Raw genomic sequence first — 72089 nt, 5'->3', positions numbered from 1 at the left:
GGGAGCCTGATATGGGGCTCAGACCACTTGCTTCTTAGGGAGAACCTCTGCAGTCGTAATTATCCTCCTGTTTATGGGTCACCCACATGGGGGTATGGGTCCTGATTATATCATGTCTCCACCCCTCCTACCTGTCTAGTTGTAGTTTCTTCTTTATATCTTGTAGAAGATATTTTCTTCTAGCCTTCCAGTTTTTCTCATCAATAGTTGTTCTGTAAGTAGTTATAACTTTGCTGTGCCCATGGGAGGAGGTGAGCTAAGTGTCTTCCTACTCTGCCATCTTGGACACTCCCTCCTCTTGGGGAGCACTTTGAATATGTTATCCCACTGCCTTCTGGCCTTCATTGCTTCTACTGAGAAGTCTGCTGTTAATATTACGGGGGTACCCTTCTACGTGACATGTGGTTTTTCTCTTCCTGATTTCAAGATTGCGTCCTTGTCATTGATGTTCAGTATATTTACTATGATGTGTCTGTTTGTGGGTCTCCTTGCATTTAACCTTCTTAGAGGTTGCTGAATTTCCAGGATGTGTAAACAATTCTGGGGCTTTTTTCAGTAAATGTGAATTTCAGTCATTCTATCTTCAATTTTTTCTTCTCCTTTCTCTTCCTCTCCTCTCTTTCTTGCATTTCATTTATGAGTATGTTGGTGTACTTAATGGTATCCCACACTTCTCTGAGGCTCTGTTCATGTTTTCTTCAAGTTTTTCCCCCTCTGTTGTTCAGCATGCACAATCTCTATCAATATCTCTTCAAGTTTATTGGTTATTTTTTAGGCCAGTTTGAGTGTAGTGTTGAGTCCCCATAAAGATTTTTAAAAATTTTACTTATTGTACTTTCTACTTCAATATTAATCTGGTCACTCTCACAGGTAGTTTTTGTTGCCTGTTTTTTCCCAAGTGTATAGGTCATATTTTCTTGTTTCTTTGCATGCCTTGTAATTTATTGTTGGAAACTGAACATTTTGGATAATATATTATAGCAACTCTAGGTACTGCTATCCCTCTCCAACTTGTTATTTGCTTCTTTATTTGTTTAGAGACTGGTTGAATTTTTTTAGTGACGTCTGCTTCCTCCTCCATCTTCAACACTGTTAAGTTTCTGGTTTTGCTTCTCAGGGGAGCACAGCTTTGTGTGTGCCACAGTCACCTTGGAATAACAGTAGTAAAGACAGTCCCTGAATTATGATTTTTCCACTTTACAATAGTGTGAAAGTGATACACATTCAATAGGAACTGTACTTCAAATTTTGAATTTTGATATTTTCCTGGGCTTGTGATATTCAGTACAATACTTTCTCATGATGCTGGGAAGCTGCAGCAAGCTGCAGCTCCCAGTCAGCCACATCCCATGAGGGTAAACAACCAATGCACTTACAACCATTCTGTACCCACACAACCATTCTGTTTTTCACTTTTATTAACAGTATTCAATCAATTACATGAAATATTCAACACTTTATTATAAAATAGGCTTTGCGTTATATGATTTTTCCCAACTGTAGGTTAATGTAAGTGTTCTGAGCACATCTAAGATAGGCTAAGCTCATGCTCTTTCAAGCAGTAGACATTGACTTCTTTCTTGTGGGGTGCTCTAATTTCAGAGAACCTCTAAAGTCAACAGAAATATTGTAACAGAAGCCAAATGCAATATGAAACAGGGTGCCAGAGTATTTCATCTCAGCAATAACTGAGGATTGTGTCAAGACTTTTGCAAGCAGGTACGTATGAGATCATAGTCTTCTAACTTCCTTTTAACAAATCAAAGCAGAACACATTTAATTAATCTTGTCATTCCAACTCACTGATAACTAGGTTTGATACTGCAATTTGTAAAGTAGGAGTCTAAACAGCTACAGCATTGCTTCTTTCCTTTTGATTGTTTTGACAGTTTGAAGCATCAGGTTTACACAGGTAGTATGATAGTGGGATTGTTTGGAATTATATTTCTTTCCATCATAAGTTGTGTGCCTTTGGAAACAGACTCTGAAGTAGAGATCTGTGTACAAGAAGTTTAATATGGAGTGATTTTGAGAACCACACTTAGGAATAAAGGAAGCAGAATTGTAGAGAAAAAAGTTGCAACAGAGGACTCAGACAACTTCATGAGAAGCTCTGAGGTTGGGATGGCCTTTCAGAGATGTTTCAAATTGAAGCAAGGGGTCTGAGTCTTTGTATCCTCACATGGAGCTGTCAGTGGATGCAGGCTTCCCCTGGAGAGGAGAAAGGGGTGTAGCACTGTGTGGAGGCAAATTCCTCAGCATAGGACAGTTCCTGTAGAGGGAATAAGTTGTGAGCTTGGCAGGTAGCTGCAGGGATGAGTGCCTAAGTCCTTCACAAGGGGGTGAGGGTGACACACTACAGTATTCACACTTTCCTTCCTTTATATTGGTCTTCTCCCAATTCTCCACACTGCCACCTCCAACTGGTTTCTTTAACTCATTCCTTGTCTTACTCTTTGCACTATTAAGCCTGTAGCAGGGTTCAGCAGAATTGCACTCTCTTTCTTTTTGGTTTTGAAATACGGCTTTTGTTAATTACTTAAAATCTTCAGGCAGGAAGAAGTGAGGGAGACTGACCAGAAGCCAAAAGCCAGGAGCCATAACACCTCAGTTCTTTATAAAAACTTTTATTGTGGTAAGAACACTTAATGCGAAATCTATCCTCTAAACAAATTTTAAGTGTACAGTACATTACTGTTGACTATAGGTACAATGTTGTACAGCAGATCTCTAATGCTTATTCATCTTACTTAAATGAAATTTTATGCCTATTGATTAATATCTTTCCATTTCCCCTCCCCCAGCCCAAAGTAACCAGTCTTTGATTTTATGAATTTGACTATTTAAGATACTTCATACAAGTGGAATCATGTAGTAGTTGTCTTTCTATGTCTGGCTTATTTCACTTAGCATAATATCCTCAAATTGCATCCATATTGTCACATATTACAGATTTTTCTTCTTTTCTAAGGCTAAATAGCATTCCATTGAATGTATATGCCACATTTTCTTTATCCATTCATCCATTGACAGACACTTAGGTTGTTTCCATATCTTGGCTACTGTGAATTATGCTGCAATGAACATGGGAGTGCTAATATCTTTCTGAGATACTGATCTCAATTCTTTTGGATATATACCCAGGAGTGGGATAGCTGGACCATACAGTTCTATTTTGAATTTTTTTGAGGAACATCCATATTTTTTTCCATAGCAGCTACACAATTATTCATTTCTACCAACAGTGTGCAAGGGTTCCAATTTCTCCACATCCTCACCAACATTCGTTGTCTTTTTTTTTTTTTGCAGTTCACAGGCCTCTCACTGTTGTGGCCTCTCCCGTTGCAGAGCACAGGCTCTGGACGCACAGGCTCAGCAGCCATGGCTCACGGGCCTAGCCGCTCTGCGGCACGTGGGATCTTCCCAGACCGGGGCACAAACCCGTGTCCCCTGCATCGACAGGTGGACTCTCAACCACTGCGCCACCAGGGAAGCCCTCTTAGCCCATTTTTAAATGAGGTTATTAGCTTATTCAGTTGTATGAATTCCTTATATTTTGGAGATTAACCCTTTATCAGATATATGCTTTACAAATGTTTTCTCCCATTCCACGGATTGCCTTTATTCTGTTGTACAGGAGCTTTTTAATTCAATGTAGTATGACTTGTTTACTTTTGCTTTTCTTGACTGTGCTTTTTGTGTCATATCCATGAAATCATTGCCAAAACCAATGTCATGAAGCTTTTCTCCTATATTTTCTTCCAGGAGTTTTACATTTTCAGGTCTTATATTTAAGGTTTTTTAAATTTTATTTTTTTATTGAAGTGTATAGTTGTACAGTATTATATGTTACAGGTGTGCAACATAGTGATTCACAACTTTTAAAGGTTATACTCCATTTATAGTTATTATATTGGCTATATTCCCCATGTTGTACAATATATCCTTGTAGCTTATTTTATTAAAAATATTTAAGATTTAATCCATTTTGAGTTGGCTTTTGTGTATGGTGTAAGATAAGCATCCAATTTCATTCTGTTACATGTGAATATCTAGTCTTCCCAACACCATTTGTTGAAAAGACAATCCTTTCTCCGTTGTGTATTCTTGGCATCTTTCTCAAAGATTTGTTGACCAAATAAGCGTGGGTTTATTTCTGCACTCTCTATTCTGTTCCTTTGGTCTATATGTCTGTCTTTATGACAGTACCATACTGTTTTTATTACTGTAGCTTCATACTATATTTTGAAGTCAGGAAGTGTGATGCCTCTAGCTTTCTTCTTCTTTCTAGGATAGGCTTGGCTATTCATGGTCTTTTGTGGTTCTATATGAATTATAAAATTGTTTTTTCTATTTCTCTAAAAAATACCTTTGGAATTTTGATAGGGCTTGCATTGAATTCGTAGATTTCTTTGGGGAGTATGGACATTTTAACAATATTAAGTCTTGCAATTCATGAACACAAGTTGTCTTTTCATTTGTTTGGGTCTTGTTTAATTTCTTTCATCAATATTTTGTTGTTCTCAGTATATGAATCTTTTACCTCCTTGGTTAAGTTTATTCCTAAGTATTTTATTCTTTTTGGTACTATTATAAAAAATGATTATTTTCCTAATTTCCTTTTCAGATAGTTTGTTGCTAATGTATAGAAATGCAAATGATTTTTGTATGTCGATTTTGTATCCTGTAACTTTATTTAATTCATTTGTTACTTTTGTTTTTAAAGGAACCCATGGTCATCTTTTAAAAAATTTATTTATTTTCTTTACTTTTATGGCTGTGTCGCATCTTAGTTGCGGCACGTGGGATCTTTCATTGCAGTGTACAGGCTTCTCTCTAGTTGTGGTATGCAGGTTCTCTAGTTGTTGTGCACGGTCTCCAGGGCACATGGGCTCTGTAGTTGTGGCACGTGGGCTCCAGAGTGTGTGGCCTCTGTAGTTTGCAGCACACGGGCTCTCTTGTCGAGGCACACAAGCTCAGTAGTTGTGGCGCATGGGTTTAGTTGCTCCATGGCATGTGGGATCCTAGTTCCCCAACCAGGGATCGAACCCATGTCCCCTGCATTGGAAGGTGGGTTCTTTACCACTGAACCACCAGGGAAGTCCCCATTTGTTAGTTCTAATAGTTTTTTTAAAATGGTGTCTTTGGGGTTTTCTATATATAAGATCATACCATCTTGCAAACAGGGATAATTTCACTTCTTCCTTTCCAATTTGGATAGCTTTTATTTCTTTTTTTGCCTAACTGCTCTGGCTAGGACTTCCAATACTATGTTAAATAGAAGTGCTGAGAGGTGGGCATCCTTGTCTTGTTCCTGATTTTAGGGGAAAAGCTTTCAGTTTTTTACGATTGAGCATGATGTTATCTGTAGGTTTTTCATATATGATCTTTATTATGTTGAGGTATTTTCCATCTACTCCTAGTTTGCTGGAAGTTTTTAACAGGAAACTGTTGAATTTTGACAAATACTTTTCCTGCATCTATTGATATGGTCATGTGATTTTATCCCTTATTCTCTAGATGTGATGTATTATTTGATTTTAGCATATTGAACCACCCTCACATTCCAGAGATAAATCCCACTTAGTGGGATTTATTAGTCATGGTATATGATCCTTGTAGCTTGCAGACACCATAGTTCCCACTCCTGCCCAGTACAGAGCATGTGGACAAAAGGGTTGAGCTCTCTGCTTCCCCCTGGGGAGGGAAAGAGTCAAGCTCTGTGTACAATGACCCAACTTCTCCAAGACCTCACTCCCAGAGTACTGACCTCTGTCCTGCCAGTCTCAGCCAGGTCCACCACAGTCAAGCAGTCTGGGGGAGAATGGAAATGGCAGCTTGGGCTGGAAGACACCATAGGTCACCCTGCTGGCTCACCATAAAGTGACCTGACAAAAACCACAGCTGCCTCCTTCTCCCTGGGGAGGGAAATGGTTGATAGAGGACCCCAGAATCTTGGGCTGGGCTGATTGGTAAGAGTTGTCTCCTGTACAAGTCAGTGTGAAGACCAGGAGACGTGCTTACTTTGTCTAACACAAAGATATCAACATAGAGAATCAATAAAAATGAAAAATCAATCAAAGATGTTCCAAGCAAAGGAACAAGATCAGTTTACAGAAGTCAACCCTAATAAAAGGAAGCTATATGATTTACCTGACAGAGAATTCAAACTAGGTGTCACAAAAATGCTCACTGAGGTCAAGAGAATTGTAAGCGAGAATTGCAACAAAGAAATAGAAAATATTTTTTAAAGCCAAATATAAATTAAGGAGCTAAGGAATGCAATAATTAAGTGAAAAAAATCACTATAGGGATTCAACAGCAAACTAGATCAAACAAAGAAAGGATCAGTAAACTTGAAGACAAGTCATTGGAAATAATCCAGTCAGAGTAACGAGAAGAACAAAGAATGAAAAAAAGTTAAGAAACGTTAAGGGACTTATGGGAGACCATCACAACATCCAATATACACATTAAGGGAGTCCCAAAAGGAGAAGAGAGAGAGAAAGGACCAGAAAGGTTATTCAAAGAAATAGTGACTGAAAACTCCCCATATCTATAGAAGGAAACAGATATCCAGATGCAAAAGTCCCAAAATCATCAAATAAGATGAATCCCCCCCAAATCCACAATGAGACATTTTATAATCAAATTGTCAAAAGTCAAAACAAAGAGAGAAATTCGAAAGCATCAAGAGCAAAGTGACTGGCCACATACAACGGAATCTCCATAAGACTATCAGTGGATTTTTCAGCAGAAACCATGCAGACCAGAAGCGAGTAGGATGACTTATTCAAAGTGCTGAAAGACAAAAACTGCCAAGAATACTATATGTAGTAAAACTGTCCTTCAAAAATAAAGGAGAGATAAACACTTTCCCAAACAAAAGCTGAGGAAGTTCATCCCCACTATACCTGCCTTATAAGAAATGCTATAGCCAAGATATAAAAGCAACCTAAGTGTCCATCAACAGATGAATGTAGCAATATAAAGATGTGGGGTATACACACACACACACACACACACACACACACACACACACACACACACACTGGAATATTACTCAGCCATAAAAAAGAATGAAATTTTGCCATTTGCAACAACATGGATGGACCTGGAGGCTATTATGCTTAGTGAAATAAGTCAGGTAGAGAAAAACAAATACTGTATGTTTTCAAATTATATGTGGAAGATAAAAAATAAAACAAAGAACGAATATAGCAAAACAGACTCACAGATACAGAGAACAAACTAGTGCTTACCTGTGGGGACAGTAGTGGGGGTGGGGCAAGGTAGGTGAAGGGGATTAAGAGGTACAGACTACTAGTTATGAAATAAATAAGACACAAGGATGTAATGTACAGCACAAGGAAAATAGCCAATATTTTATAGTAACATTATATGGAGTATAACCTATAAAAATATCAAATCACTATACTGTACACCTGAAACTAATATAATATTATAAGTCAACTATACGTCAGGAAAAAAAGTGCTAAATGATGTCCTTCAAGTTGAAACAAAAGGGTGCTAGATAGTAACATGATAGCATAAGAAAATATTAAACTCATTGGTAAAGGTAAATATTCAGGCAAATAAAGAACACTATTACTGTAATGGTGTAGGTAAATCTATTTTAATTCAAATATAAAAGTTAAAAGAGAAAATTATTTTAAATAGCTATAACTAAAATATGTTTAAAGATACATATTAGGAACGAATGTAAATTGTGACAACAGTAACTTAAAGTGGGAGAGAAGTTAAAATGTAGAGTTTTTGTATGTGATTGAACTTAAGTTGTTAACAACCTAAGTTAGACTGTTATAAGATATCTTATGTAAATCCCAAGGTAACCAGAAAACAAAAATACCTCTAGAATTTACACAAAAGAATAGAAAGGAATCAAAGCATGTCAATACAAAAAATCAACAAAACACAAAGGGAGACACCTCAGTTCTTAATATATCATTTTTACAGGTTCTCTTTTATACTTTTTATACAAGGTAAACTCTTTTATAGAAGATGGTATAATCTTTTATACAAAATCTGCCTGTCCTGCCCCACACATCTGCCAGGAATTGTTTAAGATCTACAGGAGAGGTTTTGTATTCACAAGTAAACTAACTTCATAAGGCTGTAAATATGTATTTGAAAAGTGATTCAAAAATTTTTGAATCTATGGGGAGTAAATGGTAAAGAAGAAATGATATATATATCTGAAGATATCCAAATAGACATTTTGAGGTCATTGGGAACCACAGAACAAAGGTAAGGTATACATCTGAAAGGTGATACAGCTATTCATTTTGAAAGCAAAGTGAATCACACTATTTTCTCAGAACATTGGCTATTCTTTTAATTAATAGATTTTTGTTCACAAGAAATTACAATGCAATGGTGTAAGCATCACCAAGTCAACTTCAGTTAGAGAACTGCTGGAGTTTATGGCACGAAGGGATTGTCAAGGAGTTCATCAGAGTGCTAAGCATTAATAGAAAACTATATCGGAATTCCCCAGCTCAGTCATAAAGTACAATTTTGGGTTCATAGGTTAAATCTGGTATTGCAGGTGAGATACTATATAGTACAAGCAAAAAGTATGGTGTACAGTAGAGGAATATAACCTGGGCTACTCTAAGGACCTGGGTTATAGAAACAAATTAACCTGATCACACTTAGGTTCAAATCCCTGCTCCTGCACTTATCACCTGTGTGACATTATCAAGATACCCAATCTCACTACATCTATTTTCCTATCTATAAAATGGGGATAACAAAATAGAGCCTACCTCCTAAGGTTGTTGAAAGGCTTAAATGAGATAACTAAAGCATACTGCATGGAAAATAGAGTTTAGTATTAATAATTTAATAATAAATTAACTCTTCTGCCTTCTCCTAACTCTACTACTTATGATGTGACTATAAATTCGGCTCCTAAGTTTCAATTTTCTCACCTGTAAAACAGGAATTGTAATACTGAGGCCAACTGCTCCACAATGTCGAATGAGCTAACCTATATAAAAGTGTTTTGTAAAGGCACTGTGTAGACGCATGTGAAGGATATCTACTGATACATGCAATTGGTTTACTGCTTCCCATAATTTTTAGGGATCATCTCAAATTTATAACTCAAAACCTAAAATGAAGTTTATAGTCATCTCAATTATTACAGGAGAATTTTCCAGCTTTTTGCTTTATCTGGCTTCATACCTCCATCAAAAAGTGGGAAGCAAGAGAGTTATATTCACATTTGTCAGTTCTGCTGTTAGTATCTTTAGCGTAGGCTTCCATGCTGCCTAACATTTTATCCTTTGGTTTTCAAAGATCCATATTATCCATGACCTCCATGCCCTCTACAACCATGGAGAATTCTAAGATCTTCATTCATTTTTCTTTGTATCTGTTCTAGCACCTAGAAACATGATTGGCAAATAGTAAGGACTCAACCAATATTTGTTAACTAAATGATTTCATGAATCTGTAGGTATGTGTAAAAAAGACTGGATTTAAAGTGAAAAGACTGGGGTTTCTGTCTCTGCTTTTCTCCATTTTGGATGTGTGACCTTGGAGAAGTCACTTTAGGAAAAAGAATTACATAGTTATCATCTATAAACAGGGCTTGGTAATCCTCAAACTTTTTTTTGAGAATGTATAGAAGGTCTTTGTAGGTTATAAACCACCAAATTTAAGGTGTTATCATTAATCATCAGTGAATTTTACTTCAATAGCATCTTAAATAATTAAATTGACTAGATAAATAGATTTGCTAATGATTATTGGTTAATATAGGTAAGTATATGCATGGGTGTTTCTTATAAGAGTGAAAACACAAGACACACTGGTGGTTGTACTGTTCTAATTCATATTCTGTGGCACTGAGAACAAGGTCATTTGCCTGATGAAACACTAGACAAAAATGACTTCAGTACAGTTTTGGTCCTGGGATGTCTCACAATACCATTTTAAATGCATTACTGCATTTAAAGTACTGATAATGAAAAATATTGTATTTCATTGTTTTCCTTAGAGTATTCATTGGCAAAGTAGCCATTTAACTGCTCCTGCCCACTTCATGTTATCAGATTCAGCTTTTAAACCCAGAGATTCTTTGAGTCACATTGTGTGCTAGGAGAAAAGATGCACAGGCTTTCAAAAATGAGTGGGATTACAGTTTAAGGCTGCAATTTTTATCATCCAATCAAATTTAAACTCTCTATAATTACAGCTAACAGTGTACTGACCTAGAGGGTAAGACACAAAGCAGAGAATATGGGAGAGAAAAAAGGGAGAAAAATACCATTAATACTGATACCAAAACAAAAACCAAACAAACAAAGAAAAAATGGAAAAGAGAGCCAGATCAAGGCTCAAGTCTCACCAAAGGCCTCGATATTCCTGTTATCCGTTACTCATATTTGTTTGAATCTCTGCATATGCTGGTTATGTTCCGGTGTGGAACAAGGAATTTTAAGAATTGGCTTTTGGAAGGCAAAATAGAATTACAGAATGTCAAAATTGGAAGAACATTTAGGGGTCAAATAGTTAATGCATCTCATTTATAGATGGACAAAGTCAAGTCCAGAGACGGGAGGGAAATTGTTAAATACTGCTCAATAATTTTTTAGTAGAATTAGCAGGTTTCTGACTTTGTAGCTCTTCAAAAAGGGAGCCTGTAAGCCACTGTTCTCAAAAAGTACCATTTAAAAAAAATCAGAATTGTTGGGTTACGTGTTAAAAATAAAGATTCTTGGGTCCCATCTCAGATCTACTGAATCAGAATCTCAAAGGTAGGCCACGACAACCTGCATTTTAACAAACTTTATAATTGTTCTAACACACAAAGGTGTTGAAAAGCACTGCCCTAGACATTCTTAGCTCAAGCCTTTATACTATATCCTCACGTTAAAAACAAACAAACAAACAAAAAAAGTGTCTTTCCAAGTATTTAAAAGAAGCAAAGCGGTAGTGGATCTGAAATGCTGTCAGAATCCTCATGGTAACTGTACAGTGTAGGGTCCAACCAATAAAGATAAGGAAAGCTCTAGTAGTCAAGCACACTTGGGAAGCTGCAGCTGGTACAACAGTCTAGTAGAGGGCAGGCTCTTCAGCATGCTGCTAGGCATTTTTGAACTTCCTTTTTGGGCTACACAGACAAGCATACAGTAGATGCAGTTACTGAAGTTTAACTTTTCTGCCAAGACACAAAGTCTGAAAACATGGGTCTTTGTGTGTCATCATTTTAGCACTCTCCAGCCCTAGTTTTCTCCCGGCTCTCTCACTCACTCAAAGTTCTGCAGGCAGAATCCCTAGAGGCTCCCGGGAGACCCGGAAACCAAATATCCCTGGCCTCACCTTGTCTGCCAAGTTCGGTGTGGGATCCCCACGCAGCTGGGGCAACGCAAAGGGTTAACAAGCCGTTCGCTGCAGAGTGGCAGGGAGCAAAGCCAATCGAGTGTCTAGGCGGGCTGTAAGTCTGGTGTGGGCGGGGCCGGGACGTAATGTGCGAAAGGGAAGCGGTGGAGGCCAAAGGGGTGAGAGGGCAGCGGCGGTTAGAGGTTGCGAGGAGGCGGGGCGACCGGGAGAGCATAGGAGCTTTGGTCCGTTCTCCCTGCTCTCCTTTATCCTTAGGGGTCGGGGACGGCCTGGTGCCTGGTGTATGGCCACGGAGTTACGGTGTCTGGACTCCATGCCCTGTCACAACCAGCAAGTAAACTGTGCCTCGACCCAAAACCCCGAGCCGCAGCAAGCTGGCGAACTGATCCCGGACCATGCCGGGGGAAACAGCAACTTCGCGGGCAAGCTGACTCTCCTCAGGGGGAGAGTAAGCTCTTCTAGCGTACCGGCTGAGCGGGACTCACAGGCCTGCGGCGGCGCCACCCTCAACTCAGAGAGCAACGGTGGCACTGGCAACTCTGACGCGCCAGCCAGCGACTCCCTCCTAGGGGACTGCGAACTCTCCCGACAGATCGGGGCGCAGCTTAAGCTCCTGCCAATGAATGATCAGATCCGGGAGCTGCAGACCATCATCCGGGACAAGTGAGCCAGAGCGGAAGGGGAAGGGGAGGTGGAGGGTCTCTCAGGGGTTGGGTGGGGATTGGAAGTAAAAGGGCGAAGGTTCTTGGCCTAGGGAAGCTGGTCTGGAGATTTCGGCAGGGCGTTTTCTTTGCGGGGCGGTGTCACTTGACTCAGGCCTCCTACCCTTTTTCCCAGTACCTGTGTTTAACATCGCTTTGTGTAGTTTGGAAGCATTTTAGGTAACCTCCTGTTTCCTCTTTGTCTCTTATGAGCGGAATACTCAGTCATTCCAGTCAGGTAAACGTGCTGATCTGCCCTATGCCTGTTCTCGTGGGCAGTAACCATTTCTGGGTTGTAGGTTTACCACGTGAACAGACACAGGGCAGAGAGCGTAGCCCTTTCACTTCATACTGTTTAATAGACTCCCAGTTTGTTTCCTTGTCTCCATTTCTCTCTTCTACGTGTACCCACACATTACTGAACAATTAATCTTCTTAATATACTGCTTTGATTCGCTAACTACCGTACTCAGCAGCCTTCTTTGGCTTCTCTGAGCCTACCAAATAAAGTCAGGATCCTTAGCTTGACATTAAGGCCCATCTTCGTGGTCCCTAGGAACTACTCTGAAACATCCCCACTTCTCCTCGCATCTCAAATTCTCTTTACTCCTCTGCATGTTCAAATCCTACCTACTCTTCAGCATTCAGCATTAAATGTCCACCTCTGCCAAGAAGCTTTCCTTCAATCGTTCTTCCTCACTGATCTTCCCTGGCCTTTTTAGTGCAAGATTCACCTTCTGTTTTGTGTATTGTTGTTCGTTTAGCTCTTATCGCACTTGTTAGATTTTAAGCTCCTTGAGGGCAGAAGTATCTTTTACATTTTTGAATTCCAACTATGCCTTGCAAGCAGTAGTCATTCAATTACTAAAAGTTCTTTGTAGCTGTTAAAGTTATATTTATGAAAGTATTTAATGGTTTTTAATGAATTAATATTGAAAACTGTGGTCACATGAACCAATAAATGAAGTAGTGATCTTAAAAAGTAGGAGACAGGCTTGGTAGTTGTGGTGGGGGGAACTGAAATAAGACTTAATCTGTAAAACAAAGAAAATAGGATGATTCTTGTTTCTATAGAGCAAGAGTTACTGACTTTGTGTCTTGGACCTGTGCTGTCTTGGACCTTGTGCTGTACCTGTAGATGGGCTTCTGGGCTTTAGCAAACCCTCAGAAATTATCTGGGAAATGTTATTTGTATGTGCATTTTAAATGATTTTTTTAAATAGCATTATTTTTTAGTATTTTTTAAATAAATTTATTTATTTTTGTAAATAAATACAAAAATATTGCATTGGGTCTTGGTTGCTGCATGCAGGCTTTTTCTAGTTGCGGCAAGTTGAGGCTACTCTTCGTTGTGGTGCACGGGCTTCTCATTGCAGTGGCTTCTTCTGTTGTGGAGCATGGGCTCTAGGTGCACGGGCTTCAGTAGTTGTGGCACACGGGCTTAGTTGCTCCATGGGCATGTGGGATCTTCCCAGGCCAGGGCTCAAACCCATGTCCCCTGCATTGGCAGGCAGATTCTTAATCACTGCACCACAAGGGAAGTCCCATAACATCTTTATTGAGCTATAATTTACATACCATACAATACACCTTTTAAAGTGTACAATTCAGTGGTTTTCAAGTATGTTTATTGCTTTGCAGCCACCCACACAATTTTAGAACATTTTCATCAGCTCAACAAGAAAGCCCACACCCATGAGCAGTCACTCCCCACTTCCCTCCAACCCACCAAGAGCCCTAGACAACCACTAATCTACCTTCTGTGTCTATTGATGTGCCTATTCTGGTTGTTTCATGTAAATAGAATCATATGACATGTGGTCTTTTGTGGCTAGTTTCTTTTATTTAGCATAATGTTTTCAAGCTTTATCCATCTTGTATCAGTACACCATTTCTTTTTTGGCTGAATGATATTCCTCTGTATGGATATACCACATTTTGTTTATCCATTCATCAGGTGATGGACATTTGGGTGGTTTGGTTTCCATTTTTTGGCTATTATGAATAATTCTACTATGAACATTTGCATATGTGCTTTTTTATGGGGTGGGGATTCCTTCGCTTTCATTAGATTTCACAAAGGGGTCTTCCTGACCATGTAAAAGTGAACAGTTGCTATAGAACTTGGAGAGGGCATGACATTCAGCATTCATATATGACAGTATTAATACCTGATTTTACTGCATTACTCAGAAAAGCCTGGGTGGTGTAGTAAACCTGGGTGTAAGCAAAATATTTTTTTTCTTTTTTTTTTTCTGAGTTTGGGAGGAGACAGCAGGATCCAGAATCATCTTAGGCAAGATGTTTAGCATCTCTGTGCTTCAGCTTTATCATTTGTAAAATGAGGATGTTCCTAATATCTCATGAAGCTCCTGGGAGGCTAAAACAAGATACTGTCTATGAACATTTGTTGTAAACTGTGAACAGTATGCGTATTTATGGCATTTCAAGCCTTTATGTTTAGATTTGTGCATGGTTCAGATTGTATCCGTAAGTGCTGGTTTCTTCAGCTTTTGGGAGACAGTAAAAGGAATTTAACTACATAGAATGCACATTCTTATTTTAAAAAACAACACTGAGAGATCCTAGATTATTTTTATCCTGCTATGATACAGAATAGAAAAACTCATTACAATTTTTAATAACTAATTGATGCTTATTTAGGGTGGAGACAGAGTTTTAGTTTTGTTTCTGTTAATCAAATCTGTTAATGGAGGCCTCTGTTCCTTTATCTTAAAAAATTGGCATCCCCTCACACAAACAGGACCTGTTTTATCCGGGGCTGGTGTGGAGTGCTCGTGGTTGGAGGAGCTATATTTACAGGGGTCTAGTTATGGAAGGTGCCATCAGTTATCAGTCTGTCTTCCTTGTACCCTTATGCTCTTCTCTATTTTGATGTGACATCATATATGTGCACTATGGAACTGTCTGATGATAGAGGCCATTGAAGTACTTGTTATTCCTTTTATTGTTCCTGGTCCTTAGTGTCTATCTAGTGAAGGGATTGCTTTCTGAATTGACTTTGGCGTGGGGAAATGGGGTTGAGCCAGAGAACTGCATGTTGTTGTAAGTACATAAAGCAGGCAAGATTGAGAACATTGGACTTATTTAAAATATCTTTTTACTTATTTTTTTGAAATGTGCTGTATTTGCAGCATAAAATGTTGGTGGTATTATTGAATTTCAAGGAAATGTTTTTTTCTCTATTTGAGTATGCAGTAGTCTAAACGTCAAATGATCAGATAATTTACTCTGTCATACAGGGGTCACTCATGAACTCAGGAAGAAATGACTGCTTCATTTGCAGTTTTTGTTGTTGCAGTGGATTTAAACCACACATCCTTCCCTTTCTGCCTCCTTTATATACTAAACCCAGCAAAATCTGAGTGTAATGCACTGTTCCCTTGAACACAGTTCATGACCTCATATATAAGGCAGTGCAGTGTATTTAAAAGATCATCTCCTAGCCCCAGTTTTTGTTTTCTTTCGTTTTCTGAAACATTAAAGTAAAGCTGTTTCATGAGCTATTGAATGTTTCCTGTATATTTGCCCTCAAAGGGGTTTCACCATGGCCTCAGCAGGCAGCTTGGATGAAAGTTGAGCCATCTTAGAGTATTTTAGTCCATGAAATAGCGCTAAAGAAAGAACACATTCATTCTTGTGACTTTTTTTTTTTTAGTCACCTGGTGGGGAGACAATTAACCTCAGGATGGATGAACATCCTGTGCAGCCCTAATATGAGCACAGCCTGATGTGATTTGCGTCATTTGGCTAGGTAGTGTTCTTAACCAAAGCTGTACATTTGAATTGCTTGGGGAGTCTTTTTTTTTTTTTGGAACCCATCCTTAGAGTGGAGTAGTAGAGTAGTCTTGGGTGGAACCTGAGCACGTGTAGCTTTTCAAACACCACAGGTTATTGTGCTGTGCTCAGGCTGGGCCACTGCCTGCGGGAGAATGGCCATTCTCCCTTGCGTGGTGATTTGGCTAGTTTTGGATTTAGGGTGTAGGCTGAGCCAAGGATTCTAAACTAAACAGAACCAGCCTAGAGAACCTGGCCTGGTATCACCCTGAGACTGGAGGAATCTCAGAACTGTTCCCTTCAACTTATACAAAACCAAAATGTCCACCACAGAAAACACTATGACCTACAAGTTATTTATCAATAAATCACGGACATGGTTTTGGTTTTCCATGTGAATTTTCTAACTGGCTTTTAGGCCAGGAGTGAGGAAGTCGACTTTTTATACATACCTCTGTTATAATATTTATTGGGCATATCCTAGTAATCTCTTACCAGCTAGTCTGGACTCTGGGGAGGCAGAAAGAAAGTGTGGCCTGGCACAGTACCTGGCATATAGGGGAATTAATGTTCCAATCATTATAAAAATTAATAAATCAACTTGAATGACTGAGGCCTGGGTTCTAAAGGAAAATGATAGCTTCTCTTCTTTTTCTACCTGATCTCGAATGTTTACATTGAACTCTGCTTTGAGGTGCAAATAAATAATTAATGACACTATTTTATGAGATTCTTAAGAAGGTGCTGAAGATCTGTGGCCCTGATGACATGCACCTGGCAGGTAGTAAAAGCTATTTTCATTTTTTTTTTGTTGTTTGTTTTGGTTTTCACATCAGATTAGGTTTGCTGCAAGTACTTCACTGCATTTTGTTTTTTTTGAGGGGGAAGGAAGGAGGAGGAAAATCATTTATAAATCATCTGCATACAATGACAGACTGAGCTTAGAGCTTCTTTATTTTAATGATCACATAACAAAGTAGCTATGGAAGTAGTGCTTGTGTTTTCAGAGCTTCCACTAAACATTAACTCTAAGTGAAACATTCCTTTGGTTTAAACCTGCCAGAAAAGCTTATATTTTTTACTTCCCTTTAAACTGTTGCTTAAAAAAACAAACAAAAAAAAAACCAAGAACATATTAGAGCTAAAACTGAGTCCATTTAGTTCTTCCTCCTTAGCTTAGATTGCTAGATAAATACAGGACACCCAGTTAAAGTTGAGTTCAGATAAACAATGAATACTTTTCTTAGTATATCCTAAACATTGTATGGGACATACTTCTGAAATACAAATTTAACTGAGTGTCCTGTATTTTGATTTGCTAAATCTGGCAACTTTATGCCCAGACTTAACTTCTCCCACCCCCAATGCTAAAGACAATCTTTGTGTATAATCCTCATTTTCAAAAATGAGACCTAGGACAGCAGAAGCAAGAATAACTACAGTCCTGCAGCCTATGGAACAAAAACCACATTCACAGAAAGATAGACAAAATGAAAAGGCAGAGGACTATTTAGGAACAAGGAACGAGATAAAAAGAACAAGATAAAACCCCAGAAAGACAACTAGATGAAGTGGAGATAGGCAACCTTCCAGAAAAAGAATTCAGAATAATGATAGTGAAGATCATCCAGGACCTTGGAAAAAGAATAGAGGCAAAGATCAAGAAGATGCAAGAAATGTTTAACAAAGACCTAGAAGAATTCAAGAACAAACACCTAGAAGAATTCAAGAACAAACAGAGATGAACAATACAATAACTGAAATGAAAAATACACTAGAAGGAATCAATAGCAGAATAACTGAGGCAGAAGAATGGATAAGTGACCTGGAAGACAGAATGGTGAAATTCACTGCTATGGAACCAATAAATAAAAAAGAATGAAAAGAAATGAAGACAACCTAAGAGACCTCTGGGACAACATTAAATGCAACAACATTCACATTATTGGGGTCCCAGAAGGAGAAGAGACAGAGAAAGGATCCGAGAAAATATTTGAAGAGATTATAGTCAAAAACTTTCCTAACATGGGTCAGGAAATAGCCACCCAAGTACAGGAAGCACAGAGAGTCCCAGGCAGGATAAGGAGAAACACGCCAAGACACATAGTAATCAAATTGACAAAAATTAAAGATAAAGAAAAATTATTAAAAGCAACAAGGGAAAAATAACAAATAACACACAAGGGAACTCCCATAAGGTTAACAGCTGATTTCTCAGCAGAAACTCTACAGTCCAGAAGGGAGTGGCATGATATATTTGATGAAAGGGAGGAACCTACAACCAAGATTACTGTAGCTGGCAAGGATCTCCTGAAGATTCAACGGAGAAATCAAAAGCTTTACAGACAAACAAAAGCTAAGAGAATTCAGCACCACCAAATCAGCTCTACAACAAATGCTAAAGGAACATCTCTAAGTGGGAAGCACAAGAGAAGGAAAGGACCTACAAAAACAAACCCAAAGCAATTAAGAAAATAGTTATAGGACCATACATAACAATAATTACCTTAAATGTGAATGGATTAAATGCTCCAACCAAAAGACACAGGCTCGCTGAATGGATACAAAAAGACCCATGTAGGGTTTCCCTGGTGGTGCAGTGGTTGAGAGTCCGCCTGCCGATGCAGGGGTCATGGGTTCGTGCCCCGGTCTGGGAAGATCCCATATGCTGCGGAGCAGCTAGGCCTGTGAGCCGTGGCTGCTGAGCCTGCGCGTCCGGAGCCTGTGCTCTGCAATGGGAGAGGCCACAACAGTGAGAGGCCCACATACAGCAAAAAAAAAAAAAAACATATATATGCTGTCTACAAGAGAATCACTTCAGACCTAGGGACACATACAGACTGAAAGTGAGGGGATGGAAAAAGATATTCCATGCAAATGGAAATCAAAAGAAAGCTGGAGTAGCAATACTTGTATCAGATAAAATAGACTTTAAAATAAAGAATGTTACAAGAGACAAGAAGGGACACTACATAATGATCAAGAGATCAATCCAAGAATATATAACAATTATAAATATATATGCACCCAACATAGGAGCACCTCAATACATAAGGCAAATGCTAACAGCTATAAAAGAGGAAATCGACAGTGACACAATAATAGTGGGGGACTTTTAACACTTCACTTACACTAATGGACAGATCATCCAGACAGAAAATTAATAAGGAAACAGAAGCTTTAAATGACACAATAGACCAGATGGATTTAACTGATATTTATAGGACATTCCATCCAAAAACAGCAGATTACACTTTCTTCTCAAGTGCACACGGAACATTCTCCAGGATAAGTCACATCTTGTGTCCCAAATCTAGCCTCGGTAAATTTAAGAAAATTAAAATCGTATCAAGCATCTTTTCTGACCACAGCACTATGAGATTAGAAATAAATTACAGGGAAAAAAATGTGAAGAATACAAACACATGGAGGCTAAACAATACGTTACTAAATAACCAAGAGATCACTGAAGAAATCAAAGAGGAAATAAAAAAATATTTAGAGAAAAAAATGACACCTAATTCAGTACTACTTGGATTTAAATTAAATTGTTTTTTAAGTTATGAGTCAGAGGTTTTAATTTAATCATTTGAAAAGGGTGTATTCTTGTTTTAACCTTAATTACATACTCTTTACAAGCCACATTATAATAGCAGCTTCTCTATCTTGAGAAGGAAAATTTTAATGATGTTTTATGTGCCGGCCAGTCTCTTTATTTCATTATTTGCATTGTATGTACATGCCAGTCTGATTGACAGGGAGAGAAATCTCATTAAAATACACCTAAAAACTGGTTACCTTTTAGTAAACGTTCCCTTATTAGAGCAAAATATAGATAATGGCTTTACTCAGGGACTTAAGAGAGCTTCAGTCTGGGAAGAACCTTGGAATACTTCACCTCTATAAGCCTCACTACTTTCTTCACTAAAGAGGTGGTAAGAATAGAATCTACCTTTTAAGATTATGTGAGGATTAGACCAGGTAATGCACGAAAAGTGCTTAATACTTGGCACCAAAGAAGCTTTTAATAAATGATGACCTGTGGGAACGAAGGGAGTAATATATGTATAATATTACGTACCTGCTGTAACTTTTGGACCTTTTAAGAAAAGCCTTTTAAATAAATCTTGTACACTTGTGTGTGTGTGTGTGTGTGTGTGTACAGTTATTAAATGAATTTTCTTTAAAAAAGAAGAGGAGAGGTTGTCAAGTTTATTCTGAATAGAGAGAAGTAGCAGATAGTGATCAAATGGAAGTTTCTGCTGTAGAAATTGAAGTGTAATTGCCCCAGGAGAGGATGTCTTCCAACACACTAGAGAATCCCTCTAGTGGTGGTGATGATGGTGGTGGTGATGGTGGTGGTGGTAGTAGTAATAGCAGCAGCAGCAGTAGTAGTAGTGAGGTCTAGTAAGAAGAGGGGAGAGGATCTCTACTTGAAGTCTTAATTTTTTAATATTATAAAGACATTCCTCTCATAGTTCCATATGTTATGGATGATAAGTAAATACCTATTAGCCTTTTGGAAGAAAGGTCAGAGATTTCTCTTGATTTCATCTTCGTTGGGGTTTGCTATGAGATGTACGTGTCTTAAAATATATAAATATACAATTGCTATAGCCTCTCTGGAAATTTTAAAGTGCTTTATAGACGGTCTTAAGTAGGGAAGAGTCTGGTTTACCAAATCCACATTAAAATGAGGATTTGGCTTCTGGTATGATTCTCATTCTTTTGTTGTTTCTGTGTGAAGATCATTTTTTTAAAAAATGGCTACCTTTGGCTTTCATTTTGTTACTATAGATGTGTGACACATTTGTTGGGGGGAGTGTCAAGAAAAGTATATTCTCAGATATGGTTAGGTCTGCATTGTTAATCCTATATGGGGTTTGCACAATTTAAAAGATACTCTGCTTAACATTAGTTAGATTTCTATGCTCTGAATTATGAGCACCTGGATCTCACTGTTTAAATATTTGAATATATTTTAGAATATTCCAGGGATGTGTGTCAGTGTGTGTGTTGCTTTGTGATAATTTTGCATTAGATATTATTTGGGACAGTTATCAGATACAAGATGATTAAAATCTCTTTCAAAACTTTGTTTCCAGTATGATAGATTTTTTTTAAAAGTGGTTTTGAGACAAAAGTGTATAGAGTTATGATTTGAAACAAAGCATATGGAGTCAATAAGACCTGGGGTCTGGTTTACATTAAAACATCTTTATTAACACATACTTTAGTCCAGTGTTGGGCCTAAAGTAGGGGTCCAAAGATTATGTGCAACTCAATTGATCCAACAAGTAAATATCTGTTTTATGAAACTCTAGTGTTAACAGTGCAAGGGATATAGATGTGGATATTGCAGACCACTGTGGGTTTTTTGTTGTTGTTTGTTTGTTTTACATCTTTATTGGAGTATAATTGCCTTACAATGGTGTGTTAGTTTCTGCTTTATAACAAAGTGAATCAGTTATACATATACATATGTTCCCATATCTCTTCCCTCTTGCATCTCCCTCCCTCCCACTCTCACTATCCCACCCCTCTAGGTGGTCACAGAACACCGAGCTGATCTCCCTGTGCTACGCGGCTGCTTCCCACTAGCTATCTATTTTACGTTTGGTAGTGTATATATGTCCATGCCACTCTCTCACTTTGTCCCAGCTTACATTTCCTCCTCCCCATATCCTCAAGTCCATTCTCTAGTAGATCTGTGTCTTTATTCCTGTCTTACCCTTAGGTTTTTCATGACATTTTTTCCTTAAATTCCATATATATGTGTTAGCATACGGTATTTGTCTTTCTCTTTCTGACTTACTTCACTCTGTATGACAGACTCTAGGTCCATCCACCTTATTACAAATAGCTCAAATTCGTTTCTTTTTATGGCTGAGTAATATTCCATTGTATATATGTGCCACATCTTCTTTATCCATTCATCAGATGATGGACACATAGGTTGTTTCCATCTCCGGGCTATTGTAAATAGAGCTGCAATGAACATTTTGGTACATGACTCTATTAGAATTATGGTTTTCTCAGGGTATATGCCCAGTAGTGGGATTGCTGAGTCATATGCTAGTTCTATTTGTAGTTTTTTAAGGAACCTCCATACTGTTTTCCATAGTGGCTGTACCAATTCACATTCCCACCAGCAGTGCAAGAGTGTTCCCTTTTCTCCACACCCTCTCCAGCATTTATTGTTTCTAGATTCTTTGATGATGGCCATTCTAACTGGTGTTAGATGATATCTCATTGTACTTTTGCTTTGCATTTCTCTAATGATTAATGATGTTGAGCATTCTTTCATGTATTTTTTGGCAATCTGTATATCTTCTTTGGAGAAATCGCTATTTAGGTCTTCTGCCCATTTTTGGAATGGGTTGTTTGTTTTTCTGTTATTGAGCTACATGAGCTGTTTGTAAATTTTGGAGATTAATCCTTTGTCAGTTGCTTCATTTGCAAATATTTTCTCCCATTCAGAGGGTTGCCTTTTGGTCTTGCATACGGTTCCCTTTCCTGTGCAAAAGCTTAGAAGTTTCATTAGGTCCAGTTTCTTTATTTATGTTTTTATTTCCATTTTCTAGGAGGTGGTTAAAAAAGGATCTTGCTGTGATTTATGTCATAGAGTGTTCTGCCTATGTTTTTCTCTAAGAGTTTGATAGTTTCTGTCCTTACATTTAGGTCTTTAATCCATTTTGAGCTTATTTTTGTGTATGCTGTTAGGGAGTGATCTAATCTCATACTTTTACATGTACCTGTCCAGTTTTCCAAGCGCCACTTATTGCAGAGGCTGTCCTTTCTCTACTATACATTCCTGCCTCCTTTATCAAAGATAAGGTGACCATCTGTGCGAGGGTTTATCTCTGGGCTCTCTATCCTTTTCCATTGATCTATATTTCTGTTTTTGTGCCAGTACCATACTGTCTTGATTACTGTAGCTTTGTAGTATTGTCTGAAGTCAGTGAGCCAGATTCCTCAAGCTCCGCTTTTCTTTCTCAAGATTGCTTTGGCTATTCAGGGTCTTTTGTTTCCATACAAATTGTGAAATTTTTTGTTCTAGTTCTGTGAAAAATGCCAGTGGTAGTTTGATAGGGATTGCATTGCATATATAGATTGCTTTGGGTAGTAGAGTCATTTTCACAATGTTGATTCTTCCAATCCAAGAACATGGTATATCTCTCCATCTATTTGTATCATCTTTAATTTCTTTCATCAGTGTCTTATAATTTTCTGCATACAGGTCTTTTGTCTCCTTAGGTAGGTTTATTCCTAGATATTTTATTATTTTTGTTGCAATGGTACATGGGAGTGTTTTCTTGATTTCACTTTCAGATTTTTCATCATTAGTGTATAGGAATGCCAGAGATTTCTGTGCATTAATTTTGTATCCTGCTACTTTACCAAAGTCATTGATTAGCTCTAGTAGTTTTGTGGTAGCATCTTTAGGATTCTCTATGCATAGTATCATGTCATCTGCAAACAGTGACAGCTTTACTTCTTTTCCGATTTGGATTCCTTTTATTTGCTTTTCTTCTCTGATTGCTGTGTCTGAAACTTCCAAAACTATGTTGAATAAGAGTGGTGAGAGTGGGCAACCTTGTCTTGTTCCTGATCTTAGTGAAAATGCTTTCAGTTTTTCACCATTGAGGACGATGTTGGCTGTATGTTTGTTATATATGGCCTTTATTATGTTGAGGAAACTTCCCTCTATGCCTACTTTCTGGAGAGTTTTTATCATAAATGTGTGTTGAATTTTGTCAAAAGCTTTCTCTGCGTCTCTTGATATGACCATATGGTTTTTCTTCTTCAATTTGTTAATATGATGTATCACATTGATTGATTTGTGTATATTGAAGAAACCTTGCATTCCTGGAAAAAACCCCACTCGATCATGGTGTATGATCATTTTAATGTGCTGTTGGGTTCTGTTTGCCAGCATTTTGTTGAGGATTTTTGCATCTATGTTCATCAGTGATATTGGCCTGTTGTTTTCTTTCTTTGTGACATCCTTGTCTGGTTTTGATATCAGGCTATGGTGGCCTCGTAGAATGAGTTTGGGAGTGTTCCTCCCTCTGCTGTATTTTGGAAGAGTTTGAGAAGGATAGGCGTTAGCTCTTCCCTAAATTTTTGATAGAATTCACCTGTGAAGCCATTTGGTACTGGGCTTTTGTTTGTTGGAAGATTTTTAATCACAGTTTCAATTTCAGTGCTTGTGATGGTCTGTTCATATTTACTATTTCTTCCTGATACAGTTTTGGCAGGTTGTGCATTTCTAAGAATTTGTCCATTTCTTCCAGGTTGTCCATTTTATTGCCATAGAGTTGCCTGTAGTAATCTCTCATGATCTTTTGTATTTCTGCAGTGTCAGTTCTTACTTCTCCGTTTTCATTTCTAATTCTATGGATTTGAGTCTTCTCCCTTTTTTTCTTGATGAGTCTGGCTAATGGTTTATCAATTTTGTTTATCTTCCCAAAGAACCAGCTTTTAGTTTTATTGATCTTTGCTGTCGTTTCCTTCATTTCTTTTTCATTTATTTCTGATCTGATTTTTATGATTTCTTTCCTTCTGCTAACTTTGGATTTTTTTTGTACTTTTTACTCTAATTGCTTTAGATGCAAGATTAGCTTGTTTATTCGAGATTTTTGCTGTTTCTTAAGGTAGGATGGTATTGGTATAAACTTCCCTCTTAGAACTGCTTTTGCTGCATCCCATAGGTTTTGGGTCATTGTGTCTCCATTGTCATTTGTTTCTAGGTATTTTTTGATTTCCTCTTTGATTTCTTCAGTGATAACTTCGTTATTAAGTAGTGCATTATTTAGCCTCCATATGTTTGTAGTTTTTACAGGTCTTTTTCTGTAATTGATATCTAGTCTCTTAGTGTTGCGGTCGGAAAAGATACTTGATACGATTTCAAGTTTCTTAAATTTACCAAGGCTGGATTTGTGACCTAAGATATGATCTATCCTGGAGAGTGTTCCATGAGCACTTGAGAAAAATGTGTATTCTGTTGTTTTTGGATGGAATGTCCTATAAATATCAATTAAGTGTTTCTTGTTTAGTGGATCATTTAAAGCTTGTGTTTCCTTACTTATTTTCATTTTGGATGATCTGTTCATTGGTGAAAGTGGGGTGTAAAAATCCCGTACTATGAATGTGTTACTGTCGATTTCCTCTTTTTTTTTTACATCTTTATTGGAGTATAATTACTTTACAATTGTGTGTTAGTTTCTGCTTTATAAGAAAATGAATCAGTTGTACATATACATATGTTCCCATATCTCTTCCCTCTTGCATCTCCCTCCCTTCCACCCTCCCTATAGCACCCATCCAGGCGGTCACAAAGCCCTGAGCTGATATCCCTGTGCTATACGGCTGCTTCCCACTGGCTATCTACCTTACGTTTGGCAGTGTGTATATATATATACACTATATATATAGTGAGAGAGCCTCTCTCTCGCTTTGTCACAGCTTACCCTTCCCCCTCCCCGTATCCTCAAGTCCATTCTCTAGTAGGTCTGTGTCTTTATTCCTGTCTTACCCCTAGGTTCTTCATGACATTTTTTTCCTTAAATTCCATATATATGTGTTAGCATACTGTAGTTGTCTTTCTCTTTCTGACTTACTACACTCTGTATGACAGACTCTAGCTCTATCCACCTCATTACAAATAGCTCAATTTCGTTTCTTTTTATGGATGAGTAATATTCCATTGTATATATGTGCCACGTCTTCTTTATAAATTCATCCGATGATGGACACTTAGGTTGTTTCCATCACAGGCTATTGTAAATAGAGCTGCAATGAACATTTTGGTACATGACTATTTTTGAATTATGGTTCTCTCAGGGTGTATGCCCAGTAGTAGGATTGCTGGGTTATATCATAGCTCTATTTGTAGTTTTTTAAGGAACCTCCATACTGTTCTCCATAGTGGCTGTACCAATTCACATTCCCACCAGCAGTGCAAGAGTGTTCCCTTTACTCCACACCCTCTCCAGCATTTATTGTTTCTAGATTCTTTGATGATGGCCATTCTGACTGGTGTGAGATGATATCTCCTTGTAGTTTTGATTTACATTTCTCTAATGAATAATGATGTTGAACATTCTTTCATGTGTTTGTTGGCAGTCTGTATATCTTCTATGGAGAAATGTCTATTTAGGTCTTCTGCCCATGTTTGGATTGAGTTTTTTGATTTTATGTTATTGAGCTGCAGGAGATGCTTATAAATTTTGGAGATTAATCCTTTGTCAGTTGCTTCATTTGCAAATATTTTCTCCCATTCTCAGGGTTGTCTTTTGGTCATGTTTATGGTTTCCTTTGCTCTGCAAAAGCTTTGAAGTTTCATTAGGTCCCATTTGTTTATTTTTGTTTTTATTTCCATTTCTCTAGGAGGAGGGTCCAATAGGATCTTGCTGCAATTTATGTCATAGAGTGTTCTGCCTATGTTTTCCTCTAAGAGCTTGAAAGTTTCTGGTGCTACATTTAGGTCTTTAATCCATTTTGAGCTTATTTTTGTGTATGGTGTTTGGGAGAGATCTAATCTCATACTTTCACATGTACTTGTCCACTTTTCCCAGCACCACTTATTGAAGAGGCTGTCCTTTCTCCACTGTACATTATTGCCTCCTTTATCAAAGATAAGGTGACCATATGTGTGTGGGTTTATCTATGGGCTTTCTGTCCTTTTCCTTTGATCTATGTTTCTGTTTTTGTGCCAGTACCATACTGTCTTGATTACTGTAGCTTTGTACTGTAGTCTGAAGTCAGGCAGCCTGATTCTTCCAGCTCCGTTTTTCATTTTCAAGATTGCTCTGGCTATTTGGGGTCTTTTTGTTTCCATACAAATTGTGAATTTTTTTGTTCTAGTTCTATGAAAAATACCAGTGGTAGTTTGATAGGGATTGCATTGAATATATAGATTGCTTTGGGTAGTAGAGTCATTTTCACAATGTTGATTCGTCCAATCCAAGAACATGGTATATCTCTCCATCTATTTGTATCATCTTTAATTTCTTTCATCAGTATCTTATAATTTTTTGCATACAGGTCTTTTGTCTCCGTAGGTAGGTTTATTCCTAGATATTTTATTATTTTTGTTGCAGTGGTACATGGGAGTGTTTTCTTGATTTCACTTTCAGATTTTTCATCATTAGTGTATAGGAATGCCAGAGATTTCTGTGCATTAATTTTGTATCCTACTACTTTACCAGAGTCATTGATTACCTCTAGTAGTTTTGTGGTAGCATCTTTAGGATTCTCTATGTATAGTATCATGTCATCTGCAAACAGTGACAGCTTTACTTTTTCTTTTCTGATTTGGATTCCTTTTATTTCCTTTTCTTCTCTGATTGCTGTGGCTGAAACTTCCAAAACTATGTTGAATAAGAGTGGTGAGAGTGGGCAACCTTGTCTTCTTCCTGATCTTAGTGGAAATGCTTTCAGTTTTTCACCATTGAGGACGATGTTGACTGTCGGTTTGTCATACATGGCCTTTATTATGTTGAGGAACGTTCCCTCTCTGCCTACTTTCTCCAGGACTTTTTATCATAAATTGTTGTTGAATTTTGTCGAAAGCTTTCTCTGCATCTATTGAGATGATCGTGCAGTTTTTCTCCTTCAATTTGTTAATATGGTGGATCACATTGATTGGTTTGCGTATATTGAACAATCCTTGCATTCCTGGAATAAACCCCACTTGATCATGGTGTATGATTCTTTTAATGTGTTGTTGGATTCTGTTTGCTAGTATTTTGTTGAGGATATTTGCATCTATGTTCATCAGTGATATTGGCCTATAGTTTTCTTTCTTTGTGACATCCTTGTCTAGTTTTGGTATCAAGGTGATGGTGGCCTCGTAGAATGAGTTTGGGAATGTTCCTCCCTCTGCTATATTTTTGAAGAGTTTGAGAAGGATAGGTGTTAGCTCTTCTCTAAATGTTTGATAGAATTCACCTGTGAAGCCATCTGGTCCTGGGCTTTTGTTTGTTGGAAGATTTTTAATCACAGTTTCAATTTCAGTGCTTGTGATTTTTCTGTTCATATATTCTATATTTTCCTGGTTCAGTCTCAGAAGTTTATGCATTTCTAAGAATTTGTCCTTTTCTTCCAGGTTGTCCATTTTATTGGCATAGAGTTGCCTGTAGTAATCTCTCATGATCTTTTGTATTTGTGCAGTGTCAGTTGTTACTTCTCCTTTTTCATTTACAATTCTATTGATTTGAGTCTTCTTCCTTTTATTCTTGATGAGTCTGGCTAATGATTTATCAATTTTGTTTACCTTCTCAAAGAACCAGTTTTTAGTTTTAATGATCTTTGCTATCATTTCCTTCATTTATTTTTCATTTATTTCTGATCTGATTTTTATAATTTCATTCCTTCTGCTAACTTTGGGGTTTTTTTGTTCTTCTTTTTCTTATTGCTTTAGGTGCAAGGTTACTTTGTTTATTTGAGTTGTTTCCTGTATCTTAAGGTAGGATTGTATTGCTATAAACTTTCCTCTTAGAACTCCTTTTGCTGCATCCCATAGATTTTTGTTCGTCGTGTCTTCATTGTCATTTGTTTCAAGGTATTTTTTGATTTCCTCTTTTATTTTTTCAGTGATCACTTCGTTATTAAGTACTGTATTGTTTACCCTCCATGTGTTTGTATTTTTTACAGATGTTTTTCTGTAATTGATATCTAGTCTCCTAGCATTGTGGTCGGAAAAGATACTTGATACAATTTTAATTTTCTTAAATTTACCAGGCTTGATTTGTGACCTAAGATATGATCTATCCTGCAGAATGTTTCATGAGCACTTGAGAAAATGTGTATTCTGTTGTTTTTGGATGGAATGTTCTATAAATCTCAATTAAGTCCATCTTTTTTAGTGTATCATTTATAGCTTCTGTTTCCTTATTTATCTTCATTTTGGATGATCTGTTCATTGGTGAAAGTGAGGTGTTAAAGACCCCTACTATGATTGTGTTACTGTCGATTTCCCCTTTTATGGCTGTTAGTATTTGCCTTATGTATTGAGGTGCTCCTGTGTTGGCTGCATAAATATTTACAATTGTTATATCTTCTTCTTGGATCAATACCTTGATCATTATGTAGTGTCTTTCTTTGTCTCTTCTAATAGTCTTTATTTTAAAGTCTATTTTTCCTGATATGAGAATTGATACTACAGCTTTCTTTTGTTTTCCATTTGCATGGAATATATTTTTCCATCCCCTCACTTTCAGTCTGTATGTGTCTCTAGGTCTGAAGTGGGTCTCTTGTAGACAGCATATATATGGGTCTTGTCTTTGTATCCATTCAGCCAGTCTGTGTCTTTTGGTGGGAGCATTTAGTCCATTTACATTTAAGGTAATTATTGATATGTATGTTCCTATTCCCATTTTCTTAAGTGTTTTGGTTTGTTATTGTAAGGTTTTTCCTTCTCTTGTGTTTCTTGCCTAGAGAAGGTCCTTTAACCTTTGCTATAAAGCTGGTTTGGTGGTGCTGAACTCTCTCAGCTTTTGCTTGTCTGTAAAGGTTTCAATTTCTCCATCAAATCTGAATGAGATCCTTTCTGGGTTGAGTAATCTTGGTTGCAGGTTTTTCTCCTTCATCACTTTAAATATGTCCTGCCAGTCCCTTCTGACTTGCATAGTTTCTGCTGAAAGATCAGCTGTTAACCTTATGGGAATTCCCTTGTGTGTTATTTGTTGTTTTTCCCTTGCTGCTTTTAATTTGTTTTCTTTTTATTTATTTTTTGACAGTTTGATTAATGTGTGTCTTGGTGTGTTTCTTCTTGTATTTATCCTGTATGGGACTCTCTGTGCTTCCTGGAGTTGATTAACTATTTCCTTTCCCATATTAGGGAAGTTTTCAACTATAATCTCTTCAAATATTTTCTCAGTCCCTTTCTTTTTCTCTTCTTCTTCTGGAACCCCTATAATTCGAATGTTGGTGCGTTTGATGTTGTCCCAGAGGTCTCTGAGACTGTCATCAGTTCTTTTCATTCTTTTTTCTTTATTCTGCTCTGCAGTAGTTACTTCCACTATTTTATCTTCCAGGTCACTTATCCGTTTTCTGCCTCAGTTATTCTGCTATTGATCCCTTCTAGAGTATTTTTAATTTCATTTATTGTGTTGTTCTTCGTTGCTTGTTTCATCCTTAATTCTTCTAGGTCCTTGTTAAATGTTTCTTGTATTTTCTGTATTCTATTTCTAAGATTTTGGATCATCTTTACTATCATTATTCTGAATTCTTTTTCAGGTAGCTTGCCCATTTCCTCTTCATTTGTTAGGTCTGGTGGGTTTTTATCTTGCTCCTTCATCTGCTGTGTGTTTTTCTGCCTTTTCATTTTGCTTATCTTACTGTTTTGGGGGTCTCCTTTTTGCAGGCTGCGGGTTCGTAATTCCCGTTGTTTTTGGTGTCTGTCCCCAGTGGGTTAGGTTGGTTCAGTGGGTTGTGTAGGCTTCCTGGTAGAGGGGAGTAGTGCCTGTGTTCTGGTGGATGAGGCTGGTTCTTGTCTTTCTGGTGGGCAGGTCCACGTCTGGTGGTGTGTTTTGGGGTGTCTGTGGACTTATTATGATTTTAGGCAGCCTCTCTGCTAATGGGTGGGGTTGTGTTCCTCTCTTGCTAGTTGTTTGGCATAGAGTGTCCAGCACTGTAGCTTGCTGGTCGTTGAGTGAAGCTGGGTGTTGGTGTTGAGATGGACATCTCTGGGAGATTTTCGCCATTTGATATTATGTGGAGCTGGGAGGTCTCTTGTGGACCAGTGTCCTGAGGTTGGGTCTTCCACCTCAGAGGCACAGCACTGACTCCTGGCTGCAGCACCAAGAGCCTTTCATCCACACGGCTGGTTGCAGGTATTGATGTATATGCCCACCTTGAGATATTCCACTACTTTGTCTAAGTTGCCTGCTCTGGCAGCACGGAGTAAGCTTGCATTGCTGTCAGACATTTTTCGCCCCTTCAGTCCAGAAATTGTGCTTGAAGTGTCTGCTCAGAAATCCCAAATGATGCTGCTGATTGGTGTGGATAATTTAAACATAAAACCATAACCCAGAATGAGGACTGCGACAGCCCCTTGTCACAAACCCGTGCGGTGTGACTGTGGGTTTTTAAGGAATGCAACCCACTTACTGTATTCTAACTGTACTTTAATTTCTAAATTGATTTAAGTAAACAGTGTCCATCTGAAGCCTGTCAAAAACATCAGGGGATAAGTTAGTAATTACTGTTTGTAGTGGGATGACCTGGAGCAGTGACTGCTTTAACTGGAAGTCAAATAACTATGAAGAGATAACAGTTCACATTAGGTTCTCATAGTGTGTACCTTTTTTGGAATGTAGAGAAGTGCTTATCATCCAGAAGTTATCAGATGATGCTGATACTTTTGAGGAGAGTGTGAAGATGTTACAATGTCTGTTTCTAAAGTAAAATAATGAATTTGGGCAACTCTGATTAATTAACCTAACTTTTCTATGTAATATATTTGTGTAACTGTTTAAAAATTAAAGACAAACATTTCAGATGTGTTCTCAAGATATACTATTGAATATTTCTTTAAGACAAATCCAGACTTATCTTCCCTATTGAAAAACTGTGTTCTGGCTACTTAGACAAGTTTATGTAGGTCTAGCAAATGGGGAAGTAGGCGTCAGTCTTTTTTTCTTTTTTCTTGGTAGTTCGCTGACTTTTACTTCTTTGACAAGCATGTTGTGAAGGTTAATTATAGAAATGAAAGGTGAAATTGTAATATTATTAGTATAGTTTCATTTGAAAACCACAGTACATAAAGCCTGTTTTAAATGGGCTGTCTATGTGTAGGTGTGTGGATAGAGTTTTCTGAGTTTAGGGAGTATTTATATATAAAGAATACAGACTTAGGGATTTTGGAAGATGGCAGAAGAGTAAGATGCGAGATCACCTTCCTCCCCACAGATACACCAGAAATACATCTACACGTGGAAGAACTCATACAGAACACCTCCTGAATGCTGGCAGAAGACCTCAGACCTCCCAAAAGGCAAGAAACTCCCCACATACCTGGGTAGGGCAAAAGAAAAAAGAATAAACAGAGACAAAAGGATAGGGACAGGACCTGCACCATTGGGAGGGAGATGTGAAGGAGGAAAGGTTTCCACACACTAGGAAGCCCCTTCGTGGGCAGAGACTGCGGGTGGCGGAGGGGGAAAAGCTTCGGAGCCACGGAGGAGAGAACAGCAACAGGGGTGCAGAGGGCAAAGTGGAGAGATTCCCGCACAGAGGATCAGTGGACCAGCACACACCAGCTCAAGAGGCTTGTCTGCTCACCCGCCGGAGTGGGCAGGGCTGGGAGCTGAGGCTCGGGCTTCGGTCAGAGTGCAGGGAGAGGACTGGGGTTGGCGGCATGAGCCTAGCCTGCAGGGCGTTAGTGCACCACGGCTAGGCGGGAGGGAGTCCGGGAAAAAGTCTGGACCTGCCGAAGAGGCAAGAGACTTTTTCTTCCCTCTTTGTTTCCTGGTATGGGAGGAGAGGGGATTAAGAGTGCTGCTTAAAGGAGCTCCAGAGATGGGCGTGAGCCGCGGCTAAAAGCACGGACCACAGAGACGGGCATAAGATGCTAAGGCTGTTGCTGCCGCCACTAAGAAGCCTGTGTGTGAACACAGGTCACTATCCACACGCCCCTTCCGGGGAGCCTGTGCAGCCCGCCACTGCCAGGGTCCTGGGATCCAGGTACAACTTCCCCGGGAGAACGCATGGCGCGCCTCAGGCTGGTGCAACATCACGCCGGCCTCTGCCGCCGCAGGTTCACCCCACACTCCGTACCCCTCCCTCCCGCGGCCTGAGTGAGCCAGAGTCCCTGAAGCAGCTGCTCCTTTAACCCCGTCCTGTCTGAGCGAAGAACAGATGCCCTCCGGCGACCTACACTCAGAGGCGGGGCCAAATCCAAAGCTGAGCCCCGGGAGCTGAGAGAATAAAGAAGAGAAAGGGAAGGCTCTCCCAGCATCCTCGGAAGCAGCGGATTAAAGCTCCACAATCAACTTGATGTACCCTGCATCTGTGGAATACCTGAATAGACAACAAATCATCCAAAATTGAGGAGGTGGACTTTGAGAGCAAGATTAATCATTTTTTCCCCTTTTCCTCTTTTTGTGAGTGTGTATGTGTATCCTTCTGTGTGAGATTTTGTCTGCATAGCTTTGCCTCCACCATTTGTCGTAGGGTTCTATCCATCCTTCTTTAAAAAATTTTTCTTAATATTTTTTATTTTAGTAACTTTATTTTATTTTTATTTTATTTTACTTTATCTTCTTTCTTTCTTTCCTTCCTTCCCTCCTTTAGACAACAAATCACCCCAAATTGAGTAGGTGGACTTTGAGAGCAAGATTTATGATTTTTTCCCCTTTTCCTTTTTTTGTGAGTGTGTATGTGTATGCTTCTGTGTGAGATTTTGTCTGTATAGCTTTGCTTCCACCATTTGTTGTAGGGTACTATCTGTCCATTTTTTTAAATGTTTTCTTCTTAATAGTTATTTTTTACTTTAATAACTTTCTTTTATTTTATCTTACTTTATTTTATTTTACTTTATCTTCTTTCTTTCTTTTTTCCTTCCTTCCCTCCTTCCTTCTTCCCTCTCTCCCTCCCTCCCTCCCTCCTTTCTTCCTTTCTTTCTTTCTTTCTTTCTTTCTACTTCTACTAATTCTTTCTTTCTACTTTTTCTCCCTTTTATTCTGAGCCGTGTGGATGAAAGGCTGTAGGTGCTGCAGCCAGGAGTCAGTGCTGTGCCTCTGAGGTGGGAGATCCAACTTCAGGACACTGGTCCACAAGAGACCTCCCAGCTCCACGTAATATCAAATGGCGAAAATATCCCAGAAATCTCCATCTCAACACTAGCAGCCAGCTTCACCCAACGACCAACAAGCTACAGTGCTGCACACCCTATACCAAACAACTAGCAAGACAGGAACACAACCCCACCCATTAGCAGAGAGGCTGCCTAAAATCATAATAAGTCGACAGACACCCAGAAACACACCAGCAGACGTGGACTTGCCCACCAGAAAGACAAGATCCAGCCTCATCCACCAGAACACAGACACTAGTTCCCTCCACCAGGAAGCCTACACAGCCCACTGAACCAACCTTAGCCACTGGGGACAGACACCAAAAACAACGGGAACTATGAACCTGCAGCCTGCAAAAAGGAGATCCCAAACACAGTAAGATAAGCAAAATGAGAGGACAGAAAAACACACATCAGTTGAAGGAGCAAGATAAAAACACACCAGACCTAACAAATGAAGAGGAAATATGCAGTCTACCTGAAAAAGAATTCAGAATAATGATAGTAAAGATGATCCAAAATCTTAGAAATAGAATACAGAAAATACAAGAAACATTTAACAAGGACCTAGAAGAACTAAAGATGAAACAAACAATGATGAACAACACAATAAATGAAATTAAAAATACTCTAGATGGGATCAATAGCAGAATAACTGAGGCAGAAGATGGGTAAGTGGCCTGGAAGATAAAATAGTGGAAATAACTACTGTAGAGCAGAATATAGAGAAAAGAATGAAAAGAACTGAGGACAGTCTCAGCGACCTCTGGGACAACATCAAACGCACCAACATTCGAATTATAGGGGTTCCAGAAGAAGAAGAGAAAAAGAAAGGGACTGAGAAAATATTTGAAGAGATTATAGTTGAAAACTTCCCTAATATGGGAAAGGAAATAGTTAATCAAGTCCAGGAAACACGGAGAGTCCCATACAGGATAAATACAAGGAGAAACACGCCAAGACACATATTAATCAAGCTGTCAAAAAATAAATAAAAAGAAAACATATTAAAAGCAGCAAGGGAAAAACAACAAATAACACACAAGGGAATCCCCATAAGGTTAACCTCTGACCTTTTAGCAGAAACTCTGTAAGCCAGAAGGGACTGGCAGGACATATTTAAAGTGATGAAGTAGAAAAAACCTTCAACCAAGATTACTCTACCCAGCAAGGATCTCATTCAGATTTGATGGAGAAATTAAAACCTTTACAGACAAGCAAAAGCTGAGAGTGTTCAGCACCACCAAACCAGGTTTACAAGTGCTAAATGAACTTCTCTAGGCAAGAAACACAAGAGAAGGAAAAGACCTACAACAACGAACCCAAAACAATTAAGAAAATGGGAATAGGAACATACATGTCGATAATTACCTTAAATGTAAATGGAATAAATGCTCCCACCAAAAGACACAGATTGGCTGAATGGATACGAAAACGAGACCCATATATACGCTGTCTGCAAGAGACCCACTTCAGACTTAGAGACACATACAGACTGATAGTAAGTGGATGGTAAAAGATATTCCATGCAAATGGAAAGCAAAAGAAAGCTGGAGTAGCAATTCTCATATCAGAGAAAATAGACTTTAAAATAAAGACTATTAGAAGAGACAAAGAAGGACACTACATAATGATCAAGGGATCGCTCCAAGAAGAAAGTATAGCAATTGTAAATATTTATGCAACCAACACAGGAGCACCTCAATACATAAGGCAAATACTAACAGCCATAAAAGGGGAAATCGACAGTAACACATTCATAGCAGGGGACTTTAACACCCCACTTTCACCAATGGACACATCATCCAAAATGAAAACAAATAAGGAAACACAAGCTTTAAATGATACATTAAACAAGATGGACTTAATTGATATTTATAGGACATTCCATCCAAAAACAACAGAATACACATTTTTCTCAAGTGCTTATGAAACATTCTCCAGGATAGATCATATCTTGTGTCACAAATCAAGCCTTGGTAAATTTAAGAAAATTGAAATTGTATCAAGTATCTTATCTGACCACAGCGCTATGAGACTAGATATCAATTACAGGAAAATATCTGTAAAAATACAAACACACGGAGGCTAAACAATACATGACTTACTAATGAAGTGATAACTGAAGAAATCAAACAGGAAATCAAAAAATACGTAGAAACAAATGACAATGGAGACACGATGACCCAAAACCTATGGGATGCAGCAAAAGCAGTTCTAAGACGGAAGTTTATAGCAATACAGTCCTACCTTAAGAAACTGGAAACATCTCAAATAAACAACCTAACCTTGCACCTAAAGCAATTAGAGAAAGAAAAACAAAAAAAACCCAAAGTTAGCAGAAGGAAAGTAATCATAAAGATCAGATCAGAAATAAATGAAAAAGAAATGAAGGAAACGATAGCAAAGATCAATAAAACTAAAAGCTGGTTCTTTGAGAAGATAAACAAAATTGATAAACCATTAGCCAGACTCATCAAGCAAAAAAGGGAGAAGACTCAAATCAATAGAATTAGAAATGAAAAAAGAGAAGTAACAAGTGACACTGCAGAATTACAAAAGATCAGGAGAGATTACTACAAGCAGCCCTCTGCCAAAAAAATGGACAAACTGGAAGAAATGGTCAAATTCTTAGAAATGCACAACCTGCCAAGACTGAATCAGGAAGAAATAGAAAATATGAACAGACAAATCACAAGCACTGAAATTGAAACTGTGATTAAAAATCTTCCAATAAACAAAAGCCCAGGGCCAGTTGGCTTCACAGGCGAATTCTATTAAACATTTAAAGAAGAGCTAACACCTGTCCTTCTCAAACTCTTCCAAAATATAGCACAGGGAGGAACACTCCCAAACTCATTCTACGAGGCCACCATCAGCCTGATACCAAAACCAGAGAAGGATGTCACAAAGAAAGAAAACTACAGGCCAATATCACTGATGAACATAGATGCAAAAATCCTCAACAAAATACTAGCAAACAGAATCCAACACATTAAACGGATCGTACACCATGATCAAGTGGGGTTTATTCCAGGAATGCAAGGATTGTTCATTATACGCAAATCAATCAACATGATATACCATATTAACATATTGTAGGAGAAACACCATATGATCATCTCAATAGATGCAGAGAAAGCTTTCGACAGAATTCAACACCCATTTATGATAAAAACCCTGCAGGAAGTAGACATAGAGTGAACTTTCCTCAACATAATAAAGGCCATATATGACAAGCCCACATCCAACATCATCCTCAATGGTGAAAAACTGAAAGCATTTCCACTAAGATCAGAAGAAGACAAGGTTGCCCACTCTCACCACTCTTATTCAACATAGTTTTGGAAGTTTTAGCCACAGCAATCAGAGAAGAAAAGGAAATAAAGGAATCCAAATCGGAAAAGAAGAAGTAAAGCTGTCACTGTTTGCAGATGACATGATACTATATATAGAGGATCCTAAAGATGCTACCAGAAAACTACTAGAGCTAATCAATGAGTTTGGTAAAGTAGCAGGATACAAAATTAATGCACAGAAATCTCTGGCATTCCTATACACTAATGATGAATAATCTGAAATTGAAATCAAGAAAACACTCCCATTTACCACTGCAACAAAAAGATTAAAATATCTAGGAATAAACCTACCTAAGGAGACAAAAGACCTGTTTGCAGAAAATTGTAAGACACTCATGAAAGAAATTAAAGATGATACAAATAGATGGAGAGGTATACCATGTTCTTGGATTGGACGAATCAACATTGTGAAAATGACTCTACTACCCAAAGCAATCTACAGATTCAATGCAATCCCTATCAAACTACCAGTGGCATTTTTCACAGAACTAGAACAAAAAATTTCACAATTTGTATGGAGACAGAAAAGATCCTGAAGAGCCAAAGCAATCTTGAGAACAAAAAACGGAGCTGGAGTAATCAGGCTTCGTGATTTCAGACTATAGTACAAAGCTACAGTAATCAAGACAGTATGGTACTGGCACAAAATGAAAAAGATAGATCAATGGAACAGGATAGAAAGCTCAGAGATAAACCCAGGCACATATGGTCACCTTATCTTTGATAAAGGAGGCAGGAATATACAGTGGAGAAAGACAGCCTCTTCAATAAGTGGTGCTGGGAAAACTTGACAGGTACTTGTAAAAGTATGAGATTAGATCACTCCCTAACAGCATACACAAAAATAAGCTCAAAATGGATTAAAGACCTAAATATAAGGCCAGAAACTATCAAACTCTTAGAGGAAAGCATAGGCAGAACACTCTATGACATAAATCACAGCAAGATCCTTTTTCACTCACTTCCTAGAGAAACAGAAATAAAAACAAAAATAAACAAATGGGACCTAATGAAACTACACAGCATTTGCACAGCAAAGGAAACCATAAACAAGACCAAAAGACAAGCCTCAGAATGGGAGAAAATATTTGCACACGAAACAACTGACAAAGGATTAATCTCCATAATTTGTAAGCAGCTCATGCAGCTCAATAACAAAAAAAACAAACAACCCAATCCAAAAATGGGCAGAAGATCTAAATAGACATTTCTCCAAAAAAGATATACAGACTGCCAGCAAACACATGAAAGAATGCTCAACATCATTAATCATTAAAGAAATGCAAATCAAAACTTCAATGAGATATCATCTCACACCAGTCAGAAAGGCCATCATCAAAAAATCTAGAAACAATAAATGCTGGAGAGGGTGTGGACACGCTTGTGCTGCTGGTGCGAACGTGAATTGGTACAGCCACTATGAAGAACAGTATGGAGGTTCCTTGAAAAACTACAAACAGAGCTACCATATGACCCAGCAATCCCACTACTGGGCATATACCCTGAGAAAACCATAATTCAAAAAGAGTCATGTACCAAAATGTTCATTGCAGCTCTATTTACAGTAGCCCGGAGATGGAAACAACCTAAGTGTCCATCATCGGATGAATGGATAAAGAAGATGTGGCACATATATGCAATGGAATATTACTCATCCATAAAAAGAAACGAAATTGAGCTATTTGTAATGAGGTGGATAGAGCTAGAGTCTGTCATACAGAGTGAAGTAAGTCAGAAAGAGAAAGACAAATACCATATGCTAACACATATATATGGAATTTAAGAAAAAAAATGTCATGAAGAACCTAGGGGTAAGACAGGAATAAAGACACAGACCTACTAGAGAATGGACTTGAGGATATGGGGAGGGGGAAGGCTAAGCTTTGACAAACGAGAGAGAGGCATGGGCATATATACACTACCCAATGTAAGGTAGATAGCTAGTGGGAAGCAGCCGCATAGCTCAGGGAGATCATCTCAGTGCTTTGTGACCACCTGGAGGGGTGGGATAGGGAGGGTGGGAGGGAGGGAGACGCAAGAGGGAAGAGATATGGGAACATATGTATATGTATAACTGATTCACTTTGTTATAAAGCAGAAACTAACACACCATTGTAAAGCAATTATACTCCAATAAAGATGTAAAAAATTAAAATTAAAGAAAGAATACAGGCCTATATTCTTCCTATTGCTCAATTATAGTCCATATTTTAGAGAGTTAGTATCTGTAATAATGATAGAACTGTGGTTACTCTAAGAAACCTAATGCCATTTGTGTCAGGGGTATTTCATTGCTTTTCCCTGTCAGAGAAAGTAAATGAAGCTTGAAAAAGAGTCATGATTAATCGTATAGTGAGATAATATATGCTTGCATATTCCATTTCGATGCTGTGTTGGGGAATATTTTAGGTATGCTATGGATAGGCAGATGGGGATTTTTAAGTACATAAACTGTAAGTCTGTCAGATCGTTTAACTTACATGAGAGAAAGAGGAGGAACAATGCTAGGTTTTTACATACAGAAAAAATGTCAGCCTTATAAACATTCTTCTTTTGGCTGGGTAACAGTTTGTGGGTAGGTGCAACCCTCGATTATTATTACTTGGGTACCTCAGGATCTGAAAGTACTGGCCAGAAGGAAGTGTACAGGAAGTAGGTAGAAAGATGTACGGAATAAACTATTTGGTTGAAAAACAGGCAAAGGGAAAAAGTTATCAATAGTTTGAGAAAGGTCTTGGAAATTAGGTTATGTCTTCTTGAAAGCAATGGCAGAAACAGAGGATTTACTTGTTTGTGCCATTCTCATTCCAAAAAGGATTAGAGACAGAGTATCAATAGATGGGTTACTTATGTTGGTAATAGGGTTTTAGATCAAGGTGAATGGTGCGCGAGAATGGGGAGAACCTGGTTTTCTAACTGCAAAGTTTTTTTCTTAACTTGAGCTCTGGACTTGCTGCCATCTTCCAGGGGGAACTTGTTCATCTCCTGATTGAAGAGTATATACTTGGGCAGTTCCGTGGGAGACTGCATGATCTTTTCAATTCCTCTCTCTAGTGTTAATATCAAATGAGCATTTTCAATAATATTTACCAAGTCATTCCATTTAGGTTCCTGTATCCTAGTGAAAAATGTCATGTCTCAATAATAGTCTGTTACAGGTAAGCCTTTAAGCTTTTAGCATGTAATACGTTTTAATATCAGAGTTACTATATATATTAAGTAATATTTCACTTTAAAGCTCTAATCTAGACTAAAACTTGTACTTTTTTTTTAGGACAGCCAGTAGAGGGGACTTCATGTTTTCTGCGGATCGTTTGGTAGGTGGATGGAGGCTTTCCATTTTCATTTCACTGTTGTTCCTAGTGATACAATCGTAGTAGGCCAAGGGGCTTTTTTGTTCTAGAGCATTCTGGGGTCAAAAGAGATTGTACCAAGTAACCCACATCTTGCTAGACTTTGCAAGTGTTGTTTCTACTGTTGCATTAAAGCTCTGCCTCAGTCCCATTCACCTCAAAGCATTGTCCATGAACTAATTCTCTGTAGTTCTGAGGTACCACTTACTACCTTTCAAGTGGATCTTGGTAACCTGATCCTGAGGCTTAAATGCCTCCTCTTAGGGCAGTGAAGTGAAGTAAATTAAAAGGAAATCAAAGATGTAAAAGACCTAGTAGTTACCCTTGTGGGATCCATCGAATGCACAAAAACTAATACCTAGCTTGTAGTTTACATGGGGTTGGATATCTATTTTGCCTCTTCTTTTCTGTAGTATCCTCACACGTGAAATACTAAGTTGTACTGTCTGTGCTCAGGGACTTGCTGTTAAGAATTGACCAAGCCCAATTCTGTTTAGTTAGTGTCATCTGAGAGGTTCTCAGGCCAAATTGGGCTGTCTTGGGTAAGCCCTGTTTACTTCTTGTGTTTATATCTAAATTTGTTCAGTGCTTAGAATGAGGTTGACACATATTCTGCTGTGGTTATTAGTATTCATCTGTTCATGAAATATACATTGAACTCATGTGAGTCAGACACTGTGCTAGACTGTGTTGTGGGGGGAGGAGATACAGTGGTAAAGCATATAGCATGGTGTCTGATATTGTGGGGTTTACAATCTAAATACTGTTCTCAGTATTTAGTTTGGGAAAGAAAGAAAAGTGACTTATTAAGCTTATAGTTATAATCAGATAGTAGAAGATATATTATTAAAGGGAATGTGATGGTGTTGGTGGGGGGAGGCGCGAAACTCTTTATTTACCTTTTCCCTAGGGAAATCTTTATTCCAAAAGAGTGTAGACAACTCCTGTTCCATTTTTGACTTTAAGTATTCTTGGTTCAAAGGCCACTTCTATTTGAGCTTCCAGGGCCAGTAATAATCCTTGGACTGCATCAAGATAAATGTAGTTGACATTCTTGGAGTGATAGGTTATTCTGTCTTTATGCTTTTATCAAACCAAAGGGACAGGTTCAAGGCAATTGTGTCAGTGGCTGCTGTGGGGAAAACAGAGGTCTTGGTGTTCACTGGTAGAAAATGATTGCTCTTTCTTTTGCTCTCCTTGTTCCATTTTTCTGGAGAACATAGGAAGTAAGTTCATGGTTATTGTAAAATGCTTGCCTGGAAGGGCAAGTATTATATCTTAGTCAAGTGAGATAATAAGGATCCAGGGCATAATTCACCTCAGGGGATGGTAATTAGGACCTGTCTGTTCTCTGCAGTTGGATTTGAAGGTCCTGATATTGGGGGTGGGGGGTGTGGAGGGTCAGTTGTGATTGTGGTAGGGACAGGAGCTGTTGAGGTTTCTAGTGTTGAGGATTTCTAGTACACTGTCTCTTCTAGCACAAGGGTCCTGTTATAGTGGACATTAATTCTATCCTGAATTTGTCAGGATTGGCTCTCCTGGCGCTCAGATCTTGAGTTGTTTATATTTTAGTCACCCTTCTTCTGGTTTTATGTTCTCCTGTAAGGCTTGGACACACTAGTTTCTGTCCCAGAGTTGCAGGAGATGGGCAGGAGGTAAGACTCTTTAGAGGAGTGTTACTAGGAGAACTAGGCTCTTCAAAGAAAATGATCCTCTTCTTCCCTTGTACTTTTTGCTCGTAAGAAACATTAACCTCCACAGAAGGTGGTGGCTAGAGGTGAGTATGCACACACACACGGTATTCATGAGCTTCCTTGACCCTCTGGTGCTGCAGGTTGACAAAGTGCTGGCCCATTTAGCATTGATCATTTTAATGGCAGCAGGATGTTTTGTTGTGATAACAGAGCATGGGGCCTGACATTTCTCCCTGATGTTCCTGAGTCTCAATCAGTAATGTAATATTGATTGGAGAAAATGTGCTTTGCAGACTCAGCACTGCCTTTTTGTAATGGGCTCTGGGTAGTCATAGAAATACCATAACCGGTGGTTTTTGGAGGCTATTCCTAGTAGTTCTGATGGATTCTTTCCTCTGTACCACATAGTAAGATCATTAGGAGCCTTTTTTTTTTTAAGCTGGGAAGTCCCAATGCATTCGACTGGATCCTTCTTCAAGTTCAGTAAATTGGTTCAGCCCCATCCACTCATTTATTTCCTCCTAAGAAATTCAGGCTTTATTTTGCATTATGGTGGGCCTTTGTTAAAAAGTATCTGACTTGACAGTTTCAGAGTACTAAACAAGGCAAAGAAGTTTCCAGTGAGCACTATTTCTAGAGTAGCCAGAAGTATATTACTTCCAAGTGTTCCTGCCATGACTCTTGACACTTGCTGTAGTATTGCATTTCTCATAATATAGCCTGGACTGACTGAATGAGAATCAGAAAGCATACTTGAGCCTTTTAGTGGCAATCATGTGCCTAACCGAGGTTGGATACCTAGCAGCAAGCAGCCTGGCATTTGTTTCTATCTCTGTATCTAACACATGATAGGGGCCCCCTTCCTACTTCCATAAGCTAAATCCTTGCCTAGTATGTTACTGACTTTTTGCCTAGTTTTCAGCTCCTGAGGCTTACAGCTAACAGGAGATTCTTAGCAAGTTCTCAACTTATTCTTCCTTTGACTCTCTAGATCAGACTTGTTGTGGAAGAGGGATTGAATCAGCTACCATATAAAGAATGCATGGTGACCACTCCAACAGGTAACCAGGGCTGTTACTCTCATATTCGCCTCATAAAAATTCTGAGATAGAATTGGGGGAAAATGGAAAAAAAGCAGTCTGAGTAAATCAGTATGCAAAATGAGGAGTCTATGTGGAGCTGTTCTTTTAAACAACTTAATAAACTTGGAGACATTTAGCAAAGAAATTTATGTGGATGACCTTTTGTTAATGGCTTGCTGGTCAGTTCAAGTTAAAGGTTAATAAATATTCTTCAGCATGCAGGTGTTGCCTTTGATGATGGCACATTGGGACCAGAGCTAAGAATTGCTGGCAGCTTATCTTCACCTCTGTAGGGAAGCTTCTGGTGTTAACAAATGGGTGGGCTGGTTTGGCATTGAAACTCCAGGTAAAGGGATGAAAAGTAAAAAAAAAAAAAAAGGAAAACTAAAAATGATGAGGATTAGAGAAGGGGCTTTGTTCTGCTCTAATAGAAAGAAACCAAGGATCCCTATTTTAGGGATTTGAAATTCTGATTTGGTTCTTTAGTAAATAATGGAAGCTGTTATATCCAAAGGTTGATTTTATGAAAATTGGGGGCTGAATTTGCTGCATCATAATTGATACAAATTCAGGATGAGACCAAGGCATGAACATGTCTTGATAATTACTTCAACCTTTCTCTTCTGCTTTTTAATGCAGAATGGAGGCTCATAAAAAGGGACCGGAATGAGGAGGCTCTCTGCTGTGGCTCACAGTGGGGTCCCAGTTTGAATTGATGGGCTTTCTAGCATTCTTGGAGTACAATTCTTGTCTGAATTCAGTTTGAGGAACATGTATGTGAATATCATTCTATCATAAGGCCTGTTCCCAGTCGATGAAGTCTACCTCTCTCCCAATTATTCCCACAGGTTTTTTATGAAGAATTAAAAAGTAAATATGAAAAATCATGGCTCTTCTTATTACTTTCACAGGGAACCTATGATGTTATACAGTATGTCTGGACAAGAGTTGCTCTGTACCCATCTGCTTTAAAGCTTAGATACTTTATTAAATAAGTAGGTCTCTCCAATGATGAAAGATAAATTCTTCGGTTTTATTCCCCAACAGGGTACAAGTATGAAGGAGTGAAATTTGAGAAGGGAAACTGTGGGGTCAGCATAATGAGAAGCGGTAGGTTTGCATATGTGTGACTTTGTCTCTTTGCGTGCATAGATGCAGTTGCTATTTTCCAGGAGAGAGGCGGTCTTGTCTGTCACAATTGCAGCCTTCCTTAGCTTAAATCTCACCACCTGTGTTGTCTATCCTCATGGTGCCTTGGAATCATAGCCTATGTGTCGCCGAGTTTGGCTAATTTTAACTGCAGAGCATCTTCCTTAGTGGCCTATCCCCATGGGCAAGCCAGCTTTGAAAGATTCAGAGGAGGGTGGGAGAACAAGAGGATGCAATGATGCTATCTTGGAGAGAACAGGGCAGCTTGAATTTTGAGGGAATACAGCACAAATTCAGGCCTGCAGAACTCTGAGCACCCAACTAGAGAAAATCTTTGTTCTGTTTTTTTTAATTTCTTTTGTGAGGAACAGTCCTACCCTGTCAGGAACTGGACCGAATGGCTTGTTTAATATTTTTAGTTTTATATTTGATGAGTATGTGACTATGTAGGCAAAAGAACTTAACTGTGATTAACTCTAGGTATTTCCAATTGCTAGTCTTATAAATATTTGTGTTTGAGTCCAACCGATTATCCTTCTAAACCAACCTTTGTGCAGCAAAATCACATGCCTGTAATTAGGACCTATACCTGTTACATGGGGATGATTATTTCCGTTCAGCAACTTAATTCCTTAATTATTCTTTGTACAGGATCCAAGGTATGGTAGAAGCCCCACTTGCTTGCATTGGAAACAGATTTTTTTTTTTTGCCACACCATGCAGCATGTGGGATCTTAGTTCCCCTAAGGATCCAACCTGTGTCCCCTGCAGTGGCAGCATGGAGTCTTAACCACTGGACCACCAGGGAAGTCCCCGGATTTTTATTTCACATATAAACATTCCCTTTTCTTCTCTGGCTATGAAGTTCTGTTTGTGAACAATTGAATATCTCCAATAAAATAGGAGCTTTAAGCTCCCTTTTTTATAGAAGGTAGCTCTTAAACAACGATAGGATTTTCAGGACAATGGTGTTCAACCTTTTAAAACTGGTGAAGACAATGGAGATGGGCTTTTAAGGCACAATTTCTTCTGTTTTAGTCCAGCTTCTGCCCTAAAGGCAGCAGCATGGTCCTCGCACCCCTAGTGTATACAGGATGACCTTGGGGGTGATGCATAGACAGGGTGTTTTTAACCTTAATAGCTATTGGTTGATTTTCATACCTAATAGAAAGAAACTGTTTTTATATTTTCACTAGTGATATAAAGTTTCCTTTTAAAATAAATGTAAAAAAACCAGTTAATTTAAAGAAAAATATTAAGTAAATAACCATACAAGTAGAATTTTGATGTGGCCTAAAATCTTGACGATGGTATGAAAATGGTTGACCTTTGGCAAACACTTCCTTAAAGGAATTCAGACTCAAAAATAGCTCTGTGTTCAGAAACCAAGGGTGTGGTGGTGGTGTTGGTTGTGGTTCTCTAGCGGGGAGAGGGAACATATATTACTTTTTCACTGTTTGCCAATGAAGCCTCTGCCATTGAAGTCATTGCTGGGTCTAAGTGATATCTCTTGACGCCAGCTTAATCTAAATGGAGAGCCTTTGGTCTGTAGCCCCCATTCTTCCATAAATATTTTATATTTTTGCCAGATGAAAGTAACACAGTTTCTTTAAAATAATAGGAGTAAAATGTTCCTGATATTAGAAAAGTTCAAGGAGCAGCTTAATAAAACACTTTATTTACTGTAATCATGGAAGCATGACAGCTCTAAAACTTGCAAGCCAGTAATAAAACTAGCGTATCCTAGTTTCATTGACCTGAACTAAGTATAAAATATGAGCATATCCGAAGTAAAAGCTGTTAGCTTAAGAAGAATTGCTTCCATTTTGACAGTGTCTTTATTTATTGTATTAATAACAGTCAAAAACTCTGCTTTGGCCTATTCTTGGACTTTCACTGTATCTCCTCCTAATCCCTCTTTCCTTCTTTTTTATTTCCTTCTTCAAGGTGAGGCAATGGAACAAGGTTTACGAGACTGCTGTCGATCCATACGAATTGGAAAGATCCTGATTCAGAGTGATGAGGAGACACAAAGAGCCAAAGTATATTATGCCAAGTTCCCCCCAGACATTTACAGGAGAAAAGTCCTTCTGATGTATCCGATTCTCAGTGAGTGGCTTGTGTTTAATTTGTAACCTTTGGTTAGGGTTTAAATTCAACTTAGTGCCTGCCTTCTAGGTACCCTTATATAAAGGCGAAAACCATTTCTAAATGTGTTTTTTGTTTTTCTCAAAAACCATTCTTTAGAAAGCCATTTCTAAATGTTTTGTTTTGTTCTAAATGTTTTGTTTTGATTTGGAGTTGCCCTGGGCAGTTCTCTGGGGAATTCTTATTGTGTAATAAGAGAATACACATTAGTCAAACTTTATTAGCTCCAAAAACTTCTATCTTAAAATTAACACATTGAAGCAAAGGATTTAATGAGGCAAAATATATAGAACACAGAAAATACATTGAAATATGTCCCTTCTCTAGCCCAATGAGTATAGCAATGATTTTCTCAAGGATTTATCCTCTTTGGAGGTAATTTTTTTTTTCCTATTCTAGTCTGTTTCCTAAGCTTACTCATATCCTGGGGTTAGGGGTGGTGGGTGGGTATTATATTTGATATCTCAAATACTGAACAAATTTAGGGCTTGTTGTGCATTTGAAAACTGAAAAGTATATGGGTTATGTCTGTTATTGAAAATAACATCATTGATAAAAAACAGGCACCTTCAAATGAAGCTTTGTCTTGTAGTATCTTTTTTTTTTAACAGCTTTATTGGAGTATAATTCCTTTACAATGGTGTGTTAGTTTCTGCTTTATAACAGAGTGAATCAGCTATACATATACATATACCCCATATCTCCTTCCTCTTGCATCTCCCTCCCACCCTCCCTATCCCACCCGTTTAGGTGGTCACAAAGCACCGAGCTGATCTCTCTGTGCTATGCGGCTGCTTCTCACTGGCTATCTGTTTTACAATTGGTAGTGTATATATGTCCATGCCACTCTCTCACTTCGTCCCAGCTTACCCTTCCCCCTCCCTGTGTCCTTAAGTCCATTCCCTACATCTGCATCTTTATTCCTGTCCTGCCCCTAGGTTCTTCAGAACCCTTTTTTTTTTTAGATTCCATATATATGTGTTAGCATATGGTATTTGTTTTTCTCTTTCTGACTTACTGCATTGTATGACAGACTCTAGGTCCATCCACCTCACTACATAATAACTCAATTTTGCTTCTTTTTATGGCTGAGTAATATTCCATTGTATATATGTGCCACATCGTTTTATTTTTATTTTATTTTTTATTTATTTATCTATTTTTTACATCTTTATTGGAGTATAATTGCTTTACAATGGTGTGTTAGTTTCTGCTTTATAACAAAGTGAATCAGTTATACATATACATGTTTCCATATCTCTTCCCTCTTGCGTCTCCCTCCCTCCCACCCTCCCTATCCCACCCCTCTAGGTTGTGCCTCATCTTCTTTATCCATTCGTCTGTTGATGGACACTTAGGTTGCTTCCATGTCCTGGCTGTTGTAAATACAGCTTCAATGAACATTGTGGTCCATGACTCTTTTTGAACTATGGTTTTCTCAAGGTGTCTAGTAGTATCTTTTTTTTTAATTAATTAATTAATTTATGGCTGTGTTGGGTCTTCATTTTTGTGCGAGGGCTTTCTCTAGTTGTGGTAAGTGGGGGCCACTCTTCATTGCGGTGCGTGGGCCTCTCACTATCGCTGCCTCTCTTGTTCTCTGCGGAGCACAGGCTCCAGACGCGCAGGCTCAGTAATTGTGGCTCATGGGCCCAGTTGCTCTGCGGCATGTGGGATCTTCCCAGACCAGGGCTTGAACCCGTGTCCCCTGCATTGGCAGGCAGATTCTCAACCACTGCGCCACCAGGGAAGCCCTCTAGTAGTATCTTGTATTACATTACTAAACTGCCTTTACTTCAAAGAAACTCAAAGACATTTTGAGATGAATGTTAAAGTTGCCAATGCATTTGGTTGTCATTTTATTTCAGGCACTGGAAACACTGTAATTGAAGCTGTAAAGGTTCTCATAGAACATGGAGTTCAACCTAGTGTTATTATCCTACTCAGTCTGTTCTCCACTCCTCATGGTGAGTTCATGCTCTTGATGGTCATGGGGTGGTTAAGTGTACATCTGCCCAGCCTCTTATCCTGAGGAAAAGTTCATTTGCTTCCACATTAAATTCAAATTGAATTTTGGTAGTTATAACTTGTGTTTGTCATCTCTAAGCTTAGTGGTAATACTTTACACCATTCTACTGTTGTTCAAATTCAAATGAAGAAGTACGAACTAATTCCATTGAAGGGGAATTCCATTGCAGTTGTTTTCATGGTGGCCCTGTTTGAGTAGAGCTTGCAAATGGCTGAAAGGTCACTATTTCTGCTGCCTCCCGACCTGAGCCTGAAAACTGCTCTCAAACAGCAAGAAACTCGAGGTTCTAGCTAGCCCTGTGGTCTTACTGAAGTAAGCTTTGCAGTGTGAAGCAAAGATCAAAAGTTTGTAAAGTTAGACTTCTGCTCAAAGGGCACAGTGAAAGAACTTGTGTCCTCTATTTCCTGAGAGAGGTAAGCCTAATTTACGACCCTAGTTTTTTTTGCCATGTAATCTAAGACGATTGTGAAAGTATCCTAAGAAAATAATCATAAAGGCATGTAGAAATTCAGCATTTAGGATAGTCACTGTAAAGCTGTATTTCATGTAAGAGAAAATTTGAAAGTATATAAATGACTTACTTGGAAATGGTTAAATAAATATACAGTTGACCCTTGAACAACGTGGGTTTGAACTGCGTTGGTCCACTTATACGTGGATATTTTTCAATACTGAAAACTACAGTACTACACAGTCCATGGTTGGTTGAATTCATGTATGCAGAGGAACTGCAGATACAGAGGGTCAACTATAAGTTATATATATGGATTAACCCCCATGTTGTTCAAGGGTCAACTGTATATTCAAAGAGTATAATATTATATAACTGTTAGATCATGTTTTTGAAAAAACATTTAATGACATCAAAGAATCTGGTAAATGTAAGAGCAGAATAAACAACAGCATTAGAATAGTATAAAATGTCATCACCAAGTTTAGAGATGACTAGTACAAATTATGACTATTATGACTACCAAAATCAGACTTGGATTAAGATGGGACCTAATAAATCTTTCCTCAGCATGAAAGGCTAGACAGATGCACAATACTATTTCAATTTTCATTTTAAATCACATAATATTAATAGTGGTTGTCTTAGGGTGGTGGGATTCTAAGTGATTCATTTTCTTTTTTAAGCTTTTTTTTTGTATTTTCCAAATGTTCTACAATGAATTTGTATTTGTTTCATAATCGAAAAGAAAGAAATATGTGGCTTCTAGTTAGGGCATTTCCTCATTTCCAAAGGTTCCAAGTCTCAGCCAACCCTGAAGAGGCTACAGAGAAACCAGTTGGGATGGCTGCATTTAGTATGCCATTGATTATCTTGCTGTTTCATAATAAAAAATTACCTGTAGTTCAAATGTTGATGGTGACAAAGGGTAATTTGCTTGGTTATCCATCCATATAACAGAGGTGGCATTGTAAACACTGAGATAACCAAATAATTATTGGGTTTTCTGTCTTTGGGAGTAGAAAAGTAACCATGTTAGTTGTAATAGTATACATTAGAATAGTATACTAATTCTTTGACATTATAGATGAAAAAATCTTATTCCATGGCAGCCTTGCTATGGCTTTTTAGTTTGACTGGCATCCTAGCTAGTCCCTTTCCTTTCTTCCTCCATCTCCTCCCCACCCAAGCTAGAGTCATAACTTCTCAAAAGCTAGCTTTCTCTAACATAACAAAGAAGTCTTTGCACTTGTTTCAACAGTGTTCCAGTTGAGAAACCAGCATCTTATGTATGATCCTGTTTCCAGAAAGGACTGTATTCTCTGTATTCCAGCTGCCTTTAAAATAAAACAAAAAAAGACTCTTCAGGGGAAAAGTTGCTATAACTGAATATATTTTTCAAATCTTGGATAGAAAACAATTTGATTCTAAGAATTTATTAGTGAGTGGGTGGAAACATAGTCTGACTACTATCAAAATTTTTCAGATACATACATTATATAAACTAAGAGATTAACCAAGTCTGACTATGTGTCCAAAGGTCATTGCTCTTGGTCTGTCAATATTAGACCTAGTGACTGATTATAAAATTACTGAATTCCAAGTAATGTTATCAAAAAATTCTGCCATAATGACAATTCTCTTTTATTTTTTGAAGGTGCCAAATCAATCATTCAAGAGTTTCCAGAGATCACAATTTTAACTACTGAAGTTCATCCTGTTGCACCTACACATTTTGGACAGAAATACTTTGGAACAGACTAAGTTATCGAAGGAAAATTATTCTATTGTGTAATATTACAGTTATGAGTTTCTACCTGTTTGACTAATTCACTTGAGGAATGACATAGAAAATCATTTTAAAGATACTTTGTAAGTTTTGGAAATAGGTATATTAAAAGGAAATACTTGAGGTTTGTTTTTTTATTTAACTATTTCTTGACCGTTGGCACCAAATTCAGCAATGAAGCACACGCAGCTCTTCAAAAGTATTTTAATAATGTTCTTATGCAAATTGCTGATCCATCAGTGCATTAAACTGTTCCCTAATTTATGAACCTCAGTTTAGAGGTTGCTTGCAGCCACAAGTAAAACCCAAATGGGAGTCAGTTCATTGGCCCACTCTAGTTTGCATTTTGTTTAGTTTGCTTTTAGTTCTAGGGAGATTTCATATATGTGGCTGTTGTCACCTTCCTCTACTCTTTACTTCCTAGTACAATACACACTGGTAACTTGGAGAGGATGAATAAAGAATGCCTCATATAATTTTACGTTTCCATTAGTGTCCTTACTCAGTTGGCAGATCCAGGGTATACAGTTAGCTCTTCGTTCAAGCCATTATGTTCTTCATGGCTCACTTCCTACCATGTGCATTGTTGGTAGGTGCCTTGTCAAGTGTAATGCAGTCAAGACGATGGTGGGGCATTCCAGCAACTGGAAATGTAACACTAATTGCTCAGATTGAACCAGGGATGTCTGGATGTTGACAAGGGAGGGCTAAATACTGTTAATGCCATCAATGACCTAGAAATGAATTGGTGGTGATTTTTCTGAGGTGTGGGGGAATGGATGGTTTTTTGCTGGGCGTATGGCCAATAAGTAAATTAAAATGCTTCATTTTTGTGTTTTCAGTGAAATTTTTGTTCTAGTTCTGTGAAAAATGCCAGTGGTAGTTTGACAGGGATTGCATTGAATCTGTAGATTGCTTTGTGTAGTAGAGTCATTTTCACAATGTTGATTCGTCCAATCCAAGAACATGGTATATCTCTCCATCTGTTTGTATCATCTTTAATTTCTTTCATCAGTGTCTTATAATTTTCTGCATACAGGTCTTTTGTCTCCTTAGGTAGGTTTATTCCTAGATATTTTATTCTTTTTGTTGCAGTGGTAAATGGGAGTGTGTTTTTTAATTTCACTTTCATATTTTTCATCCTTAGTGTATAGGAATGCAAGAGATTTCTGTGCATTAATTTTGCATCCTGCTACTTTACCAAATTCATTGATTAGCTCTAGTAGTTTTCTGGTAGCATATATAGGATCCTCTATGTATAGTATCATGTCATCTGCAAACAGTGACAGCTTTACTTCTTTTCCGATTTGGATTCCTTTTATTTGCTTTTCTTCTCTGATTGCTGTGTCTGAAAATTCCAAAACTATGTTGAATAAAAGTGGTGAGAGTGGGCAACCTTGTCTTGTTCCTGATCTTACTTGAAATGCTTTCAGTTTTTTACCATTGAGGATGATGTTTGCTGTGGGCTTGTCATATATGGCCTTTATTATGTTGAGGAAAGTTCCCTCTATGCCTACTTTCTGCAGGGTTTTTATCATAAATGGGTGTTGAATTTTGTCAAAAGCTTTCTCTGCATCTATTGAGATGATCATATGGTTTTTCTCCTTCAATTTGTTAATATGGTTTATCACATTGATTGATTTGTGTATATTGAAGAATCCTTGCATTCCTGGAATAAACCCCACTTGATCATGGTGTATGATCCTTTTAATGTGCTGATGCATTCTATTTGCTAGTATTTTGTTGAGGATTTTTGCATCTATGTTCATCAGTGATATTGGCCTGTAGTTTTCTTTCTTTGTGACATCCTTGACTGGTTTTGGTATCAGGCTGATGGTGGCCTTGTAGAATGAGTTTGGGGGTGTTCCTCCCTCTGCTATATTTTGGAAGAGTTTGAGAAGGATAGGTGTTAGCTTTTCTCTAAATGTTTGATAGAATTCACCTGTGAAGCCATCTGGTCCTGGGCTTTTGTTTGTTGGAAGATTTTTAATCACAGTTTCAATTTCAGTGCTTGTGATTGGTCTGTTCATATTTTCTATTTCTTCCTGATTCAGTCTTGGCAGGTTGTGAATTCCTAAGACTTTATTCATTTCTTCCAGATTGTACATTTTATTGGCAGAACTATCAAACTCTTAGAGGAAAACATAGGCAGAACACTCTATGACATAAATCACAGCAAGATCCTTTTTGACCCACCTCCTAGAGAAATGGAAATAAAACCAAAAATAAACACATGGGACGTAATGAAACTTCAAAGCTTTTGCACAGCAAAAAAACTAAACAAGACCAAAAGACAACCCTCAGAATGGGGAAAATATTTGCAAATGAAGCAACTGACAAAGAATTAATCTCCAAAATTTATAAGCAGCTCATGCAGCTCAATAACAAAAAAACAAACAACCCAATCCAAAAATGGGCAGAACTAAATAGACATTTCTCCAAAGAAGATATACAGACTGCCAACAAACACATGAAAGAATGCTCAACATCATTAATCATTAGAGAACTGCAAATCAAAACTACAATGAGATATCATCTCACACCAGTCAGAATGGCCATCATCAAAAAATCTAGAAACAATAAATGCTGGAGAGGGTGTGGAGAAAAGGGAACACTCTTGCACTGCTCGTGGGAATGTGAATTGGTACAGCCACTGTGGAGAACAGTATGGAGGTTCCTTAAAAACCTACAAATAGAACTACCATATGACCCAGCAATCCCACTACTGGGCACATACCCTGAGAAAACCATAATTCAGAAAGAGTCATGTACCAAAATGTTCATTGCAGCTGTATTTACAATAGCCCGGAGATGGAAACAACCTAAGTGTCCATCATCGGATGAATGGATAAAGAAGATGTGGCACATATATACAATGGAATATTACTCAGCCATAAAAAGAAACGAAATTGAGCTATTTGTAATGAGGTGGTTGGACCTAGAGTCTGTCATACAGAGTGAAGTAAGTCATAAAGCGAAAGACAAATACCGTATGCTAACACATATATATGGAATTTAAGAAAAAAAATCATGAAGAACCTAGGGGTAAGACAGGAATAAAGACACAGACCTACTAGAGAGTGGACTTGAGGATATGGGGAGGGGGAAGGGTGAGCTGTGACAAAGCGAGAGAGAGGCATGGACATATATATACACTACCAAATGTAAGGTAGATAGCTAGTGGGAAGCAGCAGCATAGCACAGGGAGATCAGTTTGGTGCTTTGTGGCCGCCTGGAGGGGTGGGATAGGGGGAGTGGGAGGGAGGGAGATCCAAGAGGGAAGAGATATGGGAACATATGTATATGTATAACTGATTCACTTTGTTATAAAGCAGAAACTAACACACCATTGTAAAGCAATTATACTCTAATAAAGATGTAAAAAAAAATCTCCCACGTGAAAAAAATAAAAAAATAAAATGCTTCATTTTTAATTTGGATGTTTCTACTAGAGGCTTTTAATTTGGAACTTAGTTCTTTTGCATGTTTGTCAATTCTAGATGTATTAAAATGGGAAAAAATACCATGATATTAAAAAAAATCCCTAAGATTTATATGTGTTCATATTTAGGCTTCTGAAAGGAAGATAAATCATTTTAGGAAAGGATGTTCATGTTCTGAAACTTGCTTGTAAAACCCTGATCTCATTTTACATTGATATTAAAACATTTTAACAATAGTGGCTGGCTGATTACTTGATTAATTATACTCCTATAGCCCCATAGGCAGCTCTTGTGGCCTTCTGTTTTTTTAAAAAAAAAAAAAAGCAGAAAAGAACAGAAGCCCATTTCTTAGAATCAAAGCTGACAGAAGTCAGCAAAAATTCCGGGAAAGGAAGGAAAGCTGGTGTAGAATGGACTGCATTTTCCCTTTGGAGCCTAGAAGGACTTCACTATATTTTTCCCTTTATTTTTGAAGACTGTCATAATAAACTGAGATTAATTGATAGATTACCCATATTACAATTCTTCCAAGGCAAATGTTGCTCTCATGTTCTTGTTGAAATTATCATCTGTATTTGTCAGTTAAGTATGTTGATACAGTGTAGATTTTGTTTACTACTGATTAGCAGAAGCTCTAACTGAAGCCCATTAAAACCAAGATCTTTATCTCCTTGTTCCAGGAAAGATGTGAGCCAGCAAATTTAGATAGAGACCAGATCTGCTTCAGGTTGATGCACTGAATTAGTTTGGAAAGGTGATGTCTACCACTGTAGGAATCAGTGCTTCTGAGTTAGTGCTTATATTAGGGTTTCAGTATTTTGTTTGAAGTGACTTTCCAGAACATTAGACAAATTCATATTCGAGTATAGGTATAAAATATTTCAAGCAAATTAATTTTATATTATCAGCCATTTAAATTTAATGTGTCTCTGTTCCTTTTCATCACTGAACATGATTGGGAATTGACTACATTTGGTTCCCACATAAACGGAATTCCTACTATAAGCAGTAGGAATTATTCAGTGGGGTCACATTTCCCACTGGTGATTGTCCTCTACCCCTCTGCAGATTTCAAGAGCAGTTGTAACTATGTCTTTTGAAGTTTGAATCTTTTTAGCAAATGAGGCATTATTTGTAGGGTTAACCAATTGCAGGACTCTTTTGAACCCATGAAATTTTCTAAATGACACAAAATCAACAGTCTATTCAAAACTAGATTGTTTTTTTTAAAAAACTAGATTGTTTTTAAGGACGTGAACTTCACAACAGTATAAACTGTAGATTCCTTATTGAAGAAAGAAACCCTAACACAATAAAAACAAGAAGCAGTATACATGAGTGTCTATCAAAAGTTGAATGTGCATCAGAATCACCTGGAGGGCCACAGATGGCTGGGCCTCACACCTAGAGTTTCTGATTCAGTAGGTCTGGAGTAGGTCCCAAGGACTTACATATCTAAGTTCCTAGGTGATACTGATGTTGCTGGTTGGGTGGCCACAACTTGATTTGAGACATTTCTTATATAAGCATTTAATTATACAAATTTCCCTATAAATACTGGTTTGGTTATACCCCACAAATTTTGATATGTTGTGTTTTCATTTTCATTTGGGTCAAAATACTTTTTTCATTTCCCTTTTGATTCCTTCTTTGATCTAGGGCTATTTAGAAGTGTGCTATTTAATCTTCAAATATTTATTGGATTTTCTAGATTTCTTTTTGGTATTGATTCCTAATTTAATTCAGAGAATATACATCATATAATTTGAATCCTTTTCAATTTTAAATTTATTTGTCTTATGGCCCATAATATAGTCTCTCTTGGTAAATCTTCCCTGTGTGCTTTAAAAGTATGTGTATACTACTGTTGTTGGGTGGAATGTTCTATAAATGTCAGTTAGCTCATGTTGATTGATGGTGTTGTTCAGGTCTTTGATTTATTTACAAATTTTCTGTTTATTCTATCAATTATTGAGAGGGGTGTTGAAATCGCTGACTTAAATTCTGGATTTGTCTGTTTCTCCTTTCAGTTCTTTCAGTTTTTCCTTCATGTATTTTGAAGCTCTGTTGTTAGGTGCATAAACTTTTAGGATTGCTATGTCCTCTTGATGGATTGATACTTTGTCATTATGAAATGTCTCCTTTTATCCCTAGTAATATTCTTTGTTCTGAAATCTACTTTGGCTGCTGTAAATATAAACATTCCAGCTTTCTTTTGATAGTGTTAGTATGGTATTTGTTTTTTTCATCCTTTTACTTTTAACCTATTGTGTTTTATGTTTATTCTGGATTTCCTGCAGGCAGCCTAGAGTTGGATCTTGCTTTTTCATCCAAGTCTCTTTTTTAATTGGGATGTTTAGATCATTTTAATTTAATGTGATGATTGATATGCTTGGTTTTTAAATCTACCATTTTGCTATTTGTCTTCTATTAGTCCCATTTGCTTTTTCCTGTTTTTTGACCTTCTTTGGATTAATTGAATATTTATGATTCCATTTTGTCTCTTTTAATGGCTTATTAGATATAATGCTTTGTTTTTTAGTGGTTCCTTTAGGGCTTATAGTATACATCTTTAACTTATCACAATCTATTTCACATTTCAGAACTTAAACAATATATTGTACTTCCATTCCCCCCTCCCCAGCCTTTGTGCTATTATTGTCATACATTTTACTTCTACATGTGTTACACTCCACAATTCATTGCTATTATATTTTGCTTTCAACAGTTATCTTTTAAAGAGATGTAAAAAGAAATAAGAAAAAAAAAGAAGTCATTTTAATTTATCTATTTTGGGTGCTTTCTATTTCTTTGTGTAGATCCAGGTTTCCATCACATATTATTTTCCTTCTACCCAAAGGACTTCCTTTAACATTTCTTATAGTGCAGGTCTCCTAGTAAGAGATTCTTTCAGCTTTTGTGTGTATGAAAAAGTTTATTTCACCTCTGCTTTTGAAAGATATTTCTCCAGTGTGGAATTTTAGCTTGGCAGTTTTTTCTCTTTCAGTACCATAAAGATGTTGCTTCACTCTCCTTCTTGTCATGTTATTGATAGGTCTGCTGTTATTCTTCCATTTATGTTTAATGCAATTACTGATAAAGTAGGATTTACATCTGCCATTTTGCTATTTGTTTTCTATATGTCTTATATATCTATTTTGTTCCTCTGTTCCTCCATTACTGCTTTCTTTTATGTTAATTGGATATTTTCTAGTGTGCCTGTGTCAGATATCTTCAAGACCACTCTCAGGGCTCATTAGGTCTCAGAATTCATTATAATTATGGTTATGATTTATTACAGCAAAAGAATATGAAGCACAATCAGCAAAGGGAAAGGCACATGGGGCAAAGTCTGGAGGAAATCAGGTACAAGCTTCCAAGAGTCCTCTTCCAGTAGAACTGCACAGGATGCACTTAATTCCTCTATCTATAGATTGTAACATGTGTGAAGTGTAGTCTACCAGAGAAGTTCACTTGCTTAAGATTCCAGAGTTTTTATTGAGGTTTGGTCACATAGGTACCCAATGCCTGCATGATTGATCACAGTTATCAAAACAGACCACCTTAAGGAAAGCAAGTGTTCACCATAAATTACATTATTTACAGACTATCTAAACATATTGATAGACTGTGTTTCAAACCTCCAAGTGTGCAAAAACACTTTTATGAGTTAAAATATTCTAAGAGCTCAATTCCTGGTAGTTGGACAAGGGCCATTTATGAAAACAGACTCTTAATGGGAATGTGCAGATTTTGAGCAACTTAGACCTGCTAAGTCAACTCTTTCTGCAAAATTCACCCTCTTGGCCTTTGGCTCTCTTACAGGAAAATGATTGTATTTTTCTGAGTACCTACATTTAGTTTAGCATTTATATTGATATAAAAGATGTAGTAATATATTAACATGAGTATGCCCAGCATGGAGGAGCCAGTGCAGGATAGGGATAGACATGAATAAGCAACTAGTCCATCCTATAAAGCCATTATATAAATCTCCATATTTTTTTATTAATTTGTCTTTGGCCTATAGTTATTTGTACCTTATGATAAACTTGTGTAGAACTATTTAGCACATTAATTAACTGATGTTAACTACATCAGATTCCTCTTAACATCAACCATTTCCCATTGATTTCACATCCTGGCGAGGCTTTAATTCAGTTTCCCAATACATACACTTATCAATATATATATGAGATAATTGAATCTTAGGAGCAATGCCAATATTAAACTGTATCACACTATGGTTATAGTCCAGTTTTGTTTCATTCCACAGGCCAGTAAGAATCAAGAGAGGTACTTATTATACCTTCCCAGCATAACTGACCTTTGCTCGTTTACAAGGTGTTATTATGGATGGGTATTGTCGCAACTGGCCAGGATTGGGTTATTTCCAGGTTCTAAGTCACATGTATTAATTTGCTAGTGTTGTCATAACAAAATATCATAGACTGAGTAGCTTAAACAACAGAATTTTATTTTCTCAGTTTTGGAGTCTAGAAGTCTAAGATGAAGGTGTTGGCAGGTTTAGTGTCTTCTGAGGACTCTCTTCTTAGCTTGCAGATGGCTGTCTTCTCTGTCCTCACATGGTCTTTCCTCTGTGTGTACATATCCCTGGTCTCCCCTTGTGTGTCCTAATTTCCTCTTCTTATAAGGATACCAGTCATATTAGATAAGGGCCCACCCTAATGGCCCCACTTTAACTTAATCACCCCCTTAAAGGCCTTGTCTCCTGTACAGTCACACTCAGAGTTACTGGGGGTTAAGGCTTCAACATATGATTTTGTCCCTAATAGGGAGACAAAGCTAGTCATCTTTTTGGCGTTTACATGATTTTACTGAGACTGTTTCCATTATGTGCTGTTGTGTAGCAGGGCCCATCTCTTTCCTATGGCAAGGACAAGAGTGTAATTCAGTATGGTTCTTACTCCTGCTGACTGCATTACAGGGTATATCTGATTTTGATCCATTCTTGGGATGAGGGCTAGCAGAGTTGCATCAATGGAAATTACTCTTTGCCCCTAGAGAACTTCCATACGTCTGAAGGTCCAAAAGTTTTCATAAATGTGCCCTAGGTGAAGAGTCATTGCTCCATTGCTACTTAAGGCTGAATCTGTTTTAAAATAATCAAGAGACCCTGTTGGGGATTAGGGTACAAGCCCTTTCCCAACATCAAGGCCTAGCATTGTCCAGCATTATTCATTGAATCTGCCTGGTTTAGTTCACTAAAGCCTCATCATCTTCCCAGGCTGATTCCCATTCTTTTCCTTTCTTCTGAAAGAGAATCCCTTCTAATTGGTCTGTCCTCACTAACACAACTTTTTCTTCTGATTGCCACTCATTAAAAGTGAATTGAGTTTGCCCTTTGATGCTTAAACTGGCACCTATCTCTCCTACAGCTCTCTTCTATATCATGACCAATGTCTCCTATCTCATGGACCAATCTACCAGGCATGTTGTTGCCATTGCACACTAATTGCCTGAGTTTGATTAGGATACATGTTTTGTACCCAAAAATGTTGGCTCCCCCATACTAAGGTTATATGTGTAGTAGTCACACCTAGATGCAATTTACTCTGAGTATGCCATAAAGGCCTCCCCGGGCCCTCCTTGTCTCAAGGTAGGGTCATTTCCTGTGGGGATACAAGCCTACCAGAACATTTTCATCAACTCAGTAAGAAACCCTGTATTCATTACAGAAAGTCCCCTACATACGAACAATTTCCGTTCCAAGAGCATTTTTCATAAGTCCAATTTGTTTGTAAGTCCAACAAAGTTAGCTTAGGTACCCAACTAACACAATAGGCTGTATAGTACTGTACTGTAATAGGTTTATAATACTTTTTACACAAATAATACATAAACACAAAAAAATAAAACATTTTTAATCTTACAGTACAGTACCTTGAAAAGTACAGTAGTCCAGTACAACAGCTGGCATACAGGGGCAGGCATCGAGTGAACAGGCAAGAAGAGTTACTGACTGGAGGAGGGAGAGGAGGTGGGAGATGGTAGAGCTGAAGGATCCTCAGCAATAGGAGACGAAGGGCAAGCTGCAGTTTCACTCACACCTGATGTTGATGGCACAGGTTCTGGTTCCTTGCTGGATTCAATTCTATCTACCCTCTTGAAAAAACGATCCAGTGATGTCTGGGTAGTAGCTCTTTTTTTCTCGTCATCCTGGGCTTGAAATAAAGATGCTGTACTACTGTCCTCTATACAGTACTGTACAATAAAGTACACAAAAGCACAACCACTTGTAGAAGATACACACATGTGACAACATATGCCAGACATGTGAATTACGTGATTCGACATGCAAACATACGTTCACATCTTTGAAAGTTCGCAACTTGAAGGTTCGTATGTAGGGGACTTACTGTAGTAGTCACTCTCCATTTTCCCTCCATCAGTCCCTGGAAACCACTAATCTACTTCCTGTCTTTTCGGATTTGCCTATTCTGAACTTTGATATAAATGTAATCGTATAATATGTGATCCGTTTTCAGTTGATTTTCATGTATATCGTAAGGAAAGAGTTCGACTTTATTCTTTTTTTTTCTTTTTGGCTGAGCTGTGTGTGGCATGCAGGATCTTAGTTCCCCAACCAGGGATCAAACCTGCAGCCCCTGCAGTGGAAGCACAGAGTCTTAACCACTGGACTGCCAGGGAAGTTCCTGACTTTATTCTTTTGCATTTTGTAGTTATCCAGTTATCTCAGCACCATTTGTTAAAAAGTATTTATTCCCCACTGAATTGTCTTGGTACCCTGTCAAAAATTAATTGACCATAAATGTAAGAGTATACTTTTGGACTCTCAATTCTGTTTCATTGTTGTATATGTCTACCCTTATGTCAGTTTTGATTACTGTAGTTTTTTAGTAAGTTTTGATATCAGGAAGTTTGAGTTCTTCTACTTTTTTCTTCTTTAGGATTATTTTGGCTACTTGGAATCCCTTGCAATTCCTTATGAATTTTAAGATAAGCTTTTCCATTTCTGCAAAATGGGCCACTGGGATTTTGATATGGATTACATTGAATCTGCAGGTCACTTTGAGTAATGTTGACATCTTAACAATATTGTTTTCCAATTCATGAACATGAGATCTTTCCGTTTATTTGTGTCTTTAATTTCTTTCAACAATGTTTTGTAGTTTTCATTGTACAAGTCTTGTACCTCCTTGGTTAAATTTATCCCTAAGTATTTTATTCATTTTGATGCCATTGTAAATGGAATTGTTTTCTTAATTTCCTTTCAGAATATTCATTGCTACTGTATAGGTATAGTAGTGATTTTCTGTGTTGATCTTTATTTTTTTCTTTAAAGTTTTTTGATGTGGACCATTTTTAAAGTCTTTATTGAATTTGTTACAATATTGCTTCTGTTTTTATGTCTTGGTGTTTTGGCCATGAGGCATGTGGGATCTTAGCTCCCTGACCAGGGATTAAACCCACACCCCCTGCATTGGAAGGCGAAGTCTTAACCACTGGACCACCGGGGAAGTCCCTGAGTTGATCTTATATCCTGCAACTTTGCTGAATTTGTTTATTAGCACTAAAAGGTTTTTGTGTGTGTAATCTTTAGGATTTTCTATGTATAAGATTATGTTATATGCATATAGAAATAATTTTACTTCTTCCTTTTCAATTTGAATGCCTTTTATTTCTTTTTTGCCAAATTCTTGTGGCTAGAATTTCCATTATAATGTTGAATAAAAGTGGTGAAAGCAGACATATTTGTCTTGTTCCTGATCTTAGGGGGGGATAATTTCAGAATCTCATCATTGAGTATCATTATAAAATGTATACCTCTTCATCTCTCTTAACATGTTTTGTTTGAAGTCTATTTTGGCTGATAATAGTATACTCACTTCAGTTTTCTTAAGGTTGCTCTTTGCATGATATGTCTTTACTTTCAGCCTATTTTTATTTTTGAATCTAAACTGTCTCTCCTGTTTACAGCATGTAGTTGGATATTATTTTATCCATTCTGACAATCTCTGCCTTTTAATTGTATTGATTAATTCATTCACATTTAATATTATTATCGATGTATCAATACTTGGGTTTATGTCTGCCATTTTACTTTTTCTTTTCTGTATGTCTTATATCTTTCTTGTTCCTCCATTCTCCCTTCCCTACTTTCTTTTGCATTAAGTTTTATAATATTATACTTTAATTATTGTTCACTATATTTTTGTGTTATTTTCTTATTGGTTACTTTAGACTCCAGGGCTTACCATATACATCTCAACTTAACCAGAATCTACTTTAGATTCATACTGAATTCCAATGACATATAGAAATGTTACTCCTGTATAGCTCTATTCCCTCTTCCCCCTCTTTGTGCTATTATTGTTATATATATTACATCTAAATGTTACAAACCCAACAGTTCATTGTTACAATTGTTACTTTGTATAATTTGATGTCTTTTAAAGAACCTAAGAAAGAATAAATATATAGTCACAGAGTTTGTTATATTAACCTTCCTATTTATCATTTCTTCTTTTCTCATTGTTTTGTATAGATTCAACTTACTATCTTGTATCATTTCCTTACTCTGATATGGCTTTGCTCCCCCCTACCTCCCTTGTGCTTCAATTGCCAAATATATAATATTATTATATGTTATAGATCCAACAGTACATTGTATACAAATTGTTTTGTACAATTGCTTTTATCAGTTAAGAAAGGAAAAAATATGCATTTATACATTTATAATTATATTATGAATTTTAATTGTGTATATTTATATTACATATAATTATAATTGCCTTTACTGGTACTCTGCGTGTGTGGGGATTTGAATTACTGTCTGAGGTCACTTGTTTTCATACCAAATAACTTTCTTTCACATTTCTTACTAAGCAGGGCTGCTAGCAACATATTCTCTCTTTCTTGTTTGTCTAGGAATGTATTTATTTCTCTGTTTTTTATCATGGTAAAATATATATAACATAAAACTTGCCATTTTAATCATTTTAAGTGCACATTTCACTGGCATTAATTATATTTACAGTGTTGTACAACCAAGCCACTATTTCATTTTTTTGTTATCCAAACAGAAACTCTAACCATTAAGCAATAATTCCCCATTCTCTCCCTCCAGACCCTGGTAACCTTATATCTTCTTTCTCTCTCTATGAATTTGCCTAATCTAGATATTTCATGTAAGTGAAATCATACAATATGTATCCTTTTGTGTCTGGCATAATTTTTCAAAGTTCATCCACATTTTAGCATGTGTCAGAACTTCATTCCTCTAAGGCTGAATGATATTCCACTGTATGTAAATAACGGTATCTGTTTATTCATTTATCTGATGATGGACACTTGGCTTGCTTCTACCTTTTGGCTATTGTGATACGGCTGCAGTGGGCATTAACATACAAGTATCTGTTTGAGTCCCTGTTTTCAATTTTTTGGACATACATGTAGGAGTGGAATTGCCGGATCATATGGTAATTCTATGTTTAGTTTTTTGTGGAGTTGGTAAACTTTTCACAGCAGCTGTACTATTTTACATTTTCAACAGCAATGTACAAGGGTTCCAATTTATCTACATCCTCGCTAACACTTGTAATTATATATATAATAGCCATCCTAATGGGTGTGAAGTGATATCTCATTGTAGTTTTGATTTGAATTTTCCTGATGACTGGATTTTGATCATCTTCTCTTGTGCTTATTGCCCATTTGTATATCTTCTTTGCAGAAATGTCTATTCTAGTTCTTTGCCCATTTTTAAATTGGGTTGTTTGTTTGCTATTCAGTTGTGGGAGTACTTATATAAACAATATTAAGCCCTTACCAGTTATATGATTTGCAAATATTTTCTCCTATTCTGTAGATAATATTTTTGCTTTTATTGTTAATATCTGTTGATGCACAAAAGCTTTTCAATTTGATGACATGCAACTTATGTAGTTTTGGTTATTGTTGCTTGTACTTTGGGTGTCATATCTAAGAATCCATTGCCAAATCCAAGGTCATGAATATTTCCCTCTATGTTTTCTTTTAAGAATTTTGTGGTTGTAGCTTTATGTTTAGGTCTTTGATCCATTTTGAGTTAACTTTTTTATATGGTTTGAGGTAAGTGTCCAACTTCATTCTTTTGCATGTGGATATCCAGTCATCCCAGTACCATCTGTTGAGAGGCTGTTCTTTCCTCACTGAATGGACTTAGCACACTTATGAAAAATCAACCAGCCATAGACATATGAGCTTATTTCTGGCCTCTCATTTCTATTGCACTGTCTATATGTCAGTCCTTATCCTAGCAGCACACTGTCACTGTTTTCATTACTATAACTTAGTAGTAAGGTTTGATATCAAGAAGTGTGAGTCTTCTTAATTTGTTCTTCTTTTTCAAGATTGTTTGGTTGTTTGGAGCCCTTTGCAATTCCATATGAATTTAAGGATCAACTTTTCCATATCCGCTAAATAGGCTGTTGGAATATTGATAGAAATTATATTAAATCTGTAGATTGTTTTGAGTAGTATGAAGGTCTTGACAATGTTAAGTATTTCTGTCAATAAACGCTTGATGTCTCTTCATTTATTTAGGTTTTCTTTAATTTCTATCAGCACTGTTTTGTAGTTTTTCAGTGTACAGGACTTTCATCTCCTTGGTTAAATTTAGTCCTAGTTATTTTATTCTTTCAGATGTTATTATAAATGGAATTGCTTTATTTCTTTTCTCAGATTGTTAATTGCTGATTTATAGAAACAAAACTGATTTGTGTGTATTGTTCTTGTACCCTACAACTTTGTTAAAATCATTTATTAGCTCTAGTAGCTTTCTTGCAGATTCCTTGTTGTTTTCCCTATATAGGATCATATCATCTGTAAATAGGGTAGTTTTACATTTTACTTTCCAATTTGGGTGCCTTTTATTTCTTTCTTTTGTCTAATTGCTCTGGCTAGAATTTACAATACAGTGTTGAATAACAGTGGCAAAAGTGGGAATACTTATCCCTGATCTTAGAGAGAAGGCTTTCAGTCTTTTCCCATTGAATATGAGGTTACTTTTGGGGTTTTCATTAGTGCCCTTTATAATATTGAGGAATTTCCTTTCTGTTCTAATGTTCTGAGTGTTCTTTCATGAAAGTGTTAGATCTTGTCAAATGCCTTTCTGCATTAATTGAGATAATCATGTGTTTTTTTCCCTTCATTCTATCAATATAAGGTATTGATTGACTTTCTCATGTTAAACCACCCTTGCATTTCTGGAATAAATCCCACTTGGTCAGAGTGTATAATCCTTTTAATATGCTATTTGATTCAGTTTACCAGTATTTTGTCAAGCATGTTTCCATCTATAACCATAATGGATAATGGTATGTAATTTTCTTTCCTTATGATATTTTTATTTGGCTTTGGTATCAGAATAATACTGGCCTCATAGAGTGAGATAGGAATTGTCCCTTCCTTTTCAATTATTGGGAAGGGTTTGAGAAGGATTGGTGTTAATTCTTCTTTCAATGCTTGGTAGAATTCACCAATGAAACCACCTGTTCTAGGGCTTTTCTTTGTTAGAAGGTTTTGATTCAGTCTCCTTACTTGTCATAGGTGCTCAGGTTTTCTGTTTCTTTCTGAGTCAGTGTAAATAATTTGTGTGTTTCTAGGAATATGTCCATTTCATCTAGGTTATCTAATTAGTCGGTGTACAGTTCTTCATAGTAGTCTCTTGTAATCCTTTTAATTTCTGTAAGGTTGATGGTAATGGCTCCCTTTCATTTCTTATTTTATTTTATTCCAATTCTATTGATAAATAATTGACATGCATCACTCTATAAGTTTAAGGTGTACAGCATGATAGTTTGATTTACATATATTGTGAAATGATTATCACAATTGGTTTAGTGAACATATGTCATCTCATACAGATACAACAAAAGAAAAGAAAAAAATTCTCCTTGTGATGAAACTCTTAGAATCTATTCTCTTAACTTTCCTATATATCATACAGCAGTGTTAACTAGAGTCATCATGCTGTACATTACATCTCTAGTACTTATTTGTCTTAAACAGGAAGTTTGTACATTTTGACTGTTTTCCTCCAGTTCCCTATCCCTCACCCCAACCCCGCCTCTGGTGACTACAAATCTGATCTCATTTTCTATGAGTTGGGTGGGGTTTTGGGGAGTTTTGTTTTTTTAGATTCCACCTATAAGTGAAATCATACAGTATTTGTCTTTCTTGGCCTGACTTATTTCACACAGCATAATGTGTTCAAGGTCCATTCATGTTGTTGCAAATGGTAGGATTTCCTCATTTTTATGGCTGAATAATATAAATATAAACATATACATATGTATATATATATACATATATATATATATCTCACAACATTTTTATGCATTCATCCCTCGATGGACACTTAGGTTGTTTCCATATATTGACTACTGTAAATAATGCTGTAATGAACATCTGTGCATATATCTTTTCAAGGTAGTGTTTTCGTTTTCTTTGCATATGAAACAAAATGAAATTGCTAGATCATATGGTAGTTCTATTTTTAATTTTTCGAGGAAAATCCATACAGTTTTCCATAGTAACTGCACAAATTTACATTCCCTTCAATGAGCAGAATTCCCTTTTCTCCACATCATCTTCAACACTTGTTATTTTTAGTTAATATTTTTGATATAGCCATTCTAATAGAATGAGGTGATATTGCATTGTGGTTTTGATTTGTGTTTCAGTGATGAATAATAATGTAGAGCATATTTTCCTGTACCTATTGCCAATTTGCATGTCTTCTTGGGGAAAATGCCTATGCAGACCTTCTGCCCATTTTTTTTAAACTTCAAAACTCTCTTATAACCAAACTCATGCAGGGTTAGCCCTTTAACCCAGCTGACAGCAAAACAATGTCTCTAACAGGATCTAGGATGGAGGTGCACACCTAATGAAGAGAGTCTCTTATAAAAAGGATTAAAAAATATATATATACATCTCTCCATAAGTGTTTTTTTGGTTTTTTTTTTTTTTTTGCGGTATGCGGGCCTCTCACTGTTGTGGCCTCACCCATTGCAGAACACAGGCTCCGGACGCGCAGGCTCAGTGGCCATAGCTCACGGGCCTAGCTGCTCCGTGGCATGTGGGATCTTCCCGTACCAGGGCACGAACCCACGTCCCCTGCATTGGCAGGCAGACTCTCAACCACTGCGCCACCAGGGAAGCCCGCATAAGTGTATTTTGTAAAAGGCAAAATTCACCAGTGTTGCAGAAAAAAAAATCCCAAAGTGATTTCAGTCCAACCCCTGCTCCCCAAATGAAAAAAACAGCATTGGCAGTCTGTGTTGGCTCAAAAACCCCAACTCGAGATGCATCTAAGAGAAAATCATTTCTTTTCTCTTAAAAATAAAACAACCTCTCTCCTCCTTCCTTTTCAACCTCCACAGCTTATTCCTACAAACACTCAAAGAATAACAGTATACATAAGCCCCAGCTCATATTCCCCAGTCTCTGCCTATCGGTGAGGGTTCACACCAAGGATGGTTCCTTAGCAATTTTTGCCTCTACTACAGTCAGGAAATCAATCCCTAAATTCTGGGAACTTGCAAAACGTCCTCAGGCTTCCTGAGGGCACCGTGAAAGATCACGGGGACAGTGTACCTGACCAAGACTAGAATGCCAGGCTGCGCAAAGGGGGCCTTTCCAAATAAAAACACCCAACACTGTAAAACCTAAAGTCTAACCTACCATGTAAAAACAAGTAGCAGCTGGCTGTACCAAAAAGGTGCTTATCTCCCCACTTTGACCATAAAAGTAATAACAAAGGGAAGGAAAGTGCAGAGTATTTGACCTCATCTCCTTTCCAAGAACCTTGACTCATGGACATGCATATTCCAGGCCAGAGGTTCCAGGGCGATCTTTCTGTTTCTGGCTGGATAAAGCAAATCAAAAAGACAACCTACTAAATGGGAGAAAATATTTGCAAGTGATATGTCAGATAAGAGGTTAATATCCAAAATAAATAAACAGCTCATACAACTCAATATCAAAAAAAGAAATAACCCTAGCAAAAATGGACAGAAGACCCGAATAGACATTTTTCCAAAGAAGACATACAGATGTTCAACAGGCACATGAAAAGATGTTCAACATGACAAATCATCAGGGAAATACTAATCAAAACTACAATGAGGGCTTCCCTGGTGGCGCAGTGGTTGAGAGTCCGCCTGCCAATGCAGGGGACACGGGTTCATGCCCCAGTCCAGGAAGATCCCACATGCCACGGAGCGGCTGGGCCCATGAGCGATGGCCACTGAGCCTGCGCATCCGGAGCCTGTGCTCCACAACAGGAGAGGCCACAACAGTGAGAGGCCTGCATACCGCAAAAAAAAAAAAAAAAAAATACAATGAGATATCACTTCACACCTGTCAGAATGGCTATCATCAAAAACAACACAAATAAGAAATGTTGGCAAGGGTGTGGAGAAAAGGGAACCCTTGTACATTGTTGGTGGGAATGTAAATTGGTGCATCCACTGTGGAAAAGAGTATGGAGGTTTCTCATAAATCTAAAAATAGAACTACCCTATATCTTTCAAATGGAGAATTTACTCCATTGATATTCAAATTGATTGTTGATAGGTATGTACTTACTGCCATTTTGTTACCTGTGTTTGTGTGTGTGTACTTTGTTCTTTTCTGTTTTTTTAAGTTTCTTCCCTTGTGGTTTTTTTTTTAATTTAACTTTTATTTTATATTGGAGTATGGTTGATTTACAATATTGTGTTAGTTTCAGGTGTACAGCAAAGTAAATCAGTTATAAATATACATATATCCATTCTTTTTCAGGTTCTTTTCCCATATAGGTTATTATAGAATATTGAGTAGAGTTCTCTGTGCTATACAGTAGGTCCTTGTTGAGTATTTTATGGAGAGTAGTGTGTATATGTTAATCCCAAACTCCTAATTTACATTCACCCCCCACCTTTCCCTTTGATAACCATAAATTTTTTTCAAAGTCTGTGAGTCTGTTTTGTAAATAAGTTAATTTGTATAATTTTTTAAGATTCCACATATAAGCAATATCATATGATATTTGTCTTTCTATATCTGACTTACTTCACTGAGTACGATTGTCTCTAGGTCCATTCATGTTGCTGCAAATGGCATTATTTCATTCTTTTTTATGGCTGAGTAATATTCCATTGTATATATGTGCCACATCTTCTTTATCCATTCATCTGTCGATGGACATTTAGGTTGCTTCCATGTCTTGGCTATTGTAAATAGTGCTGCAATGAACATTGGGGTGCATGTATCCTTTCTAATTATGATTTTCTCCAGATACATGCCCAGAAGTAGGCTTGCTGGATCATATGGTAGTTCTATTTTAGTTTTTTAAGGAACTTCCATACTGTTCTTCATAGTGGTTGTACCAATTTACATTCCCAACAACAGTGTAGGAGGGTTCCCTCTCCAGCATTCATTGTTTGTAGATATTTTTTTTTGGGGGGGCCAAGTGGCACAGCTTGTGGAATCTTAGTTCCTTCACCAGGGATTGAACCCCTGCCCCATGCAGTGGAAGTGCAGCATCCTAACCACTGGACCACCAGGGAATTCCCTGCTTGTAGACTTTTTGATGATGTCCATTCTGACCAGTGTGAGGTGATACCTCATTGTAGTTTTGATTAGCATTTCTTTAATAATTTGTGATGTTGAGCATCCTTTCCTATGCTTTTTGGCCATCTGTATGTCTTCTTTGGAGAAATGTCTATTTAGATCTTCTGCCCATTTTATGATTTGGTTGTTTGTGGTTTTTTTGACCATAATAGTAATATGGTTGCTTGGGTTTTTTTTTATATTGAGCTCCATGAGCTGTTTTTATATTTTGTAGATTAATCCCTTGTCAGTCACTTCATTCACAAATATTTTCTCCCATTCTATGGGTTGTCTTTTCATTTTGTTTATGATTTCTTCTGCTGTGCAAAAGCTTTTAAGTTTAATTAGCTCCCATTTGTTTATTTTTTTTAATTTTAATACTCTAGGAGATGGATCCAAAAAAATTATTGCTGTCATTTTATGTCAAAGAGTATTCTGCTTTTGTTTTCCTCTAGGAGTTTTATAGTATCTGATCTTACATTTAGGTCTTTAATCCATTTTGAGTTTATTTTTGTGTATGATATTAGAGAATGTTCTAACTTCATTCTTTTACATGTAATTGTCCAGTTTTCTTAGCACCACATATTGAAGAGAATGTCTTTTCTCCATTGTATATTCTTGCCCCCTTTGTTATAGATTAATTGTTCATAAGTGCATGGGTTCATTTCTGGGCCTTCTATCCTATTCCATTGATCAATGTGTCTGTTTTTGTGCCAGTACCATACTGTTTTGATTACTGTAGCTTTGTAGTATAGTCTGAGGTCAGACAGCATGATTCCTCCAGCTCTGTTTTTCTTTCTCAAGATTCGTTCTGCTATTCAGGGTCTTTCGTGTTTCCATACAAATTTTAAAATTATTTGTTCTAGTTCTGTGAAAAATGCCATTGGTAATTTGATAGGAATTGCACTGAATCTGTAGATTGCCTTAGGTATTATGGTCATTTTAACAACATTGAGTCTACCAATCCAAGAACATGGTAGATCTTTTCATCTGTTTGTGCCATGTTCAATTTCTTTCATCAGCATCTTATAGTTTTTGGAGTACAGGTCTTTTGCTTCCTTAGGTAGGTTTATTCCTAGGTGTTTTATTCTTTTTGATGCAACAGTAAATAGGATTTTTCCCCTTAATTTCTCTTATATTGTATTGCTAGTGTGTAGAAATGAGGCAGATTTATTTATATTAATTTTGTATCCTACAACGTTACCAAATTCATTGATGAGCTCTAGTTTTCTTGTGGAATCTTTAGGATTTTCTATGTATGGTAGTATCATGTTATCTTTACTTCTTCTTTTCCATTTTGGATTCCTTTTATTTCTTTCTCTTCTCTGATTGCTGTCACTAGGACTTCCAAAATTATGTTGAATAAAAGTGGTGAGAGTGGGCATCCTTGTCTTGTTCCTGATAATGTTTTCAGCTTTTCAGTGTTGATGATGTTAGCTGTGGGTTTGTAATAGATGTTGATAACCTGCAACAAAATACTAGCAAACCAAATCAATAATACATTAAAAGAATCATACACCATGATCAAGTGCGATTTATGCCAGCAATGCAAGTATTTTTCAATATATGCCAATCAATCAAAGTGATATACTACATTAACAAATTGAAGAATAAAAACCAGATGATCCTATCAATAGACGCAGAAAAAGATTTTGGTAAAATTCAAAATCCACTTATGATGAAAACTCTCCAGAAAGTGGGTGTAGAGGGAACATACCTCAACATATTGCCATTTGATTATTTTTTTTCCAGTTGTTTTTGTAGTTCTCTGTTCATTTCTTCTTCTTTTTGTTTCTCCTATTGTAGTTTGATGACTTTTTAAATAGTGTGTGTGCATTCATTTCTTTTTGATTTATGTGTCTCTGTTGTAGGTTTTTGACTTGTGGTTACCATGGGGTTCATCTATGTTGACCCATAATTATATCTAATTAGCTTAACTGATAGTCATTTAAGTTCAAACACATACTAAAATATCTACATTTTTTACTCTCCTCCCCCACTCTTTGTATTTTTGGTATCATATTTTATATCTTCATGCTTATCCCTTTATATTTTATTGTAGTTATAGTTGCTTTTACAATTTTTTTGTCTTTTAGTCTATGTGCTGGCTTATTTAAGTCATCTTTAATCTTTAATATACATTTGCCTTTCCTATTGGGATTTTCCATTTTCTATAGATTCTTCTTTTCCATTTGGAGAAGACCCTTCCACATTTATTTTAGGGTAGGTTTATTATTGATGAATTCTTTTAGTTTTTGCTTCTCTGAGAAGTTCTTTATCTTTCCTTCTATTCTAA

The 72089-nt window shown here is 37.4% G+C and overlaps 1 protein-coding gene across 4 annotated transcripts; it reads left to right on the top strand.

Annotated features, from left to right (window-relative positions):
• Positions 1-11573: 11573 nt before the first annotated feature.
• On the top strand, positions 11574-51782 carry UPRT (uracil phosphoribosyltransferase homolog). Of its 4 annotated transcripts, none has more exons than XM_060137049.1 (8): positions 11574-12036; positions 40142-40192; positions 40309-40351; positions 43073-43142; positions 44211-44273; positions 46260-46421; positions 48326-48424; positions 50595-51782. In XM_060137049.1, exons 1-8 carry the CDS (start codon positions 11657-11659, stop codon positions 50699-50701), a joined length of 975 nt encoding a protein of 324 aa, XP_059993032.1. In that variant the 5' UTR covers positions 11574-11656; the 3' UTR covers positions 50702-51782. The 4 variants fall into 4 exon arrangements, with proteins under 4 accessions (XP_059993032.1, XP_059993033.1, XP_059993034.1 ...); XM_060137052.1 differs by lacking the exon at positions 40142-40192 and adding an exon at positions 31791-31875 and having other exon boundaries at positions 11900-12036; XM_060137050.1 differs by lacking the exon at positions 40142-40192.
• The last annotated feature ends 20307 nt before the right edge of the window (positions 51783-72089 follow it).

The sequence above is a fragment of the Lagenorhynchus albirostris genome, chromosome X, assembly GCF_949774975.1.
Source record: "Lagenorhynchus albirostris chromosome X, mLagAlb1.1, whole genome shotgun sequence".
Lineage (NCBI taxonomy): Eukaryota > Metazoa > Chordata > Mammalia > Artiodactyla > Delphinidae > Lagenorhynchus > Lagenorhynchus albirostris.
This window is presented reverse-complemented; position numbering and strand designations above follow the sequence as displayed.

What these genes read in the sequence shown, in the direction of transcription:
- UPRT (XM_060137049.1), top strand. Translation starts at nt 11,657, where the DNA reads ATGGCCACGGAGTTACGGTGTCTGGACTCCATGCCCTGTCACAACCAG. An exon ending in TCTGATGTATCCGATTCTCA is followed by an intron (nt 46,422 to 48,325) that starts GTGAGTGGCTTG and finishes ATTTTATTTCAG; the next exon opens with GCACTGGAAACACTGTAATT. An exon ending in TCTGTTCTCCACTCCTCATG is followed by an intron (nt 48,425 to 50,594) that starts GTGAGTTCATGC and finishes TATTTTTTGAAG; the next exon opens with GTGCCAAATCAATCATTCAA.